Source organism: Xiphias gladius, chromosome 11, assembly GCF_016859285.1.
Source record: "Xiphias gladius isolate SHS-SW01 ecotype Sanya breed wild chromosome 11, ASM1685928v1, whole genome shotgun sequence".
Classification (NCBI taxonomy): domain Eukaryota; kingdom Metazoa; phylum Chordata; class Actinopteri; order Istiophoriformes; family Xiphiidae; genus Xiphias; species Xiphias gladius.
This window is the reverse complement of record NC_053410.1, coordinates 25998417-26070505: the sequence shown is the minus strand read 5'-3', so window position 1 is coordinate 26070505 and position 72089 is coordinate 25998417. Positions and strand designations below refer to the sequence as shown.

Below are 72089 nucleotides of genomic sequence, written 5' to 3'. Positions count from 1 at the left end.
ACCATTTTTTTCACCCCTTAACAGAAAAACATTCAAACTACTAACAGTGCCACAGCAAACCTTACATGATCTCCAATCAAATCAACAGGTGAACTCCCACTGCACCAGCTGCTCCCATTACTGGAGGCCAACACCAGTTGCAGCACTAAGAAAGATAAAACTATGAATCACCACTATACTCAATTTACTAAAACACAAGTAAACCAATGTAAAAGGAACAATATAAAATAAACGGCAATCAGCACTTTGCCTGTGAATTAAACACAACACACATAAATCTCAGTCTAACGACAGGTAAACATCACCTTAATAGTAAAGAGGCATTCGCATATCTTGCCACTGCCACTAACGTTACTCCTGGACTGTTTGGACCCTTTACAAAAGAAACAGAAAATTTGTGCAGACCCACATTTTTTAATTCAATCAGTGTAAAAAAATCCAACAAGTATTTAGATTAAAAAAATCCAGTACCTTAGGGTGTATTTGCACCCCTACATAGAGAGTTTTGTTTGTCTTACCAACAAGGATGTTGCACAGGTTTGGTCACAGGAGCAGGAATGAAGCTGAGATACCTATGTTCTATGAGCCTCTTAACGGCTGACGTGCTCACCTTGATTGGCAAAAATTCTGCCGATCCTACTAGCAGTTCCCTCTTAAAGTTTTTTTGGTCTTCTAGGCCTTAACTTGACCTCCACCGTTCCTGTTAACTGCCATCTATTAATTACATTATGAACTGAGGAAACAGCTACCTAAAAATGCTTTACTATCTTCTTAAAACCTTCTCCTGCCTTGTGGGCATCAATTATTTTAATTTTCATAGTGCTTGGCAGCTGCTTAGAGGAGCCCATGACTGCTGATTGTTGGGACAAGGTTTGAGGAGTCAGACTATTTATAAAGCTTTGAAATTTGCGTCACCTGGCCTTTCCTAACAATGATTAGATTTGAGCTCTTGAATAACCTTAAAGGTTATTCAAGAGCTCAAATCTCTTGGGGTGCCTAAACTTTTGTATGGTGCTCCTTTACTTTTTCATTTTAAAATTGTACAAAAATAAATAATAAATAATATGCTAATCTGTCTTAAAATGTTGAAAAGAATGTTTCATCTTAAACTTTAACATCTCCTACTCTCTTTGGTTCCATTTTTGGCAAATACCAAGTAACTAACCCTCTGTGTCCCTTTACATGTGACTTCATACAGATTAGGGAGACCAAAATTTTGTATGTCTGCATGTTTTTACACAGTAAATAAGCCAACACAACAGAAACAGATTTCTTTTCATCAGGAACAGAGGACTTTCAGGTGAAATCTGCACCCAGTGCAAACTATAATTTCTGTGACGGTTATGAGAAAAGTAACATGAAATTTGCTGTCATAATAAGTTAAGTGAATGGATATGAAGTTGGGATTACATCTCTGCTAAATTTGCTTTCGTAGAACACAGCTAGCAGAAGTGCATCAAAAGAAATCAGAATCAAAAGCAATAATGAAAAGAACTTTGGTGATGATACGTAGATTGACATGGTTGATTGTGATAACTACATTGTGAAAAGTGGTGATAGACAGAATTAAAACCACTCCAATGGTGCAGGGGAGCATTTTCTCTCCCCGTTCGTGGTAGGTTTTAAACGAGAACAGCTGAACGCAAACACTTATTCTAGTGAGGTACAGGCTCATAGGTAGACATCACAGAAAGGAGTAGAAAAATGTGCACTTGCAACTCTAATGGAGTCTTATATTTTTAAGTTCAACAAATCAATGTTTTGTGACATTGTCTTCAGGATAATGTCAGCAGACCCCTGACTGACGTACAGTATGTACGTAGTGTATAGGACAGGTATTACAAATCAGAGTTCACAGAGCATAAACATGAACACACAGTTAGACTCCATAGGGAAGTCATTTATAGCCAAGAAAGGCTTCCATCATCCACATATCCACATGTCCAACAACAGACAAATATGAACTAGCAGCAGAGTAAAAGTCACAGAGTAGAGAGACCAGTGTTCATGGAGAACAGCTGAAAGAAAAGTTGGGTATCATTAACAGAAACATAACAATGTGAGAAAGAACTGCAAAGTAGACGTGGTTGAAATTAATTAGTTAAGGAGAACAGTATTTCTGTTTAAAGAGAAACTCGGGGAAACATAGTGGAAAATAATTCATGACTGTTGTACTGATAGAATTCATGCTGCAGAAATGTATATTATGCTGAAGTTTATCATGGCAACCATTATAGAGCTGCCATTCGTCCCCCTGCTTTGATTTAGAATGATCCTTTATTTGTTTGTACTAACTGGACTGTTCTTTCTGTCTTTCTTCTGGCTAAAAATGCCTCGCCATGAACAAAACAGGCCAGATAGCAGGCTAATCTGGTCCCAAACTTTGTATAGTGTTATATAGGGATTCTAAAACGTGGGCTTTAGAGCTGAAACAAATGACAGATTAGTCATACTAACAGAAAATGAATCATCAGCTATTTTGATAGCTGATTAATTGTTTTTAGTCATTTTCTCTGGCTGTATTGCCAAACATTCATTGGTTCCAGTTTCTCATTTATGAGGATTTTCAGATGAAATATGTCTCTTTAGGAAAACTGTTCTTTAAAAAACAAACAAACAATAATATTAATAATAATAGACAAATTTCTATGAAATGTCGGTTTGACAAACTTAGGTTATTTACATGAACACCATGACAGAGTATAATCACTGCAGGTTTACTCGTGTGTTTTACCATATGCATAACTGGGAATCTGTTAGTTGGAAAAAATAAGTCAGGGAATGAAGAAAGGAGTGGAGAAGGAAAGGAGACAAGGATGCCACTCGATAGTATTGGTTTGCGGCACGCTGTATTCCTTCGACTCCGTTCACCTCCATTCACACAGTAAATAAAAGCATGGAGGCTCTGACTCTCGGGATCTAACACCGAGCAGCGGGGGGTAAAGACACTGCCGCATGCGCTCTTCCTTTCACCAAAACACGCAGGAAGGAAGCACGAAAGCGGCGAACGCTTTGCCAGTTGGATTTAACTCCTTTTTCGTGGAAGTGAGGATTGTAGTTGGCGAAAGGAGCGGGGCAGCCCGCCGTGCCGAGCATGAAGCGGACGGCTGTGTTGGCCAGGCACAATGGCCTCGTCTCTCCGCTGGGGAACAACAACTCCGGAGCTTCGAGCATCGTCTCGCCACCCCCGCCGAGAGCCACTAGCATCTCCGCTTCTGCCGACAGTTGTGCCGGCGGTGGGACGGACGGCCTGTTGGATTTCTCGAAAGGCCCCACCGTCAAAACCGAACTGGTCTGCAAATGGATTGACCGAACTTCTTCGAGACAGAGGCTTGGGCGGACGGCGACATCCGTCTGCGACCAAACTTTCAACTCCATGCACGAGCTGGTGGACCACGTCACCACCGAGCATGTAGCAGCGGGGCTCGAGACCCTCAGTCATGTCTGCATGTGGGACGAGTGCATGCGCGGCGGGAAGGCGTTCAAAGCCAAATACAAACTCATCAACCACATTCGCGTGCACACCGGGGAAAAGCCCTTTTCATGCGCATTTCCCAACTGCGGCAAGATGTTCGCACGCTCCGAAAACCTCAAGATTCACACGCGCACGCACACTGGTAGGGTTTCATGATTGTTTGCATACACAAAGCGCTGGGACACGGTCATTATTGTCTTTAGATCTGAGCCATCCGACAGGACGGCAGCCTCACGACAGAGACGCAGAATAAAGAGGTTAATAGAGACTGTTCGCAGTCTGCTAGGAGTCCCCTCCATGTTTACGCAGGCTCGGTTCAGTACCGATTCAAAGCCGACCTTCATTGCTCCCTTGTTTCCTAGAGGAGTCGCGGCACTCAGCTGCAGCTCAGGAGTCGTGTGAGGTGACAGGAAGCAGCACAGAGCGACTGGATTACGGCAGGGAAAACGATGAGGACAGAATTACACTCATTAGGTGTACACAACAGGGAAAAAAGAGTGTTGAGACACACACGTGGCTATATTTATCCTTTAACTGCCAATCTGCGTCAAAATATAGTTTGCAGGAATTTCATTGTTTTTTCAATTACCCATAATCAGGCAGTGTGCAGTTTTGAGTAAACGCTGTTAAAAAGTGACAATCCATTTGTGTCAATGAGACTATTAATCCACCCAGTGTTGCTTTCTACTAGACACCCTTAATGAAGGGTTTATGGCGCTTATGAATGGCTTCAATAATGGTTAAGAAATCTTTTTCTAATGCTTTATAAATCAGTTATTACTCATCAATAAGAGGTGTTTTTTTTGGGGTCTTTTTTTTGTTTTTAATGAGGATTTCATGGTTTATTAGACAGTACGAGGGGAAGCGAGGGAGGCTGATATTCAACATAGGTCCCTGAACAGACTGTTGCCATAGTGATGCTTAAACTCTGTCACCAGGACACCTCACTAAAATCCATTAATTAACAGCCTAACAGTTACAGCTGAAAACACGATTCATTATTTCAACAGCCCAACTAACTAACAAATCTAATTGCAGATGACATACTGGGCCTATTGGTTTATTAGAAAGTGAGAAACCTGATGAATTGAAATGCTAGCTGAGAAGACAAAGCACGTGTAATGATGGAAGAGGATAAGTGTCAGCCATTGGGATTTACCGCAACTTGGCAACTCAAAAGTTGTTCTTATTAATGGCTCAAAATGGATATATAAAGCAATACTAAATTATTTATTAACTTTAATTAAGCTATTAATTACAGCATATAAACCCTTTGTAAAGGGTTTATATGTGGCACCAAGTGGTACCATATTCTCTCACATAAATGGGGTAGACAAAAGCACTTAAGTACTTTCCAGTATATTGTTATACGTTACAATAGGACCCTCAGACTACAGCTTTGACCGTGACCACAGAGTTTATTCAACATCTCTCTGAAAGAGTTTGAAAAAAAACTGAACATTAGAACCTTTGTGAAGGGAGGATTTGCTGCAGAGATGTTGGATTACATCGCGTTAGTTTTAGCTAGGTGCATCTAACAAACCTCTAATGAGTGTGTGTTTAGGTAAATGTATTTTAGCTTTATTGTGGAAATTTATGGGGTCATGAAATAACGCAGTCTTCAAAGTAGCTAAAAAAGCAACGAGTTTTGTTTTTTGTTTGTTTGTTTTCTTTTATAATATTTCTAGTATGGCTTTAACACAAAAACCCGAAACAACTCCCATTTTACAAACTTCACACAGTGAAGTGACCACAGTGACCACAAGAAGTAATCCAATTTATATCCAAGGTACAACACTAGTATTGTGTATATACATGTACATGACATACAAATGATAAATTACATAGGAAAATATTAACATTCCCATTAGAGTTTACAGTGATGCAACAAATAACCTCGAGAGAAAGAAGGAAAAATAAATAAATAAAAAGAATTAAATATCATTTTAATAAGGAGGAATTAAAAAGATATATACCAGAGATCTCAGAATTAAACCAACCAATTTAACTTGTAAGTTTGCTAATTTTTGTTATTATAAACTGCCGGTTTTTCCTTATGGCCGATAGTATCATTTATATTTTTAATATATTTTTATCCCCTTTTATAGTGTTCATTTTTTAGAAGATACAACCCCTGCTTTTGTTTTAGCTGCAGAATAGCACCGCCAAATTCCAAAATGATGAATCCTTTTCACTGTTTTATTGAAACTTCATTGTGTTCAGTTTTAAAACTCAACCTATAATCAGCAATCATTACAATTACTTAATGTCTTATTTAATGTCTTTTTCTCATCTTTTTATTGTCTTTTTTGTAAATATTTGACAAAAAAGATGCTATGTAAAAGTATAATCATCATAGTAATTATTGTTTATATAGTAATTATTATACTACATCAGTCTATCTGGTGGCAGCACGAAGGAGAGTTCCAAATAATAATGTCGTGAGGATTTTTTAAATGTATGATTAAGACTTACACTCAGCTCATGTCACTGGTTGACCGTATTGTTGTTGTCAATTTTCAACGTACAAACATAAATCACATATCAACAACAATAGCATGTCATTTTCCATCACATATTTTCAAGCAGCATAGAAGCAGCAAAATTCAGCAAACCCGTTTTCATTTTCTCCATTACGTTACATTTTGATCTTCACATTTGATATGATATGAACATTTTCCACATTGATATGTACAGAAATTTAAAAAAAAAACAAATATGTACCCCTGTTAAGCTTACTAAATAAATAAATAAGCCTTCCTCTCACTTTTTGCAAGGTATAACATTGTATTTATGTTTAAACATTACCCAGTTTTTCATGCATGAGAAGGTTCCCAATATAATTTATTAATAAACATTCAGTTTGCCTCTCAGTGTTTTTAAGTGCAACATATTGTTTACCCAGACACCAGTGTTGTCAAGTTTTCTTCCAGTTTAAGGCAATAAGTAGCTTTGTTTTTAATATACACACTTTGAACTCTTTTGCTCTTAAATTAAGATCTCAATGGTCTAAGCTAAATAAAAGCTCTATGGGTTCTAAAGGAACATTTACAAAACAAATTTCTTATTGAGATTTCTTTTTGATCACCTCCTTCCAAAACTCTTTTCCCTAAACCCAGCTGCACATATAATAAACTAGGGTTACTTGCAGCTACACACTGCAGGTAAAATTGCACTCAGTGACATCAAAGAAAGAACAGAATATGTATGTTGTATGTGTGTGTATGTAGAAATGGCTGAGTGGTGGAGAAAATCTGGTGGAGTGTCCCCTCCAGTCAAGTTAAGTCAAGTCAATTTATTTATAGAGCACATTTAAAAATAACAAACGTTGACCGAAGTGCTTTACAGAGATTGAATTATGGGTGTTTTACTAACTACCAATAGGTGGGGGCCCATTCTAGACTGTGATTATGGTGAGTGTCATGTCTATGTTGCAGGTGAGAAGCCATTCCAGTGTGAGTTTTGCGAGCGACGCTTCGCCAACAGCAGCGACCGGAAGAAGCACTCACAGGTCCACACGGCCTCAAAGCCCTATGACTGCAAGGCCCTGGGCTGCACCAAGTCCTACACCCACCCCAGCTCCCTGCGCAAACACATGAAGGTTCACATCAAGTCGTCACCTACCTCTGAACCCCAGGACCCATACGACTCCATCCCTCATCAACTCCAACAACCTCATCAGGCTCTACTCGAGCCCCTCGATCTTAAAATGAACCGCCTCTCTCCATCACTTGTTAACAAAAATGCTCACTTTCCTCTTCTGTCTAATCACGAATTGGATAGCAGCTCAGCCGGTGAAGCGGATCATAAGCTTCTGCTGCAGAGTTCGTCTCCAATGGCAATGCCTCTGGATCTCTCACTGTCAGGCCTGAAGAGTCAGCTAGCCCAGAAGCAGCAGAGTGGAAGGACCCCACGGAGGAGCCAGCGCTCAGTCAACCCAGCCTTACCTCAGTTGTCTAACATTAAAGAGTGGTATGTCTGTACCAGGACTACAGCACCACACTTTCCTCTACTTCACCCAGACCACATCAAATCAGAACCTAGTGATGAGGAGGAGTACGTCACGTAGGATTGGAGGGACTGGTGAAACTGGAAGTGAAGAACAGACCTCATATAATGTTAGACCCAAGTCAGGTCAGAGGATGCTGTGCGGAATCATAGGTGCTGTAATTTTCCAGAACCAGCAGTTGTATAGTTTAACATCAGTGGCCCTTCTGGAGGAGGCTGTGATCAGATAAAAGGCTTTTTTACTCCGTCTCAGATACAAAACTCAGCTCGGAGATCGTCACTGTCTGTGGACCAAAAGCAATGGCTCAAATCATGCCAGAAGGGACAAGAGGAACTTCATCGCTATGGTTATCAAACTAAATGTCTGACATAAAACTGCAAGTTATCTGATCAGTGTTCAGCGTACAAATGGACCTGAGAATGTTGGTGACTGTTCTGCTTGCTGTCAAACAATATGAAGAGGGTGTGTGTACATGATGACCTCTAGAGAGACAGATTATTGACCAGTTTATCTAAAAACTCCACCTAGATTAAGCAATTTCAAGGGCTAAATTGACACTGATGAAAAGTGGTTAATGTTAATCTGAGCTCACAGAGGTATTGTACACATGGATACAGAGCAAGTGTCTGTGTGCCTGTTAAGGCCTCAGTATGCTTTAAGCAAACTAGTTTGTACAATGTAAGAAAGTTACAAAAATTGTTGGAAGCAGCTGATTCGGATGCTGTTAGCGATCCGACAAACTCTTTGTTTGAAGAGAACTGAGGCCTTTACTAATAAACCCTACTTGTGTGTGTGTTGTTGTTTTATGTGATCACAGTCTAATCCAACACAGCAGCCAGCAGTGAAGCTGCAGTTTTAAGACAGTGGGACTGATCCTTGTTTGTACTGATCATCAAGTGTCTCTTAACCTCTACAGCTCTATGGACCTTTCAGTGAATTAATCGTAGTTTAAAGTTTACACTCCATCTATAATTTAGTTAAGACCCCCAAGGTTTCCAAAATGGCCCTATATGTCATACACATATTCCTTTAACATAAATATGTGTATTAAGTGATGCACAAAACATCTAGTATTTTCCCTTTGATCAAATTGTGCAGCCGTAAGAAGTGGCATCTTGGATTTGATTATTGACCCAATGTAAGAATCCTGTAGTGTAAAAGATTCAAGAAAGTGGAATGTATTGTGTAAGATCGTGGTACAGCTTGAAAAAATGTATGACCTGTGTTTCAAGAGAACACTTTAAATGGTTAATAAGTGACTCGTACATTATCCATTCACAATTAGTTCAAGGAAAATTACTGGTGTATTACCACCCAGGTGTTAACAACAGGTGATGAAAGCAAGCACACCTGAAATGTCTCTTAAGTCTTAGTAAGTGGGTCTGTAAAACGTGATAGATGTTTAAGAGGGATAATTTGGGGAATAATTTTATCATTCATCTCTGTTTTTCTTCCAAATAAGCTCGGCTAATGAGGGGGTTTGTTTAACCCTTTTTGATCACCATGTTCCCAAGCTTTTAACTTGGTGAGTACATTATTAAGACTGATAGGAATGATAGACAAAACTGCAACACAATCCAAGTTGACTGAAATGCAACTCTTTTAATAATATAAGTGATTTAAGAATTGTGAGTCTCAATTTTATGCAGGTTCGCTAATGACTTTGTTATTGAGAGTAATTGATCTGAAAGTCAAGAGCAGAGAAGACACGTAGACCTTTGTAAGTGCAAAACAAGTTTTCAGAGCAAGGATGGAATTGTGTTACTGAAGTTTGGATTCTTAAGAGCAATAATCTCTAGATATGAACATGCAACTGCTTGCACCCACTTATGAAGTCTGTCTTATTCACATGGTTGGCATGGTGGAACAGTGGTCAGCACTGTGATAGCTAGAGGGTCCTGGTTTTGAGTTGTCCAGCTGGGGCCTCTCTGTGTGGGGTTCCCAATACATGCAGGTCTGGTTAATTTGAAAAACTCTGAATCGCCCATTGGTTTGAATGAGAGTGTTAATGGTTTTTTGTCCATATACGTTAGCCCTGTGCTAGACTGGCAACTTTTCCAGGTGTACAATGCCTTTCATCCAATGTGAGCTGGGATAGGTTCCAGCTCTCTGTGACCCTTCACACAATAAGCTGGTATAGACAATGGATGGATACCCCTCACATGCAACTACAAACTAAGAGCTGAATAAAATCCATTTCATTTGACCTGGAAGTGCAGTGTCATCCTGTTAGATACCTCCTTATAAATAACATTAGGCCTTTCCTGGTGTGCTCCACCAGCTTTTTTGTCAAAAACAAATGAACTGTTTGAAGTATGGGCCTAAGAGCGATGTATGGGAAACATCTCTCACAAACACCTCTCACACTTTCAAGTGCTCAGAATCTTGCAACTAATGAAAACTAGGACCAACAGATTTTTAACTCAGGGTGCATGAAGTCGGGTTATTGCTTTAAAAATTCACCTACAGATTGATAACAGCTAAAATCTGTTTCCTACACAATAATTGTGCCATTAATATCTTCCCATATAGTTGACTTCATGATACGGCACACGTATCAGAGTTAATAAACATTGAATAGCACATCTTTGTGGTTCCTTTAGAAAGAACGTTCTGTGCTGTTTTATTGAGAAGGGCTGTTGGATGCAGTGTCACTCCAGATCTTATGTCATTGGAGGCTTCCAATTCAGACTCCCATATATCCATGGAACCATTCCTTCTGTCATTATAAAATGTAGGCAGCAGATGAAATGTAAAATACAGTCAGCTAACATGAACTGCTGAACTTCAATGAGATCAACCTGTATCTCCTTGCTGTTCCACCTTCCACCCTTATCCCAAGATGAAGCAACACTAAACCACAATCATTGATCCTGTCTAAACCTGGCATCAACAAGCGTCTTGGACAACCCGAACACAAGTGCAAAAGCAAGACACATCGCCATTTTACACCTGTGTCTATCATGAATCTCCAGAGCATCCAGCTGACCACCAGTTCGGATATCATTAATGCCTACGTCACTTCTGTCCTCGTAAACAGCCCTGTTACTGTATGAGTCGTCTAGTTTATTGGACTGACTCTTGTGCCCAAATGGAGGTTAGGTATCTGGTTTCACATGCACTCCAACCATGTACATCAGTGCTCCTCTCCACTTTTTCAAGCGTTGGCGCAGTGGTGCTTTCACCAAAACAACCACCACTTCCTGACGTATTTTCCTGTCAGGTCCTTGTCTGAGACGCATCAGGACGCATTAGCGTTTACACTACAAAAGATATGTGGTCATAGGTGTCCCAGACCACCTTGGTAAGTGGTCTATGTGAACTGATCACAATGCATCTTGGTGGTCATTTACACTTGTATTTAGTACTGTCCACTTGTGGTCTGATCACCCAAGATGCATGTTAATGTCAGGTGTAAACACAGTCACTGTGAGAGTAAATTAGTGAATAAGAAAGGAAAGTAAAACAAATTATTAGACTTACCAAAGTTTCATGCTATTGCTGTTGAAGAATGAGAATGTTATCAACCATTTTTTGTTAATTTTACTTTAATTATTGTATCTTGATTTTTCTGAATGGCTTTCTGAAAACAGGTAAAAAGACATTCATACTGCCTCTGTCTGTCCTCTCATGAAAATTAACAAGGCTCACAAGGCTTAAAACAACAACAACAACAAAACTCATTGCCTAGCTTGAGCCACATCTACACTGATTAAGAGCATGAGATCTTCTAGACAAAGCTAGTAAGTGGCCCATGGGTTACATTTTTTCTTGTCATACTCCTTTACCAATAGCTGAACTTTTCAGGTGGTTATAGTCATGCTCTCTATACAAATGCTTGCCTCTAGCCATGTATTTCAAGTCAACTAAATTAATCCATAACCTGGCTCTAGGATTTATGATTAATTAACTTCAGGGATAAATTAGATACTTACTGCCTGATCAGACTGCTTCCAAATAAGGTGCTAAAGTTAGCATAGACTGATTATGACCAATCTTTTTATCTGCATTTCCCAATCCAGGATTGACCCATGTTAGGCCCTTATACACCAAACCTGACGAACTGTCATATCTTGTGTCCATCTGCTTAACGAAGAAAAAGGCATGGGAGACAAGTCAGACAGTGTGTCACCTAAACTAGTTGCAAAAATCTACATTAGTCAAGACTTTTACGAAGAGTGTCATGAATTTGGGTGTCAGACTTTTAATATAAAGGACTCAGTCATTGTCCCTAAAGGAAACAAACCAGCAGTATGTAAGTTAACAACTATATTTATTTGTTTTTTAAAATTATTATTATCATAAATACTTTTTTAGCCCACGTTACTGGTAGGAGGAATTAGCCAGTTTCTGATAGGTCACTTAACGGTGAGTAATATTGCATTTTTCATGCAGGTCCACTGCTTTACAGTATGGGCTCTGCAGTCTTCAAAGAGCAAAAACATCTGTAATTAATTTCTCAATGAATTTTCTCATGCACAAAATAATGAAATTTGTTAAATAATCCACCTAAATAATGAGTTATTATTAGTCATTTGTTAAACACAAATTAATAGATTTAGGTACATAAGTATTTGGACAATGACAATTTTCTCTATACCACTATAATGGATCTGAAACTAAGCCATTCAAGATGTGATTGAAGTGTAGGCTTTCAGCTTTAATTCAAGGGGTTTAACAAAAATATTATATTAACCGTTTAGGAATTACAGCCATTTTTATACATTGTCCCAAATTTTCAGAGGCTCAAAAGTAATTGGACAAATGACAATTGATCAGTATTAATGGCAAGGTATGGCCTGTTCCCTCATTATTTCATCACAAATTAAGCAGAAAAAAAAGGTCTGGAGCTGATTCCAAGTGTTGAATTTGCATTTGGTAGCTGTTCATGGGAACTCTCAATATGCTGTCCAAACAGGTGTCTATGCAAATGAAAGAGGCCATCATTAGGCTGAAAAAACAAAACAAACTTATCAGACAGATGGCAGATACTTTAGCAGTGGCCAAAATTAACAATTTGGTACATTCTTAAAAAGAAGGAATCCACTAGCGAACTCAGCAACACCAAAAGGGCTGGAAGACCATGGAAGACAACTAAAGTTGATGATTACAGAATTCTTTCCTTTGTGAAGAAAAACCCCTCAGAACATCTAGGGGTAGACGTATCATTGTTAAACTCTACAATCAAGAGACACCTTCATTAATGTAAATACAGAGGGTTTACTACAAAGGGGCAAACCACTAGTCACGCACAAGAAAGGCCAGATTAGACTTTGCCAGAAAACATCTAAAAAAAAGCCTGTCCAGTTCTGGAACAAGTTTCCAAAGTTCTCTGGACAGATGAAGCCAAGATTAACTTGGACCAGAATGATGGGAAGAGAAAAGTATGGAGACAGAAAGGAACGGCTCATGATCCAAAGCATACCACATCATCTGTAAAACATGGTGGACGCAGTGTTATGGCATGGGCATGTATGGCTGCCAATGGAACTGTGTCACTGGTGTTTATTGATGATATGACTTCTGATAGAAGTATCAGGATGAATTATGAAGTTTATGAGCTATACTATTTGCTCAGATTCAGCCAAATGCTACAAAACTGATTGGGCAGTTCTTCACAGTACAAATGGATAATGACCCAAAATATACTGCGAAAAGCAACCCAAGAGCTTCTCAAGACAAAGAAATGAAATATTCTTCAATGACCAGATAACTCACCTTTTATAATTGTTGGTTTGTTAAATTACTTCTAAACCACCGAAAACGAGGGACTATGTATACAAATGGCCTTAATTCCTCAATGGTTAATGAATTGAAAAATGCAACTGATTAGTTGACTAGTGACACTGGGGCAAAAAATAGATATTACTCAATTTGGAGCGGCCAACCAAAAAACGTTGGGGAGCACTGTTCACCATTGAGGTAAAAATGGCATGTGACCAAAACCTTGACATAGAATGAAAGATTCAACACACAGAGCTCCACAAAACTAAAATTTGTGGAGGGACGCTAATAAAGCAAAAATTTACAACAATATTGATAATAATGAATCAAATTTCTTTTGGACTCCAGAGAGCACAGGGTACCCACACGCATGTGTTGGGTTTCCTATATTTTATTTTTTGCTGCTGGCCAATTTAGTCTGAAGATTGTTGAGCGTAGGTAAAATTACAATTTTGCACTTAGGACTTTCCTATTTCAGACAGTGCTTTTTTAGTTTTGGGGAGCTGTGTCACAGACAGAGTGAGGAGGAAGTTGGAGCACTCCCCCCAGATGTTCTACCCCCAACTGAACTCATGCTGCCAGCTCTTACCCTGAACACTGTAAATGACCTTATCCACCAACCTTCTCAAACAGTCACCATCTTTCTCAATCCATTATAGGGAGCAAATTGGCCAAGTTTGAACCTAGATGCTTATATCTTTTCATCTCCAATTAACCACAACCATGTTCTCTGGGGTAATATGTGGAATTGTAGAACGTGAGTTACATCATTTAAGCAAAGCAAATTATTTTGGTGGTAACTGATGAAAATTGAAAATGAAAATGAAATGAAAATTTGTAAAGTACCAATGACTGCCTTCTTTGTCAACCTGCCGATTTAAAAAAAAAAATATAGCAGATATAAAACAATATAGGAATAAAGGAAGTGTTTTACTCTAGGACTGGAGGATAAAGCACTGAATTAACTAAACACCATCTTAACCTGGGTTTACCCAACACAAGCCGCTTTACATAACAGGTCAATTTCACAGATTCGTTTCTACAAGGACCTGGCTTCAAGTGAATTGTATAAAGTTTATTTAAAACGTTTCAATATAAGGTCATATAGAATAAAAGTGGTATGGTAAAAGATAAATAGAAAAATGTATTGACTTAACATAAAATGCTAAAAGGAAGTGGTAAAATGACTAAAAATAAATACTCCAATATCAACTAACAACAGTAAAGTGTTAAAATACTCTGCTGGTTCTGGGTGGATGAAATTATATCAAACTATTACAAGACAACAAGACAACCCTCCTACGTTTGGCCATACAATACCTCTACAAGTGGATTCTACTGTCGTTCACACAGTCAGACAATTTAAAAACCAGGCCAAGTCAACCTGGCAGTTATGAGCAGCATACCACTATCAGGATAAAACATCACTTAAAATGGCAATGTAGGGAAATGCACTTAACATACCTTTAATAGGGTTAAAGTCCAAGCCCCTTTTTTGGAGACTCTGCAGTAACCCGTCATGGTTCTCAGAAAAGAGACCCAAGACCATGACTTAGGGGGCAGATGTAAAAGTAAAGAGTCTTTACATTGATAAAAAAAAAAAAAACAAAGATCCAAGCAGCCAAACAAAGGGGTCGGGCTGTGGCAAAAGTCCAAAAAACACAGGCAAGGTCCAAAACACGATCAGGATCAAAACATGCAAGCAAAGAACAGAGTGCTCGAAAGATAAGGCTTTTTAATGCTTGGATGAAAATCCTTTGCAGTCAATGATTGCCTGAAGTCTGGAACCCATGGATATCACCAAATGCTGAGATTCCTCCCTTGAGATGCTTTGCCAGGCCTTTACTGCAGCCACCTTCAGTTGTTGCTTGTTTGTGGGTCTTTCTGCTCATAGTTTTGTCTTCAGTAAGTGAAAAGCATGCTTAACTGGGTTGAGGTCAGGTGACTGACGAGGCCACTTAATTTCTTTGCCCTGAGAAGCTCTTGGGATGCCTTTGCAGTACGTTTTGGGTCATTAACCATATTTACTGTGAAGCACTGTCCTATCAGTTTTGCAGCATTTAGCTGAATCTGGGCAGACAGTACAGCCTTATACACTTCATAATTCATCCTGATAATTCTATCAGCAGTCATATCATCAATAAACACCAGTGACAGAGTTCCATTGGCAACCATACATGCCCATGCCATAACACTGCGTCCACCATGTTTTACAGATGATGTGGTATGCTTTGGATCATGAGCCGTTCCTTTCTGTCTCCATACTTTTCTCTTCCCATCATTCTGGTCCAAGTTAATCTTGGTTTCATCTGTCCAGAGAATTTTGTAATTTTGTTCCAGAACTGGACAGGCTTTTTTTAGATGTTTTCTGGCAAAGTCTACTCTGGCCTTTCTGTTCTTGAGTGTTACCAGTGGTTTGCACCTTGTGGTAAACCCTCTGTATTTACATTAATGAAGGTGTCTCTTGATTGTAGACTTTGACAATGATACGTCTACCTCCTGGAAAGTGTTTTTTGACCTGGATAGATGTTCTGAGGGGTTTTTCTTCACCAAGGAAAGAATTCTGTAATCATCAACTTTAGTTGTCTTCCGTGGTCCTCCAGCCCTTTTGGTGTTGCTGAGTTCGCTAGTGGATTCCTTCTATTTAAGAATGTACCAAATGGTTGATTTGGCCACTGCTAAAGTTTCTGCCATCTGTCTGATCTGTTTGTTTTGTTGACACCTCTTTGGACCACATATTGAGAGTTCCCATGAACAGCTACCAAATGCAAATTCAACACTTGGAATCAACTCCAGACCTGTTTATCTGCTCAATTTGTCGTGAAGTAACAAGTGAACAGACCACACCTGGCCATGAAATTGATTGTCTGTCAATTGTCCATTACTTTTGAGCCTCTGAAAATTTGGGACAATGTATAAAAATGGCTGTAATCCTAAACAGTTAATGTGATATTTTATTTAAAATAGGTGATTCTACTGGCAGGAAAGGCAGGTAGGTGGGAGTTGCAGGGTCAGAAATGGCAGAAGAATAAGAACATGTATACACAAACAACTGGAGTGAATGAATGAAAGGATTAATGAGCAGAAAACCCAATGTAACACAATGGAAATACAGCTTTACCAGTATTCACGCTGAGGTATTGAAAGTGTGCTCAGATATGACAATTTATTCTGATGCTCTTGCTGCGGTGCCAGGATTTCCTTCAAATGGAAAGTACAAGGTGAGTGAAAGGGAAAAGGTAACAGGGTGGAGTGACCAGCTCAGGAAAAGAGGTAGGCGGTGACTTGGCAGGTTAAAGTGGGTGCAATATATCCCTGCTATAAGTGAAAGCTTGACTTTAAATCCTTTTTTTTCAATGCATTCAATATATTATAATTATTATTATTTATTTATTTTTATTCAGGTGCAGCTGTATGACACACATGGGACAGAAGTTTCTTTTAAGTGTCAGCAGGAAGAGGACTCTTTCTCAGAGGCAACTAACAGTGACCTTGCCCCAGTTTGGTGCGCATTTTAATCTACAATATACATATATTTATGTGTTCTTTATCACTGTGGCTAAATATCCACATTTAACAATCATCCAAAGAACTATTGGTGTGCACAAAACTGCATGTAAACACTGATAGCTCTCTCTAAGCATGTAAGTTTGACTAGTATCTAACTTTTTGGTGATTTCTTCATCTTTAATCCTAATCAGAAATAAGGGGCTACATATTGTGTTGGAGTTACAAATAGTCATCATTTGAATGATGATATCTGAGAATCATGTTTCAGATAGCCAAGACTCGTTTGTAGATATCTATAATTGGCAGCTCTATATATTTTCTGGCCAGTCAGAAAAAAGGTGCAATGTCTATAATGTCAATCCGACAAAGCTATAAAAATACATCCATCATACATGCATCGGGCCTCTTTTCTTGCTCACAGTGTCATCTCCGTGCAGGGTGCTCATCAGAGTGACATTTCTGTTTCTCTTAGGACAGAACAAGTTTTTTGTGTCTCTGTGAAGGCAAACTTAGATGAAAATCAAGCCCTATCCTTTGTGGTTAGTAATGCAAGAAATTGAATAAAAATTGTCAAAATGTATTTTTTTGTGCACAAATGATCTGCGTGGAGGATATAATGAAACCTAAGGCCAATCAGATGAAATAAACTACTTTTTTCTGAAAGTATATTTGCAAATCATTCAAATTTGATCAGAACACAATAGAAGGGCTATAACTACCCATTATATAGCCCAGTACACAAAGAAAGGAACACACAGAGGCAGAGAGAGGCAGGGAGAAACATGCACAAAAGGGGGAGTAAGAGACAAGAGAGGAGACTGAGACTATGGGGGACGAAGATCCAAAACATCTGGGGCCTCATTTATCAGAGAAGGCCTAGAACAAGCACTAAATGTATGTAAAGGGAACTGTATACAAACTAGAGGAACACGCACAACTTAATGCAATGAACAACTATAAATCTCAACTGTTCTACATCACTCTGCTTGTGCATGTGTAGGTTAAATTACATACAGAAATGCCTCCAAAATGCCAAACATGGACAACTACAGCCCTCTGAAATGCATACTAGCCTTAATGTGTAGAGTTAGTTGTTGTGGTCAAGTAGCAAACAAGAAAAAAAAAAAGGGAACAACATCCCTAGACAAGAAGGCTAAGATATTATAGCATTAAACAGTATCCTTTAGTTTCCCAGCAGGCACTGGATTTATGGATAGAGACTAACTGTGTATCAATTTGCATTCTTCCAGACTTACACTTGCTATTTTGAGTGCATTAGTGCGTTCAGATTGACAATTATGGCAAAATGCAGTACACTATGAGTACTCAGATGGTGTATTCATAATGGTCCAAAAGGTGGGTGTGAGACACTGGACACTTCTCACTCTCAATGGTCGCCATCTTGGCTATCCAGCAGAAGGGGAAGGACCACCAACCTATTTTCAAATTTTTGAAAACGGCGGCCAAGGAAGGAGGAAAATGTTGTCAGCACTGATAGCGGTATAATTTTGATATCATGTAAGACAGGGGGCTCACAGAGGAAAGTAAAATGTTCATTTTTAAGTCAAGAAAGCAAACAGCTGGCAGATATTTTGGCAGGCAACAATCACGGTAATCGTTGTGATCGTCATTTCCAGTAAGTGCAAAACAGCTGTGTCGATTTGAGACAACACTACGCTTTTGAAATTCACACACTATGCCAGTAGTATGTAATGTACAGTGTACTACATGGAATGTACTAACGGAAATATCCGAAATGAGATACCAAGTAAGTCTAATTTTTCATGTGTTCCTGCATTTTTAGTGGGGGTATTGTGTTTCACACTGTGTTCCACTATGTTTGCACTACCTCCACACTTCATTAGTTGACATACAAGTGGTTATTACAAGGGAATGGGGTGAGAGTGCGAGTGATACAGTGTGCACCAATCCTCATGACCTCTCTACAGTGCAGGTGTGTGATCATAAGAAATGAAATTATGCCTGTCGTTGCTACATTAAAATACAAAGTTATGTCCAACTATGCTCTAATAACATCATAACCAAGATCACCACAGTGACAAACATGAATCTGTTCGGCGAAATTGTTTGCTGTTTCACACTTCCACAGTGTTTTGTCCAAAAGGTAAATAAATACACTGTATGGGGACAAATGATTGATAGGTAATTCACTTTACGTGATAGACAAATAAAAGATTTGCAGAACTCACAATAGACAGTGAACACAATAACACTTCTATGCAATTCAGAGATTACGCTTTAGTTTTAATTTGCTTTTTAATTGTTTCACTTTTTAATGGTTTAAGCGTAGCAGAAAATAAATACATACCTGTCAATTTAAATTAATGATTGCGCAATGTAAAAGTTTATCGTTAATGCAGACTATCTGATTACCATCTGCATTTACTGGATATTAACTCAGATACACTCACTGGTGCAGTACTGGAGAAACAAGACAAAATGGAGGCATTATGGGCTTCATTTACCCTGAAAGAAATCATTAATTGTTTTCCCAAATAAAAAACGGAAATGCACATCTTCAGGAGTGTTTACAGCATATCCATTAATACATGTTTGACAGTAGAGTTTGTGTTTGTGTTTGTGTATCTGTAATCTAGGAATGGATTTGTTCGTAATTATACCCGTCTACCTCTGGGAATTGGTTGGTGCACCTGGTAAGGAGAGATTCCAAATGAAAGTACAAGAAGAAATTGATCAACTGGATTTTATGAGTAGAAATGAGTGTACACATGGTTTAAACACAAAATGTGTATGCATGGTTGATAAATAAGGCCCCTGGAACGGGGTACTGACAGCCAGTGAAGAGAGAGAGGTCACAGGATGGGAAATGGTCAGGCAAAAAGAAGCGAGACTGACCTGCATTGAGGATTATTGTACAGATACTGGCCTGAAGAAATCAAAGAATATTTGAGTATTAGGTTTGAATTTTAAGTCCTCAACAGTCAGATAGTCTTATATCAGTAGGGAGATTATTCCAGAGGCAGGGGGGGCTGTATTCTGAGAATGCAGAGCACGAGCTCCTGTCTGTCTGATCTGATTAGGATAGGGAGCCAATGAAGGGAAGCTAAAATTGGAGTAATGTTGTTAAATTTTCTAGTTTTAGTTAAAATCCTAGATGGAGCATTCTGAACCATTTGAAGACTTTTAGTACTAGCATGTGGCAGCTCGAAAACAAAACATTACAATAATCAAGTCTGTTAAAAGAAAAGATCATTTCATGGCTAAAAGAGACCAGTGACGTTTGTCGGAAGAAGGCAGGCCACAGACCAAAGCCTCATGTCTAAAGTAGAAATTACTGTATGGCTGATCATCTTCCCAGACCATCTCTAAAACTTCTCGCTGCGGTATAAAAATCACACATCTGCCTTTGTCACTGAAAATAAACACTGTGGCTCAGCAAATGACCATTTTCCTGCTGAGGACAGTCTTAAGTGCTGTGGACTTATGCATTATTGTAGCACTAAGTGACAAAAAAAATAACGTAGTTTATTGTTTCAGTGTAACATGAAAATGATGGAGGGCATATACCATAACAATCATACTGCAAATGTATCAGTTTGAAAACTTCATAAATAGCCATTCATCCATCCATTAGTTACACTGCTTATCCTTTGAGGGTCGCAGGGGTGACTGGAGCCGATCACAGCGAACATTGGGCGAGAGGTGCGATGCATCCTGGACCAGTCGTCAATCTATCACAGGCCTCCCATATAGAGACAAATGACCATTCATGCTAACATTCCCACATATGGGCAATTTAGAGTCACAAGTTAACCTAAGCTGCATTTCTTTGGACTGTGATAGGAAGACAGAGTACCCGGAGGAAATCCACAGGGGACAGGGAGAACTTGTAAACTCCACACAGAAAGGCCCCAGCCAAACCAGGGTTCATAGATAACCTTTCATAATATTTTATTTAAAAGGATGTAATATGTCACAGTATTACCTCCTTTGCTCCAACAGACAAGAGTCATAATCACTATGGCTGCCAGAACTCTTGATCACTTTAAAGTGTTAGAGTTTTAAACATTTTTCTTGGGAGGAAAAAATGGACGGACGTCTCAGGACGTCTGATTCTGCCTTGATGTCAAGGGAAATGTTAAGGCAGACCTTATGCAGTTCAATGATTTCTTACAAATGAAGAGGAACAAAAGCTTACAGAATGGTGAGGTCCGAGTAAGAAGTGCAAATCCAGTAAGAGGTGGCAAGAATCCAAAATCCAGGAAAACAGGCAGATGGGTTGACATACAGGTAAAAAAGGCAAAACATGAGGGACCAGGTCATAACGCATGCAGAATGACATGTCTTGAGATTTGATGTGTGAAAAAATGGACCAGTTACATTAAATAAGGCCCCGGGGTAGTTTCTCAGTCACATGTATTTGTTTTCTGTTTACATTCACCAGGTATGTGCAATCTGACATGCCTCAACACTGACATAGTTCAGTCTGATACAAATTGCAACAAACATCTCACAAACTGTGACATTTAATTAACCTGAAAAATTGCCATTACTGCATAGTGCAGTAATCATAGAAAATGTGACCTGCATTACAGATTGTGTTTTATAGTCACAGGGGTTTACCATGCATTCTCAAATAAAAGCTGATTTTCAAATAATAGCCCATTCTTAAATAAAGCCCTGGGGAGAAAATCATGATGGCCTGTACCTGTACTGTAATGGAAAACATTGCCACGTCAAACTAAGCAGTCCATTCGTCTCCCTTTCTCATTTTGAACAGAAATACTGTTCTGACTCATTTCCTGCAGATGTTTCATAATAAAAGTCTTTCAGGGAAGGAAACAGCATCATGCCACCTGAATTATTGAATCATCTTTTTGTTATTTTCAAGAAGTACAGTGAAAAGACCTGAAAGAGCAATGTGTTAACCCATCTATCAGTACTTTGTAATTTCCCTACCCTGTCTGTGGCTCTCGGCTCCAAGCCCATCATTTCCTACTGAAGAGGTCATTCTTAAAAAACACCTCACAAATACTGTATAGAGTTTCATTTAAAAAAAGTTTAATCTACATTTGGTACATTTGTGGGTATTTTGGGCAGCAGGATGGTGTATGTGAGATTGAATCAAAATACAGTACAGTGTGTGTTCATGGTGATGAAGGAACATGCCACCAAGTGCAACAGTGTGGCTCACTGTTTTAAAAGTTTCTGGACTACAGTGGAGCTCTATCATTATGTCTTCAGACCTAGGCCTTTACTGATACAATATACTTCATATTTACAGTTTAAGTAGGGCTCACCAGCTCTATTCAATATGGTGGAGCCAGATTGTATGGTGCCTTAAATGTAATTAGAAGGATTTTAAAATTAATCCTACATTTAACAGGAATTCTATGTAATGAAGCCAGCACTGTATAAAGGCTCAGGCAAGTTGGGCATACTGAAGATATTTTATTAACAAAAGAGCAGGCTTACAAGAAGATGAGTTAACAGTGATTACTGGCAGGAACACACTCAGGAAGCAGGAACCCTAGGAAAAACTCAGTGGAACAAAAACCGAAACATGAACAGGAACTAAAGCAGACTGTGACACACTGAGGTGATATGAAAGTGGCATGGAGTCTTTCTTAGTAAATGTGCAGCAGAATTTTGGAATAATTGTAGACGCCCTTTGGCATCTTGGTTTAACCAAGAATAAAGTGCATTAAAATAGTAAAGACCCAAGGAGATAAAACTGTGGATGATTTGTTCAAGTTGTCAGAAGATTAAGAGAAAATATTCTGTGTCCCTCCACTGAGCTCTTTAAAGAAACGGTGCAGGGAAACAAAACCAGATAATTTTTCACTAAAAAAACTGTAACTTAAGATACCCTATTGATTAGCTGAAGTCAATCAAATTTCTGATGCATTTTTGCACAGATTAAGGACTGTGGATGTTGTCCACCATCTCTTGCACTGGAATTGAATTGGGAAGGGACCATTTCAGCCAGTATGGAAATACATCAACCAAAATGGTTGTAATGTAGATATGGGCAAGTGAGTTTTGTTTTAAAAGTGGGGCCATTTTTACCCCATTACTGCTGCCTTGGATCTCTTACTAGAAGTTTGTAAAAATTTAGTATTGAAAGGTAGAAGCAAGTGATTGATATCGTTTTTCAACACAGTCTGGACTATTTGAAAATGTATAGTGCAAAGATGTCACATGACAAAATAAAGAGTGACTTTAAAGATCCCTCAGGGTGAGGATAGTCATGAAAAAGGTGAATCTATCCTTTGCAATTGTAATTAGTTTTTTTCATTACTTGACCCTGAAGTCATTTTATTAAGTCATGTTATTAAATAAAGCAGTACTCTGGGATCTATTTCTTACAAAAATATTTTGAGTTACCAACCCATTCTTCTAAAATGCTTGTTCTTTAAAGTTCACCCGCATAAGAAGCCACCCATGAGATGTTTCAAGTGCCAGGGCTATGATCATATTGCAGCTGCATGCTGAAGAATTAGAAGATGCTCAAAATGTGGGGGTGAGCAATAGATTTCTGATTGTAAGGAAAGGGTGAATAAATGTGGTAATTGTGATGGAGGGCACATTGCTGGAAGTTGTTAGTGCTAGTTTTAAGCACAAAATGAGGTAAATAAAGGGGTTTCTTATGCCGAGGCTGTAAAAAAAAAAAGGCTGTAAAATGTGGTGAGGCAGACGAAGTGAGGAGGAGAGCAAGGGAAGGCCCCCCTCTGGTAACCTGTGTAATTAGTGGTAGTGAGTAGGTTTCATTTTCTGGCTTTTATCGTTAAAGTGCTTTGTGACGTGAAGCCGACCAAAACTAATTCTGATGTGGTAAGAGTTCTGTAATCCTGGGATTTTTTCTGTTATTGAACAGATCGAAATACTTCTGGGGGAGGATGTGCAGTGTAAGAGAGGGAATCCGGTGCAGGAAAGCAAATGTAACATCATAGCTTGGGTGTGTGGTGATAGAAGTATGGAGCACAACAGGAACCTTCTCAGTGATACATTTTTACAACCCTTGAGTTAGATGGAACAATGGGTCAAGTGCAGTCGCCATTGGTTGTGGGCAGGAGATTTTAATGCACATAGTCCCTTATGGAGCAGCAAAATAGTACTAGTAATAGAAGTTTTTCTGGATAAATACTTGATGGAAAGCTGACAAGATTTCAGGTTGGCAATTGGAGTCTGTCATGCGTAGATTTAATTTTTGGATTGGCTGAATTATCTAGGTGCAGGGAATGGGATCTCATGGATTGTTACACCGTGGGGAGTGATCATTCTGTATTGTAGTGAGAAGAATGGCTGAAAAGTCAACTCCTATGGCTTGCAACAAGGCAGTGCAGGCTTGTAACAGAAGCATATAGACAGCTCAGAAAGAGTCCAGTTGAGAGTCATGTTATTGAATACGAGAGGCTGTTACCAGAAGCTTGGAAGGATATGAAAGGGGTTAGGAAAGAAAGCTGGCGCAGTCTTTGTGGCACTATAGGTACAGAAAGAAACTGTTAAGCAAGTTTGGAGTATAATTCATTGAATGACTTGCATTAACAGGGGTCCGCCTATTCCTGTTTTGATGGAAGGAAATAAAGAAGTTGTAAGGAACAGGGAGATGGCTGACCTATTAGTCAGGACTTATCAGAGAGTACACAACAGCACTAGTAAGGTGGGTAGAGAGGGACAGCTGAGGAGGAAAAGAATGCTTGAGCAGGAGGGGCATCAACATGAAGTAAACACTGATAATAGTGATGAGATCAGCGTATTCTTTTCTGTGCATGAGCTGAAACGTGCAATAAGGCAAGGGCATAAGACCACAACTCGCTGCTCCCAGTGCTGCTGGCGGGAACAGGGGAAGCTCCACCGAGACTGCAACATGCAAAATTAGCACTAAATTATTGGATAAAATTAAAAGGCTTCAGAAGATCTTCCAACCATCATTCGACTAGTGGAGTGCTAGGAGTTTGAAAAGGGTGATAGTAGGATTAACAAATCCTTTCAAATTCAAATTCTTAAATTCTTTAAGAAAGTACTCAGAGGAACAGGGGTTTAGTGGAAGAGAGCTAGACCAGATATAGCTGTGGAGATCTTAATGGGGTGTTTAAACTTCAGAGGCAGGGATGTGGTGCGTGTTTCCTACAGATGCCAGCTCATATTGGGGATGAGGGCAATGAGGATGGGGACAGGGTGGCTAGGGCAGGTTTAGGCAGACTACGACGTATCTGTATAGTAAGACATAGGCCTTAAAGGGCAAAAGTAGCAATGGCGTTATTACACCAGTGGGAGGCAGCAATACACTAGACCGTGTCTAGTCTTCCGGAAGAAAGAAAAAGAGGAAGAAGAAGAATGGCGTTAACGCCTCCCTCTCCACCACTCCGGACGCTGTAAATCCGAAACGTCCTTGCGTCGTGGTGGTTACCGTCACAGTTGGGCGACATGGCTGCGCAGAGTTTCTCTCCGTCTCTGACCAGGCTGCTGTTCACTGTAAAGGTGAGCCGAGCACAGACCTTGAAAAAGCGCCAGCTCGTCCGGGGAAAAGCAAATGTAACATCCTAGCTTGGGGTGTGTGGGGGTAGAAGTATGGAGCACAACAGGGACATTCTCAGTGATTACATTTAACTGGATGATGTTCCGTCTGCTAGCGACTAGCGGGACGGTCCTTGAAGATTATTGATGAGACGATAAGAGTGAGTGAGCACCTTGTTAGAGGTGTGGCAAAGGTTGTTGCTAAGAGCTTGATAAGTAAACAATGGTGCATGGCGTTTCTTCGGTCAGAGAGAGTATGAATCAAGTGTATTATAAACGTTATCTCAGACTGACAGTCTTGCTACCAAACGGGGATATGAAAAGTTGGTGCCGTTGTTTAATATATAAGTGTTACTGGCCAAAGGGTCAGCACCAAATATTACGTGCAAGGCGTCGGTTTTAATTCACGAAACAACCTGAAACTTATTTCTCTCCGACTCGTGACCTCATCTGTCGTTGACTCTTGACCAGCATGTCCATTGTAAAGTAAGGGCGGTACTTTGGTCAAACAACACAAACTTAATTAGGAAATGTTGACACAGGGCCAAACGGCTTTGGCCCGTTGGTCTTCACGCCACCTCCAGATCAATTTCAGAAGCGAATTCCGATTTTCATGTCAACAAGATTTTTGCACATGAAGCACCGAATGACTGCAGAGCAGCACCTTGAACAAAAAGTCCTATTCAATTTCTGCGTAGACAGTATCAGGTGCCTGGCAGTTCAGGTATACGCATGGAGGCACAACAGTCAAGGTGTGTGTGCTGGCTCTTTACGGCTGGCTAAGAGTCACTAATTATGTGGAGGGGTCACCATGCTCACTCTTGTTTAAGAGTGGTATGATATCAGTTGGTAATTTCCTTGCGGCTTTTGCATCATGTGCCATGTGTCTTTCTTTGTCACTCCAACAAGCACTGCTGCATAACCGATCTGGTGTGTGCAGTGCAGCTTCAGTACTGGTATTTGCATCAAAGTTTTTTCTACCTGCTCAGACAACCTCTTATAACAAGTGGAAAGAAATCCTGAAGAACCCTTTCATATATGTTGAGTTTTACTTTTCATGCTGGTCCAAATAGCTATTTGTTTCCATTTAGTTCTGTATAGTATGGAAATTAATTATAAGACCTGCTTATGTTGTCTAATTGATGCTCTCTGTGATGGGCATATGTAAATGCATACGTAAGGAAAGTGCCAATGATCTGCTGATAGATTTACTGATCAGACGTATTGGACAGAAATCATTACAAAACAGTGGATACCTGGAATGGACAGAATATCATCAAATTGCTAAGATGGTTTGTAAAATGATTAGTTATGAGGTTAAGCGATTTATAGTAACTGGGCCAAAACATGCAAAACCACTGTTCTAGTTTTTTAAAGCTTCTGTATAATGATTTAAAATAATAGATGACATTTGCTAGTCAAGTCATCACACCTGCTTGTACAGTGCATCATACAGCAGCAGTAGTCTGTAGTCATTAAATTGATGAATTAGCTGTGTAACGTTACACACAGTTTGAAAAGTGTGCAATTGATTTATGTTAGTGATTAAATCTTCCAAAACAGAATAGAATCAAACAAAGGCCATTTATGACCATTTAAGGCAGTCTGAACCTGCTGAATATAAAGGATGTTTTCCTTGCAACATATTTTAGTGTGTCATAGAAATGAAAATAACAATTGATAAGCAAAATAGAAAATGGAGTTGATTAAATCTAAATGTATACTGAACCCTTACACATACCACTTACAGCAACCCTAATGCAATACAATTAAGGAATGTAGAGGAAACGATATATTAGCCTAATACCATGTATCTGTATGTGTTTTGCAGTATGCCTCACTCCAGTCCAGATGTTGTGCAGTGCACAGCAAGGCTCAATATTCCACAGTCTACAATCCCAGTGAAAAGGTAATGCATAGCTCTCCTTTCTTTCTCTTCCCTCCTGTTTGTCCATAATCATTAAATAATTCAACCATTAGCTGTTGACACTGAAGAAAATTGCTAAATTCAATCATTGCGAGGCAAGATCTGATTTATGTATGAAACTGATAAGGAGTGTGATTTCTGAATCAAATTGCCTTGCTTATTGAGTTAGAGGGTAAAGAAAGTGTCGTTTGTTAATCTTCTCATTGACAAATAGGTGAAGTAAAGAAAGTCCTTGTTGTATCAATGACAAAACTGTGCTAATCTGTCTTTTGTTTCCTTCCACAGACCTTTGATAAGATTCTCATCGCTAACAGAGGAGAGATTGCTTGCAGAGTAAGAGTGGTTCACACACAGATATGAACTGTAAATGAAATCTAACTGAAACTGTTGGTGGATTACTGTTGAACACGAGAGGACATACTCTAACTGACACTTGCCCTCACACCACCCCAAATGAAGGAGCTTGAAAAGAAAACCCCATAAAGCAGATTTTTAATACGTCTGCAAAATTATCATTTGGGCCACAAACTTAACTTAATGCTTTTTTTCATTATTTAATTAATTCTACATTTCCACTATAACACATAGCAACCAGTACCGTAGAGTGAGACATCAGTGTCAATGTTGTTTGTTTTCCCATCAGGTGATCAAGACGTGTAAGAAGATGGGCATCCAGACTGTAGCTGTTCACAGTGATGTAGACTCCAGTGCTGTGAGTATCCATAAATTTAGGATTGAATCCCATAGATCCCTATGTTTCCAAGGAAATGCTTGCCAACAGCTACTCCTTTTTCCCAAAAAACTTACCAGTGGGACCCAGGGAATTTTAGCCTATGTGTTTATGTACTGAAAACTATTGTATTTCCCAAAACAAAAACACATTTTCTAAACCTCATTATTGTTATCATGCTGACTTAGCTTAAGTCCATCCTTGATATGCTGACATAACAGTAACATCACTGCATCAACCTCTCACTGCATGTGGTTCTTCTTCTGGTAAGTGTGAACAAAGTAAAGTGCGAAACCTGCAAACAAAATCTATGTATCATGCATGCAGGCCTCCATCCCCAAATGAGAGACTAGGGCAGTGTTCAACAGGTAGAGCATAGAGTGAGGAAGATCAAATGTAAGAACTGAATGTCCAAGAACAATTCTCTGAACCACTGAAACAACTTGCCGAAATGGCATATGCAACAGATTTTCCTGCATGCAGTAGGAGCCTCAGTTAGTACTATGCAGACGGAATTGCTGTTCTGTCTTAATCCTGAACATTTTAGTGTTTTGTTTTGTTTTTTTTTTGGTTATTGCTAAATTTCTTGTGACTGAAAGACGCATCAAGTACATCGTTAATACATATCCCAGAATTTATGTTGAAACTAAATGTGTAGTATCACCCGTGGAGGTACTGGAAATCCATTGTATAAACCGTGTAAATGTAATCCTGGTGAAATTTTTAAATTCCCTGTTCAGGACACACAAACAGACAGTTGGAATAGGTGGTAACAGTGTTCCAAGTGTATGCCAAGTCTGTATCTCACTTTGTACTGCTGAGGTGACTGGACTTAATTTCCCGGTGTATGTGTGTATCTAGGTCCATACAAAGATGGCTGATGAGGCAGTATGTGTTGGCCCCGCCCCCACCAGTAAAAGCTACCTGAACATGGATGCCATCATGGATGCCATCAGAGCGACTGGAGCACAAGCTGTAAGCATTTATATAGCTTTTATTATGTCATGTGACTGTTGTAAATTGCATGAATAACATTCTGTGTACTTTATACACATGCTCATCAAGACAATTTACAGTATATTGTAGCTACTCTAAACAGTGAATCATCTACCTGCATCTCAATACACAGAGCTGTGTCAAGAGGTTCAGTTAATACAAAGTTAGTATACACGTTTAAACTGCTATCTCTCTGCAGTCAGGGTAACATCCATCCATCTAGTGAGATGCTGGTGGTGCCAAATATTTCTCTACCTTTTAATTTCTAGAATACATCCACAGTTATATAATCTCAAAGCTATAGCCTTGTGTGTGAGAGCCTTTGAAACCCAACAAATAAAGTTTTAATATTTTCCTCTCTAAAGGTTCATCCTGGCTATGGGTTTCTCTCTGAAAACAAAGAGTTTGCAAAACGACTGGTGAGTAATACATAGCATCAGCTACACACCAATATACTCTCACTTCACTGCCATGAGTTCATAAATGAGTTAATGACAATCAAATGCTACAGTGTGAATTTGTGTTTGTCCGTTTTTTTTGTTTTTTTCAGTAAAGAAATGCAGTTGTCACTGCTTTGTTCAGTCTTTGACCTATTTTGATGTATTTTAGTCTCTTTAACTTGAATAAATATGTCAAGGAATCATCAACAAATGTTAAGTGAAAGTATGGAAAAAAAAAAAAACATGAATACTGAAATACTTTACTCATATAAATACTTTTATGACCAGTTATTACTTTGTGGTCTCTTTTTGGACACTTTGTGTGGAAAGTAAATGGGGCAAGATTCTGTTATTGTAACATACTATAGCTCAACCATACTAGTATGAAACACATCCATGGTGACTCCATCTGCTATGTAAACAGTAGTTTTCGACAAGTGTTCCCTGAACTGAACGCACTTAAAGTGTACTTACTGAAGCTGTCATGCTAACTGTGGGTAATAATGGGTATTTGACTAGCACCTACTTATTTTCACAAAGATAGCAAGGAAATTATGTCAACCCTTTTCAATGACCTATCCAGTTTTCATCATTATTTGGTCATAAAATGTGATCTGATAGTCATCTAAGTCACACTTATAGACAAACACAATGTGCTTATGCTAATAATACACAATTTTAATCTGTCATGTCTTATGTAACACATCCATTCTCTGTGCTGGTGGAAAAAGAAAGTGAACTCTTGGATTTCTTCACTGGTCGAACCTCCTTTGGCAGCAATAACCTCAAACAAGCGCTCTGGTAGCTGTGGATAAGACCTGCAAAATGTTCAGGAGGAAATTTGGACCATTCTTTCTACAGAACTGCTTCAGCTCAGCCATATTCTTGTTGTTTAGCATGGTGTCCTGCTACTGACACCATGCCTGTTCAATGATTCTCATACGGTAGAGTCATGAATAGAGATGTTAACCAGCTCCAGTGATTTACTTTAAGTCTTTAGCTGTCACTCTAGGCTTCTTTTTTACCTGACTGAATATTCTGCATGGTGCCTTTGGAGTCATCTCAGCTGGGTGCCCATTTCTAGGGAGAGTAGCCAAAGAACTAAACCGTCTCCATTATAGACAGTTTGTCTAACTGTGGACTGATGGATATCTCAACTCTTTGAGATGACTTTGTATCCCTTTCCAGCTTTATGCAAGTCAACAATTCTTCATCCTAAATCTTCTGAGATCGTTTTTTTGCATTGTATTTTTCAAGGTACTGATGTGATCAGTAGATGCTTGTTGTGAATAGGAATCTCAATGTTTTTGTCTGACATATTTTAAGACATCTTTGTACATAATTCAGATAATTTGAAAGGGATCACTTACTACTTCTTGCTACCTTAAGAGCAGTTGAGTATGGAAGTTTATCCTTGACCTTGGGCTCAGTGTGTGTGGCAAAATAATCTCAACTCAAGGTTGGCCATGAGATGCCGTTGAAAGCTTATTCGTCACACATAACTGAAATTATTTTGTTAGCATTTATGAAACTACACCTCCCATAAGATTTTAACAATACTTTGATTTTTACTTAATGCTCAAATAAAAGTTAATGCATCCTTGTTTAAAGGCATAGTTCAACATTCCATTCCATCTCAACATCTCACTCCCTGAAAGCAAATAGGCCAATTTACCAAAATTTTAAATTATTGCTTTAAATGACCATGCTCAAGTTTTACTCGCCATTATGATATTAGTTACTAAAACATGGACAATAAATCCCAGTATTTTGTTTCATCTTTTTATGAAGGTGGATCATAGAAATATTAAATGCAAACACACTGTGTGTTATGTGTAATGGAGCTTGCCAGGCAGTGGGTGGGATTCAGCTTTTTGTTCTCTATGTGGTATTATTATAAGTCTGACATAGTAAATCTAAATCTCATGGTGTTGTTGTTGTTTTGTTGCTAGGCAGCAGAGGGCGTGACATTCATTGGCCCAGACACCCATGCTATCCAGGCAATGGGAGATAAAATTGAGAGCAAGCTGATTGCTAAGGCTGCTAAGGTCAACACTATTCCAGGATTTGATGGAGTTGTCAAGGTATGGGCACACATACACAGTACTGCATGTGTTCAAGGAGAACATATGCACCACAGCAATGGCATTTGGGAAGGGGTGGGGCAGGTAGTGGCAGTTGTTCTTTATGAGCTGTTCTTCTCTAATCAGAGTTTTTAAATCAGCATTATTGTTTATGAACACCGTGAGCAATACCAAAAGTACTGTATGCCTGATTGTTTACTGTTACATATAGAGTACAACAATACAACAGTTTTTTTTTTTTTTCATTCAACCCACACATGATCCACAACATTTTTACCAGAAACAGCAGCATTACAAAAACAGTCATCACATGCAAGTGACTTTGACCTGTAGTTTCACAATTGTTTGGTATCTATAATATTCACTTACCACTGAGATCCATCAGCTTGCAGACAAACACATCATACTTATCTGTGATTCTGAGACAGAAATCTGAGAAGAATCACCAAGCAGTCATCCTAAAAATGTGTGTTATTGCATTTAAGTGGATTAATTAACCAATTCCATTCCTGATAAAGACACAGGTTTTCGGTGTATTCTTTGCCTCATTCTGGTCCACCAAACCATATTGGGCTCATTACTGTCCGCTGAGGGCTGGAGAGTGGAAAAACACTGAATCTTTGGTTGGTGGAAACAGCAATTCTAGTGTGTGTTTTTTTTTTACAAGAGAAAAGAATTTAAGGATGAGGACTAACTGGCTGTGTTGGCAAATGCCCATTTGGTTAACTTTACCACGTCCGATATAGAGCAGCACACAGCTGCCTCATTAAGCAGCTGTAGGTAGGAAGCATCTGGGACTGTCTCTTGTGCAGTGAATGAGACAGTTCCAAACTAGACAAGTTTCCTGAAAAATACATTATTCAAATCTAACCATTGTATTAATCAAGGTGGAGATTTCAGTATTCTGTTTCACTTACAACCCAAGCGATCCTATCAAACAACACTACACAATGACAGTTTTATCGAGACACATTAACTGCTTCATAGTTGAAACCATTAAGACAAGTCTTACTGACAGTATGTTCGTAAGCCAGTCACATCTTTTCCCAAGTTCAATTCACCAACTACAAGAGATTTAGAGCATGACAGTTCTTCAGACATGTTCATAGTTGCAGTACATAGAAATGGACCTGCAGGTATAATTCAAAGCCTAACCCTAACCCATAACCTTTTTCTCTCAGACTGCTGAGGAAGCTGTGAAGATCGCAAAGGACATTGGTAAGTCGTCACTTCTCCACACACTGAGAGTCTACAGAATATGTTACTTTGTGTGACAGAATTGTTCTCCCATTCGTTCTACCCCATATCCCCTACTGTTGAGAGTTTAGGTGCTTGTCCCTTAGCTCTTTTCATCTCAATCAGCTGCTTTTGGTAGCCATTAAGCTTCCAGTAGAATTCTGATTTAGATTGGTCCAACCAAATTTGTTGGATTTCCTGCATGGATTTGTCTTTTCAAGGCACGCCACATGTTTTCAATAGCGCTTGAGGTTAGGACTTCGGGAGGGCCTCTCCAAAAGCTTAATTTTAGTTAGATTTAGCCATCCCAAAACCACTTTCATGTATGTGTCCCATGGGAACACCCACATGCATTCAAAATTTAACTTTCTAACTGAAATTTCTAGCTGATATTTGGTGTTGTCCGGAGGTATTCTGAGGTAATCTTCCTTCTTCGTAAATCCATCCACTTAATGCAGTGCACGAGTTGCAACACAGTTGCAGCAGTTGCACTGGTGGTAGCAGAACAGCCCCAGAGCATGACATTGCCATCATGGTTCACTGTGGGTACTGTACTTAGGGTTGAATGCTTCACCTTCTTATCTGCAAAGATGCATGTTGTTATTGAGGCCAAATAAACATAACTTTGTTTCCGCTGATCACAAAACAAGGTTTTTTATTATGCATCCGTGCTGGCGACAGCCATAGCATTATATTTTTGGGTTATCCATATGTCTGTCTGTCCCATTCTCGTGAATGGTTTATCTCAAGAATGCCTCGAAGGAATGTCTTAAAATTTAGCACAGACGTTCACTTGAAATCAAGGATGAACTGATTAGATTTTGGTGGTCTATCGTTAAGGTCCCTGTGACCCCACGTAATACATTTTTAGCCATAACTCAATAGTTCATACACGAATGATTACAAAATTTCACACAAATGTCTAATGAAATAAATTGGAGTGATGATGTTTTATATCTAAAAGGTCAAAGGTCACCTTGCCCGTCATCATAATGTTCTGCAAAAACACTTTTCTGGCCATTATTCAATGCTATAACTCAGGAACAGAAGGAAAGATTATGACGACATTTCCCATTTGGTAGAAAATTGATGAAATTGGTGACACTAGTCTTGGGTGCCCACCTGGAATATGAGTGAGTGATAGATCTTCGGTGCTGCCAGGTTGAAAAGTCTGCACTACATACAGTATATTTTGGACATATATGGATGTAAACTGCAACTGGTTAGCAGAGGCATACACACCGTGAGGCAGTAATCCTAGTTTATGCATGTGATCATGAACAAACTTGAGTCAAGCTTTAAGGTGCCGATTTTAGCTCTTGTGACCTGAAGTTGTTTTGGCCCCAGGTGACATTCTTGTCTTGTGTAATTCTGATACGCGCTTTCTCAGATCTGTACTGAGCTCTATGGACTTTACCATTGTGATGTTTGTGGCTCATTTTAATGTGTGCAGTCAAACAACCCCAGAGAGACGTTTCCAACTCTATTGAATCATAATCAGAAAGCTAAGAGGGAATCTCAAGTTAAATTTTAGAACCTACTGTACCCAAAGATATGTGTATATTTGAGATATCAGATTTTGACATTTTTACTAGACCTACAAAAAATGTGTCAAAGAAACCAAATTTATTTGTTTTTCTGCTTCTTCATCACAAAAAACATTTTCCAATCATTCTATCACAGAAAAAGAACAGTTGTAGAAATCAATAAAATCCCCAAATTGTCATGGTATGAATGTCCCTTATGTATGTAGACTTTTGATGGCAACTGTGAACTGTCTTCACACAGCTCTGTTTGCAGGTAGTGCACCTCTCTGACACTTTAGTATATTGCAGTTTTGAATATAGTTTAGTAGACTATTAAACTACTCTGATGTTAATGTCAAATCTCATTTCTGGTGGTACTTGTGGTCAGATTTGTGTGGTTAAACCAAGGTAAAAATTCACTTTTAAGAGAATATGTTTTTCAGTTATGGTGTTGCCTTATCTTTGTGTTGTTGCTAGGCTACCCAGTGATGATCAAAGCATCTGCAGGAGGAGGAGGGAAAGGAATGAGGATTTCTTGGAATGATGAAGAGACAAGGTATTGTATTCCTAGTTCTATAGCACCCTCAATGTACAGTTAGGTGCAGTATTTGGACAGTGACACAGTTTTTCATAATTTTGCCTCTGTACACCACCACACAGGTTTTGAAACACAGCCTGATGGCTGTGTTTGAAATGCAGACTTTCATATTTAATTCAAGGGGTTTCCCAAAAATTCTGAATGAACCGTTTAGGAATTACAGCCATTTTTATACATTGTCCCTCATTTTCAGAAAAAGTAATTAGACAATTGACAATTGATCAGTTTCATGTCCAGCTGTGGCCTGTTACCTCATTATTTCATCACAAATTAAGCAGATAAAAGGTCAGTAGTTGATTCCAAGGGTTGAATTTGCATTTGGTAGCTGTTCATGGGGACACTCAATATGCGGTCCAAAGAGGTGTCTATGCAAATGAAGGTGGCCATCAATAGGCTGAAATAACAAAACAAACTTATCAGCAAGGTAGCAGAAACTTTAGGGTGGCCAAATCAACAATTTAGGATATCCTTAAAGAGAATGAATGCACTGGCAAGCTCAGCAACACCAAAAAGTCTAGAAGACCTTGGAAGACCACTAAAGTGGATGATCACAGAATTCTTTCCTTTTTGAAGAAAACCCCTTAACAACATCTATCCAGGTCAAGAACACTCTGAAGGAGGTAGGCGAATCCTTGTCAAAGTCTACAATTAAGAGACACCTTCAATAATGTAATTACGAAGGGTTTACCACAAGGTGCGAACCACTGGTAACACTCAAGAACAGAGACCAGATTAAATTTTGCCAGAAAACATCTAAAAAAAAAAAAAAAAAAAAAGCCTGTCCAGTTCTGGAACAAAATTCTCTGGACAGATGAAACCAAGATTAAATGTACCAGAATGATAGGGAGAGAAGAATATAGAGGAGGAAAGGAATGGTTCATGATCCAAAGCATACCACATCATCTGTGAAACATGCTGGAGGCAGTTTTATGGCATGGGCACGTATGGATGGATTCTGAAGTTTATAAAGCTATACTGTCTGCTCACATTCAGTCAAATTTTGCAAAACTGATAGGACGGTGCTTCACAGTACAGATGGATAATGACCCAAAACATACTGCGAAAGCAACCCAAGAGCTTCTCAAGGCAAAGAAATAGAATATTCTTCGATGGTCAAGTCAGTCACCTGACCTCAACCCCACTGAGCATGCTTTTCTCTTACTGAAGACAAAAACTGTGAGCAGAAAGACTGATAAACAAGAAGCCGAACAAAGGTAGCCAACCAAAGGTTGCTGCAATAAAGGCCTGGCAAAGCATCTCAAGGGAGGAAACTCAGCATTTGGTGATGTCCATGGGTTCTAGACGTCAGGCAGTCATTGACTACAGAGGATTTTCATCTAAGTATTAAAAATACTCTTTTGTTAATAATTATGTTGATTTGTCCAATTACTTTTTAGCCTCTGAAAGTGAGGGACTATGTATACAAATGGTCGTAAAACTTAAACAGTTAATGCCTTTTTTTTTTTTTTTTTTTTCCCCCCAATCTGGCTTCAATTAAAGCCGAAAGTATACACTTCAATAACATCTGTAATGGCTTCGTTTCAAATTTGTTGTGGTGTACTGAAAAGAAAATAACTGTATCGATAGGTGTGTGTGTGTGTGTGTGTGTGTGTGTGTGTGTGTGTGTGTGTGTGTGTATAACTGCTGCATCTTTTATTTGTGTGTGTGTGTTTGTTTGTGTGTGTCCATACCGTTACAGGGAAGGTTTCCGGTTTTCATCCCAGGAGGCAGAATCGAGCTTTGGAGACGACAGGCTGCTTATTGAGAAGTACATAGACAACCCCAGACACATAGAGATACAGGTATAAGATGCATGCACACAGAGGTCTGATGTCATATAATGTTGACAATTTGCACACATAGTGTGAGAGGGGGCTCAGAATGTACCAGTTTTACAAATATTTAGCAGTTTTCTTGACCTGGCATCTGCCATTTGAATGCTCAGTAATTAATCATTAATTATTTCTACAAAAAAATCAGAAATACAAATACAAAGAAGAATCTTGTTCCAGAACAGGGCAGGCTTTTTTAGATGTTTTCTGGCAAAGTCTAACCTGGCCTTTCTGTGCTTGAGTGTTACCAGTGGTTTGCACCTTGTGGTAAACCATCTGTATTTGCATTAATGAAGGCGTGTCTTTATTGTAGACTTTGACAAGGATATGCCTACCTTCTCAAGAGTGTTCTTGATCTGGCTAGATGTTGTGAAGGGTTTTTTCTTTACCAAGGAAAGAATTCTGTGATCATCCACTTTAGTTGTCTTTTGTCTTCCAGGCCTTTTGGATTTGCTGAGCTCGCCAGTACATTTCTCCTTTTTAAGAATGTACCAGATTTTTGATTTGGCAACTCCTAACATTTCTGCTATCTGTCTAATAGGTTTGTTTTGGTTTTTCAGCCTATTGATGGCCACCTTCATTTGCATAGACACCTCTTTGGACTGCATATTGAGAGTTCCCATGAACAGCTACCAAATGCAAAGTCAACACTTGGAATCAACTCCACACCTTTTATCTGCTCAGTTTGTCATGAAATAACAAGGGAATGGGCCCCACCTGCACATGAAACTGATCAACTGTCTATTGTCCCATTACTTTTGAGCCTCTGAAAATGAGGAACTATATATAAAAATGGCCGCAGTTCCTAAATAGTTAATACAATATTTTTGGGAAACCCCTTGAATTAAAGCTGAAAGTCTACACTTCAATCAATGGCTTTGTTTCAGATCCATTGTGGTGGTGTAGTGAGGTAAAATTACAAAAATTGTGTCACTGTCCAAATACTTATGGACCTAACTCTACATAGAACTTAGGTTATATCTATGTATATACACCATTCTGCCACAACAGGTAACTGGTTTTAATGTGGTGGCTGATGTGTGTTTATATATAAGTGAATGGGGAAAGTCATCTCAGGCTTGTGGACCCCCAATGTATGTATAGTGCTGATGTTTTTATGTGGATATGAATATAATTACCAGTATTTTCAATGTTCTAGGCCTTAGTTTTTATTTCCAATGACAGAATTCCAGTAAAAATAGGTGTAATGTATGTTCTAGAGTGTGTCCAGGACATCTAGTTTTAATAATTAAACTTGATTGACATGAATGTCAATAAGAACACTTTGTGTTTCTTAAAGGTGCTGGCTGATAAACATGGTAATGCTCTGTGGCTGAATGAGAGGGAGTGCTCCATCCAGAGGCGGAACCAGAAGGTGGTGGAAGAGGCTCCAAGGTTAGTGAGTCTTTCAGCTCATGGTAGTTCTTTTGTTTTAAATCAATATGGACCATTGTAATCAACTTGCTTTAACAGAAGAGGGTCTGGAATTTGTAGTAAAGACTGCAGTTACAGCAGCAATGGGCAACTGAAAATAACTTTAATAAGGTGAAAATTTCCAGTGGAGGTAAAGGTGGATAGTAGATATGACCTTGCTTTGAAGGTTCAATATGTCACCTCTTCTGTACAGTTCTGCCTAGTAAAAAGCTATGACCAGCAGCGCTCATGTTCTTCAGCAGTGTAGTTACACCAGAGTTAAAGCCATACTGGACATTTCCACTAAATTTAATGTTAACTATTGTACTTTCCTTTACTTGAACAGCTTAGCCAACATTGCAAACACCTATTATGTTGTAGTATTGCCTCATTTTTAGATTAATGTATGATGATCTGCGCTCTTGATTCAGTAAGACTGCAATAGTCTAATATTGGATCGTCTGCTGAGTTTCATTGTTAATATGGTTGGAAACATGATTTCATCAGCATAAATCTCAATACCCTTTACCATACTTGTATGTTTTTCACTTTGACATTTGAAAATAATCGATTAGATAATGTTGTTAAAGGTATATGTCTGAGGCTATAAATTTACCTGCATCAAAGTTTGTGTCATTTTTCCACTAGTCCGTGTATGGGTCAGAGAACCCAGTGAGCTTAAAGCTGCAAAGAGCACATTATCTGGAAGAGGTTTGATAAAGCCAACTCACGTCGGAAATCATTTAGAGCTGAATTGGTATCTTTTTACTTGGATTTCAATTCATAAGCTTTCACTCTTTTTACATTGTCCAATATATGGCTGAGTCATTAAAACTGATTTATAAAAATGTGTGTTGCTGGTTTGTAATGCCTAATTGAATTACTTCTGTCTTTTATAGAGAGTACAATGTAGACAATAGGAAATAACTAAAAATCCTTAATTAACCGACTCAGGTGACTCACCAGCATTCCTCAGTATGTGAGGATTGGTTTTGAAAAAGTGTATTATTAATAATAAGTTTGTGTTTTCAATGCTGAAACTGAATTATCGTGAATTTATTATAAGTATAATTATAATCTGATGCTATGAAAGAGTGATTTTTCACCTGTGTTATGTCATTTATGTCAATAACTCTTCTACATCTACACTCACTGAGCTTTTTATTAGGAACATCAAACTATTACTGGGTAGGGCCTTCCTTTGCTCTCAAACCAGCCTCAGTGCTTCGAGGTATGGAAATATGCCTTTGAGATTTTGGTTCATGTTGACATTATTGCATCAAATAATTTCTGCAGATTTGTCAGCTGCAATCATTCATGCTTCCAATCTCCCATTCTACAACGTCTCAAAGGCGTTCCATTGGTTTCAGATTTGGTGACTGGGGTGGCCACTAAACTCACTGTCATGTTCATGAAACCAGTTTGAGATGACTTTTGCATTGTGACATGGTGCATTATCTTGCTGGAAGTAGCCATTAGAAGATTTTTTGTTTTTTGGCGTCATTCTGACTAAACTCTAGAGACTGTGAAAATCCCAGGAGATCAGCAGTTTCAGAAATACTCAATCCATCCTGTCTGGAACCAGCAATCATGCCACGGTCAGAGTCACTTAGCTCACATTTTTCCCCATTCTGATGTTTGATGTGAATATTAGCCGAAGCTCTTGACCTGTATCTGCATGAGTTTATGCATCGCACTGCTGCCACTTGATTGGCTGATTGGATAATTGCATGAATAAGCAGGTGTGTTCTTAATAAAGTACTCAGTGAGTGTACCGCGTATATCTTAGCAGCCCGGCCACTTGTACATTAATCAGCACTAAAGAGATAGGGGTTCACGATTTTGTGAATTTTTAGTGTATTTGAAATAAACAATTAGGATTGTTGTTTTTTTTAAATCTAAAGCTGTAGAATTTGTATCTATTAGACTCCATTTGCTACACTGAGGTGAGTCTGAGTGTGTAGTGTTGTGTCCTCTCTAGCACTTTCCTGGACCCAGTGACCCGGCGGGCAATGGGTGAGCAGGCAGTGCAGCTGGCCAAGGCTGTGCAGTACTCCTCTGCTGGCACCGTGGAGTTCCTGGTTGATTCTAAGAAGAACTTCTACTTCCTGGAGATGAACACACGACTACAGGTCAGTATAGGGCTGTGTGTGTGTGTGTGTGTGTGTGTGTGTGTGTGTGTGTGTGTGTGTGTGTGTGTGTGTGTGTGTGTGTGTGTGTGTGTGTGTGTGTGTGGATGTGTCTTTATGTGGGCATAGACACAGTTCTGACAGTCGGGTTTACATTGAGTTTTTAATTGCTTATTTCTTTTGCCTTTTTCACTTGGAAACACCCACTGAGGAACAAGAGAGCCCTTTTCATTTGTTTCCATTTGTACAATGGAAGAAATCCACAAAAAAGGAAAATCGCATAAACAACAAAAGAGGCAAAGAAATCTACAAAATATTTAGGATGCATGAAAACACTAAGGTAGCAGTACAGTATATTTAACGGGAAGAGCATTAACAGTTTAGATTAATCTTGCTGATGATGAAACCACCAGAAATCAGCAGAATAACAAGCTGTAGTATCTGTTGTTAATGGTTCCACGTAGCTGGAGCATCTGAAACTAGAGTTTGTATTTACTGAAGTCTGCAGAGCTAAGTTAATGAGCTCCACATCTCCTAGTGGGAAGTGAGGTCAGATAAAATAGAGGTCTATTTAGAAGAGCTGAACCAGTAACCTCTTCTTGTGTGGAGTGCCAGCTTAGTCTGAGAGTGCAGTGGTGTCCACTTGAACGATCGACATTTAAAAATCTAAGAGCAAGAAGAGTGACAGCTGTCTGCCATGAAGCATATCTCACACTAAACATAAATGAAAGCAGGTTAGTTGATGTGTTATATAAAGTGTTTTTTTTTTTGTTGTTGGTTTTTTTAAGATTTTTTTTTTTTTTTGGAGCAGTGCGCTGAAGCTGAGACAGGAAAAAAAAACTATTAACTCAAGGTGTACTTACAAGCTTTTTCCAGAGCTTTCAACCACATTTCACAGTCTTGCATCAGTGCATGGAGTTGGACTAAGAAATTTTTAACTCTGTGACTCTTGTTCAGTTGTCTCATCTCTGTGACAACTGAACAAACTCCATCTGCTGATGAAGACCTAAGATGCAGCTGAAATACCTGGAAAAGACCAGAAAGGGTTCCTTGAATTTCACACTCAGCAAGCATACTACTAGTTTGCTTGCAGAAACCTGAATCTTCTCTTATTAACCTTTGACCCCAGGTGGAACATCCAATTACGGAGTGCATTACTGGCCTGGACCTGGTGGAGCAGATGATAAGGGTTGCCAGTGGTTACCAACTGCAGCACAAACAGCAAGATATCCCAATAAATGGCTGGGCCATTGAGAGTCGCGTCTATGCTGAGGTTTGTTTGTGTTTGTGTGTTTATATATGTGTGTGTATGATGCTCAGTGTTGTAATAAGGTGCATTTGCAACAGAAATCTCTGTACGGCCGTGTTTGTAAAACACGTACCAATGTGTTAAATGTAGTTACTACATTTTAAGAGCTCACTTTGAAGGTAAGGACTTTATGGAGTGACATGGATCAGGTTTTCTCTCAGTAGAACCAAAGAGTGAGCAATAAGCAGGAAAGAAAAAACAGCAGCTGAAAATGGATTTACCATAGAAACTGCTGGAAGCCCGTGGAAGTGTTCGCCTGCAGTGTTCGTGGAAAGTCTAGATAAAATTAAGTACATAAGATTACAGATTACCAGTTACCTTTTAAGATTCTGCTGTTACAAACATAGTAAGCTAAAAGAACATGACATAGACGGCAAACTGTTCATATCCAGCCAGCTATTTAGATGTATTCATATTTTCCTAGGTTGTTACCACCATTGTGGAGAACAAAGTTCATTAATATGACGTATCATTGTATGTCTCGAGTTAAAGACAAATGCTAATCAGCAAAAAATGCAGTTGTATCCCTCCAAACAACATGTTTCAGGAAATTGATTAGTGGAGGTGGAGATTTTCTTCATACATCCCCTCCTGACTGTGATGTGTCTTTCCTAACTTGTAAGAACTCAGAAGACTTTTTTTTTCCAGTTGCTACACATGTCGCTGCTCTGATAAATCACTGTGAATTGAATACACAATGATATTGATTTATCATTGTCACCTGCAAGACAGTGAAAGAAAATAAAATGTATACAGTATATTGCTACCGTCAGTATAGCATGCAATGACAGCTAAGAAGGAAAAAATTAAAGTATTTTAACTTTAGTATTTCAATTTTAAACATCTAAACCTTTGTTGATGTAACATTCTTCTTATGCTACTGTTGTGAGTGAATCCTGAATTTTCAGTGTTTTCCATTTCTCCATCTGTTTCTCTGTTCTGTTAGGATCCTTACAAGTCTTTTGGTCTTCCCTCTATTGGACGGTTGTCTGAATATCAAGAGCCGCTCAACCTCAGTAATGTAAGTGTATGTGAGGGAGATAAAGACATGAGTCTTAAACCTTCATTAGGCAAGATCAGTTTACTAACAAATTAAAACTGCAGCAGAGAAGAGCTTTCAATCCTGTAGTTTGGAATGTTACCTGGTTTCTCTCTTTTTTTCTAATTACGTTCTCCTCGCACACAATCCACTCAAGTCTCCGTGGGTGACAAAAATGAACATTTTCTTGTCCGTTCCTCTGTCAGGTCCGTGTAGATAGTGGCATCCAGGAGGGCAGTGACATCAGCATCTACTATGATCCCATGATCTCTAAGGTCAGCGATGTATTAAATAGTTTTGGTCGCAACAAGAAAGTAGATTACTAAATTCCACTGTTCCACAAGGGGTTATGGTTCTGCAATTATTTTATGTGGTATTTATTTGTAGTTGGTTACCTATGGATCTACGCGAGCTGAAGCCCTTGCCAGGATGGAGGATGCTCTGGATAACTATGTTATCAGAGGTACACTAACAGATTTTTACAGTGAACATTAGCTAAGACATAGTCATTTTTAAATAGACATAAGTATTTTTCTTTTTGAAATTAAGTTTTTGCATCTTCCCCCGAGGTGTGACCCACAACATTCCCCTCCTGAGGGAAATCATCACCCACCCTCGCTTTATCTCTGGTGATATCAGCACCAGCTTCCTGCCGGAGGTTTATCCAGATGGCTTCAAGGGTCACCAGCTGGAGGTGGACAGACGCAGGGAGCTGCTGGCCTCAGCAGCAGCGCTTTACATCACTGCCCAGCTCCGTTCACAGATGGTTCTGGGCAACCTGAGGTGAGGATGCCAGCAAGGTTGATGTCTTGGGGACCACAGGGGTCAGGTTTGCTACACACCGACCGTACCATCATTTAATCATTTTCTGAAAAATGCAGTGCATTCGAAGAGCCTCACCACTAGCAATCAAGACTTTTTATGATATTGACATAGTTGAAACTAAAATGAAGTTTAAAAAAAGCCCACTGTCGTTGAGCTTATTTGGCTGACCAGTTTTTGCATAGTGTCTGATAGAGTTGGGCTGGTGTAAAAATGTTCAAACTTGTTTAATATTAAGCCAAACACCGTACCAGACCGGTATACAGAATTTTACCACTAGGTGTTGCACTTGACTAAGCAGAGGTAGCGGTAAGGCACCTCTAAGCTGATTTTCAAACCAATATTAAACACTAAATAAGAGGAAGAAAAAAAGCTTGAGGCGTCACCAAGGTCAGCAGGACAACTGAGTGGCACATAATGTTTTTATTTCTCAAAACAGCCATTCGACTTAACTTTTCATCCTATAAACATCAAAATAATGAATAAAATAAGACTTCGGCCTAGTTTTCTTTGACACCAAGTCTACCATCTCCTCTTGTTGTCACCCCAAAAAACACATGAACTTTCTAGTAAAGAGACACAACGTGCGCCTTGTACATCTTCCCCCCTCCCTCTACTGAAGTTTGATCTCCTAGTTGTTGCTGGCCTCGGCTAGGCAGTAAATTGCACATGGCTCGTCAGACACTAGTGGTTCCATTCCAGTCATAATTACTAATGGCGGTTAACCTGGTTTGCATAGAATCAAACCGGTTTAAGCTCTTACACCGAACCGGACCCAACTCTAGTGTGTAGTACTGTTGCAGGGCTCTACGCCTACCTTTATTTTTAGGGGCAATTGTTTGTGCATCTCTTTTTTTTTTTTAACATTAAACATACTATGTGCACAAGGTGTAGGAGCAAGTTGATTTAAATAAGATGACTAAAAAATTTTTAAATATAGATGTAGGAACTAACAGAGGTCAGGAATGCTTTGTGCTTCATTAATATAGACTGCTAATTTTTGTGAGGCATTGCAATTAAGGTAGGGGTTTAATAGCATTTTATCCAATTGGAATCCAGTATTGAAACTGATTTCAGTTTTGAATATGCTTATCAAATCTGAATCTATTCAAAATCCTTATTGAATTTATTTAGGATTAGAGTTCAGCTTTTGACGATTCTCAAGATTCAGCAGAAATCTGTAGGAGAAGAGGACAGCCTGTTTTGAGTGTAAGCCTAATTAATGTTTACCCGTAGGTACAACTTGAAAATGAGATCAGATAAAATAAAACTAATTTCGCCACAGATGCCAGGTATACATAGTAAAATAAAAATTCATAGTAGCAGAAGATATCAATTGTTTTTTTGAAGACATATCACTCTGTCTACCCACTATGGAGAATACACAAACCTGAAAACTGCCAAATTTAAGGCTGATGTCACCTGCCACCTATCGACAAAAGCCACAATAAGCACCAACTAAAAGCGAGAAGCTGCTCCCTGAATGTTTATTGCACTGCTGTTTGCTAATGAGAAAATGGACAGATAAAAGATTCTGTAACAGATTTGTTAGTGTGGGAACTTAGCAAATCTGTGTATCTTGTCAGTCGAGGTGTTAGAACCCAGAGTCACTTGCACTGCTGTGCCTAAATACATTTTTACATTTGCACACTCTAATTTTCATTCTTGAGTGTGAGTGAATGGCTGCAGTGTAGACCTGACCTCTGTTGGCAGCAGTTGACCCCAATCAGTTGAGCCAGCTGAATCAGAAGCAGAAGAAGTTGGTGAGAGGGAGATGTCTGAGATCTGTCTGATGCCTTTCAAGATAATAAACATTTTTCCTGCAGTTCTGATGGGGATGGTGGAGCATTTTGTAAGGATTTTGCTTACTAGCAAAATTGTTAAGCACCAACTAGAAACGTGGTAATGTAGTTGGGTAACATTAAGGTGACATGGTTTAAAAGACCAATTTGGATCTGTAAAATGTCATCCCTAGAATGCCAACTGTAGAGCCAGCTATAGGTGTTGTTCAACTGGATGTTACTCCAGAAATAGAAGCTCTGATGCTTTGGCCGGTATTGACATAAAAAGAGCTCTGTGTGTTGCAGGGTGCCTTCCACCCCTGTGGAATGTAGCCACTGGGAGCTGTGTGTGAAGCTGGGGGAGGGACACCATTCTGCGGAGGTTACCAAATCAGGAAATGTTTATACTGTGAGTATTTAATGTGCCTCCCATGAACAAATTAAATATATCAATATCTACGCTTGAAAACAGAGTGACCCTGAATCATTAGGACCTGCTCTACTGAAAAGATAAGAGAGGAAACATTAAAGCTGTAATGTTAATCCATTTATATGAACAGTTAACTAAAACCCAAGCTCATATTTCAGAAGATAAAATACAGATAAGTGAGTACGGAATAATGCAACTATAATCCCTTTGTAGACTTTCAATAGGATGTCCCATTCTCTTGGTAATGAGTCTAAGACACTGCAGCCATCAGGACACTTAAGAACAGAATAATCTGTGTTTTTAGGTACACGTGGATGGAGGAAAGGTGGAAGTCAGTGGACAGTGGAACCTGGCCTCCCCACTGCTGCCACTCATCATCAATGGCCAACACAGGATGCTACAGGTAACATGCACACACACACACACACACAGGTTCAGGTTGTTAAATTATATCATATCTTTGTTTACCTCACACTAACCACTCAAAGGTCAGTTGTAATGACTACAGATGTAGTGCGGATGCTATTTTGTCTTTTGTTTTAGTGTCTGTCCAGAGATGCTTCAGGAAAGATTGTCCTGCAGTACTTGGGCACATCGGTATGGTAGCATGTCTCCACAAAATTGTAATATAACATAATCACATACACATCATCACACAGGTTACCTTCTCTAGTCCTCATGTTGTCTAAGCAGGCTGAATTTTAGCCTGCTCTCGCACTCCTTCACAAAGAAGAAACATTGTGGCAATTTTTACCTTAGCCAGTGGCATCAAAGTACATCATTGGATCTTGAAGTCCATTGAAACATTCTACAGTGATTAAAAGAATGTTGGCATACATACCTTACCAACAGCTATCACTATTACTATATTAAGATAAGTTTGCTTATTTTTTAAATAGGTCATTCCATAAATTACCAAATTTCAAAACTGATCTTAAAAGTCTGACTTTAAAATATTTCTTCTAAATACTAGTGTTCAAATCCTTCAAGAGGTTCGGCTTTGTAATTTTATATTAGAACTGAATTTTAAAATAAATCCTCTACTAAAGAAACTGTCCTAGCCTCAAGCCCAAGCCTCAACTAGCCTCAAGCAAACTTTACTTCTTTCTAACTCCACAACCCCAGATTTTTTTTTTTTTTCATTTTCAAACTTGTAGTCTTCAGCCCCAGTCGATACTTACTCAAGCGACATCACATGAGCACATTTATCAAAATTCACACAGGTCCCTCTGATGACACAAAAGGCTTTATACAACTCTTTTCACATATGCAGTAGTACTTCCCAAGACCTGTAAACAGACATTACTGTGTAAAAGTGTAGCCCCCCCCCTTTAAAGTGTGACTATGCTCTTTATTTTCAGATATCCTCTTAATCATGGTGCAGTACAAAACCCTATGTATTTTAATGTAGTTTCAGGTTCATGTTCTGTCGAAGTTAGCTACAGAGTTGAACACCTACATGCCAGAGAAAGTTCCAGAAGACACCAGCAGCATCCTGCGTTCACCGATGCCAGGCACAATGGTGACTGTGTCTGTCAAGCCTGGAGATACGGTAACACTTGCCAAAATGTAGAGGTTTACAACATACAGTGGCATGAAAAAATTTGGGCATCTCTGATCAAAATGTCTGTAACTGTGAATAATTAAGTAAGTAGAAGACAAACTGATCTCCTAAGGGCATAAAGTTAAAGGTGAAACATAGTTTTGTTTTTTGTTTTTTTTAAGCAGGATTAGTGTATTACTTTTGTTTTGTACAAGTTTACAGTGAACAAAAGGTAAGGAGCACCATACAAAGGTTTGGGCACCCTAAGAGATTTGAGCTCTCAGATAACTTACCAAGGTCTCAGACATTAATTTGCTGGTCAGGGTTTTGACTTGTTGCCAGTCATCGTTAGGAAAGGCCAGGTTATGCAAATTTCAAAGCGTTATAAATAATCTGACTCCTCAAACTTTGTCCCAACAATCAGCAGCCATGGGCTCCTCTAAGCAGCTGCCTAGCACTCTGAAAATTAAAAAAAATTGATGCGCACAAAGCAGAAAGCTATAAGAAGATAGCAAAGTGTTTTTCAGGTAGCCATTTTCTCATAAAATCGCAGTTAACAGGAACAGTGGAGGTCAAGTTGAGCTCTAGAAGACCAAGAAAACTTTCAGGGAGAACTGCTCGTGGTATTGCTAGAAAGGCAAATAAACCATTTGATTGCAAAAGACCTTCAGGAGGATTTAGCAGACTCTGGTGTGGTGGTGCACTTTTCCGCTGTGTAGCGACACCGGCACAAATATGACTTTCATGAAAGAGTCATTAGAAGAAAAGCTTTCCTGTGTCCTCACCACAAAATTCCGTGTCAGAAGTTTGGAAAGGAACATCTAAACAAGGCTGATATATTTTGGAAACACATCCCGTGGACTTTTGAAATAGGACTTTTTGACCACAATGAGCAAGGTTATGTTTGGAGGAAAAAAAGGGTGCAGAATTTCATGAAAAGAACACCTCTCTAACTGACAAGCACGGGGTTGGGTCGATCACACTTTGGGCTTATGTTGCAGCCAGTAGCATGGGGAACATTTCACTGAAGTGGGAATAATGGACTCAATGAAATAAAAGCAAATTCTGGGAGCAAACATCACACAGTCTGTAAAAAAAGCTGAAGATAAAAAGAGGACCTCTCTTTTTATCTTGGCCCCCAGGCAAGAATTGAAAGACTTTTAGCTGGCTACAAAAAGCGTTTACAAGCTGTGATACTTGCCAAAGGAGATGTTACTAAGTACTGACCATGCAGGGTGCTCAAAGATTTAAAAAAAAAAAGGATTCTTGCTTAAAATATGAAAGAAACCTTACATCTTTAACTTTATGCCTTTTGGAAATCAGGTCACCTTTTACTCACTTAACTATTCAGAGTAACAGAAATTTTGATCAGGGGTACCCACACTTTTCATGCCACTCTAACTACAGACAAGACCTACAGCAATTCTTACTTCACTAGCTGAGGTGTGTGAGTAATAGATGAATGACATGTTAATCAGAAGCCAGTAATCATTACTAACCAATTATCCATTACATTTAACACTTGGGAAAATATATTTACACAATAAAAAACAGTGTTTCCAGATGTGGGTAGACCCCAGAATTTTATAGTTTATTTCTAGTCACTTATTTGAAAGTTACCCGGGAGAATTAACAAAGGGTTATGCCTAGTTGCAGACTACTCCTTAACATTACAAAAAAATGGCGTAAAAATAAAAGCCGTCTCATTGGTGTATATTACTATATAGCCATACTGTAACCTTCATCCACATACTTTCACATACTTTTGGTCATTGTTTGGTCTATGCCCCTTTGTTCCAATGAAAGGATTTCTTGATGCCTCATCATACAGTGATATTTAAGACAATGGTGTGTTTCCATCATTGTGTCAAGAGTTTGGGCTTGTCCCTTTCCTGATTGAACATGACAATGCCTCCATGCACAAAGCCAGGTCCATAAAGAAATGCTTTTCCCAGTTCACTGTGAAAGAACTGACCTCAACCCTGACAAACACGTTTGGAATGAACTGAAATGCTGACTGCTCTTCTCTTGCTCCCTCCCCTTTTTTCAGTTATTTTTCCCTATACTGGGAGACAAGCTGCAAACTTTATTGAGTGAACTCTAATGCCACTAAGCCATCGTTTTTACATCCTCTGGTTGTATGTGTGTGTGTGGTTGTAGGTTGCAGAAGGTCAGGAGATCTGTGTGATTGAAGCCATGAAGATGCAGAACAGTTTGACTGCTTCCAAGCAAGCAAAGGTAACAACATTACAGTGACACTACTTATATCGTCAGTAACTAATGGCATATGGTTCATAGATTGTATGTATGTATGTGTATGTCCTCCTGCCTTCCAGGTTAAGAGTGTCCACTGTAAGCCAGGGGAAACAGTGGGAGAGGGAGACCTGCTGGTAGAGCTCGAATAAAACAGAACCTTTTGAGCTTTTCGAAGTGTAACATCAGCACTGGGATGAGCCTCACTCCCCTCTCAGCCCTTCCAGAGGAACATTCACATTGGCAAACAGACTGAACAATAACAGATGCTTGATTTATTTTGCCAGTGGTCAGTCTCCACAGTGGTTCCTAACAGAGTTTAGTGTCCCTGATGGTGACTCAAAGCTAAGCTGTATCAGCTGTGCTAAACTGTCTTCTCCACATGTTAGACACCTTCATGTGCTCTTCTTGTGAACCCTTCCTTACTGCAACTGTTTTGTGTGTTTTCTAGACCTGATTGTTAGTTTTTGTTAAAGGATCGTTTCAACCTAATTACAAAACTATTATTTTCTCATTTTACTCCCATGTTGCCTGGCCTTGCAGATAGTTTCTGTTTACGTGCCAAGGTTTTGAGATACCTGAATAGGTAAAGGGTGCTGCCACTCCATTACAATGGAAGGGCATAGACTTTTGGTTTATAAGCTGCAGCTGAGTTTTTCAAATGTATTTTTTTAGAATTTAGATTTTGGAATTTTTCAGAGATTCGAGAACAAAAAATAAAAAACGTACTCATCTCTATTTTACTGGAACTGGAGCAGAGACAGATATCTCAAAACATCATTGGAGACAACCAAGACATTACAGTATGTGTAGCTCGATACCACTCAAGGTAAGAAGGAAAAATGTCTGTTGTAATTTGGTTTAACTGACACTAAAGGCACTACATAAAACTAATAAAGGGCACTTTTCCACATACTGTAACTGTGACTGAACTGCTGTCTGGCTACATCAGAAACAACAGTTAAAATACAAAAAGAGATGGTGCAATATGACTGATAGAGAGCATACTGTATGGTGTTGATGTGAATGAATGTCTTTTTTCCTCAACGCTGTGGACTGATGGGACCTGGACACACAATTTAGCAACAGTTCTCACTGATTGGTGTCTTGAATTTTGAATTTACAGTATGAGTAAAAAAAAAAAATAAGTGAGGACAACTGGTGGGATTTTCCTGCCATGGTTTGGATCCACTTTAGAGGAAGAGTCACAGCAAAGTAATTCAAAGTTAGCCACTTAATCATTCTGTTTAGTTGCATGCTCATGATGGTTTTTGATGACTGACTGTCTGGTTACAATGTAACCTTTTTTTCTCTGATTGAAGTGACTATCTCTCCACTCTGTTAGATAATCCATATATATGGGGAATAATCCCCTTTGTTCAGGCTATATGGATGCTTCTTTTAGACACACCAGTTTACCCAGCCACGCCCTATGGTTTACCCATAAAACAACTGTGTTGTGGGACTGACTGCAACATTCAGATGGTAGAACCTCAAGTCTGCTGACCCCACAGCCATCATGGACAGCACTCCACCCTACAGAGAATGCTTCTGTGAAGACCAGTTAGTGATAAACCACTGGTCCTAGAGTACTCCCCTTTGCTATATTGGCTGAATTCTTCCACCAATGAAGGGCTCTGTGAACCACTACCATGGTCTGGTGTGCCCTTGTGGACACATGCCCTTTGGACAAATCGCATTTGTGTAGGAGGGAGAGAGGGACTATCCAAGGCAAAGGAAGGGCCCCATTGACCCAAGTCCTGCTGCCTTGTCGGAGTCAGTACAGGGGTCTCCCTCCTAGAATCCAGAAAACATGTCTGAGAATGTTATCTGGGAAGGCTGGAGCTTCATGTTTTTGTTGTTCAGGTACAGGTCAAAATTTTGAGTGTGCTCCAAGAGCAGAGACTTCTGAAAACGACTTTGATCTTCCGAGACCACAGACCAACCAATTTTTTATGTAAAAAAAGTCTATCTGAAACCTGTGATGCACAACACTGACTTTCCTGCACCTGTTGCAATAACTTAGCTGCATCTGGTCCAAACATGGCTTTGAGTTCCAATGGAAGTTTCAGTACACGGTCCCTTGCTAGAGCTGGGACTGCGGCAGTCACAAATGGCACCTTACAATTAAAAAAGGGTGACAAGGCCCTGCCTGAAGATGATTCCTGCTCCCTCAAAACAGAGGAAAGATGAAGCCATTTGAAGTTCCCCAACAAGACTGGAAACCTCAGAACCTTTTTGCACCTGATGCTAAAGTGACAAAAGTAGAGGGACAGAATGACCTATGTATTAACCAGATGGGTCTATGTAGTGATATCTCTGTGCAGCTTAGCAAGCAGGTTATGCATAATACTACAGTTCATGCTAGGGCAGGTGGTGTTACTAAGAATGGAACTGCAGGGAGAAACCAGTGGAAAGAGGATTTGATCGACTGCCACAAGCAACCTGCTCCCTACCATGCACATTTTGGAATCTTACTAGATGCAAACTACCTATGTGTGGAGTCAAACTGCACACCAGATCCTTAAAATCAGGCAGGTTTTCAGGGAGGTAAACATCCAGAGCTCTGACTGCCCTGACGATAACTTCTTCAAAATGGTGGACTAATGAGTTAAAACCAGGGATTTACTGCCCACAAGAATAATTCATTTTCCTCAGAGGAGAACACAATTTCCACATCTATGGCCTCTGAATATTCCTCCTTCTTCACACTGATATGGGGGAGAATATTTTAATAAAATGTCTAAGGTTACTGAACAGAAAGGGGGGGGGGACTTGCACAATAGTAAAAAAAATAGAAACATAAAATGTGCCCCAGACACAATTATTGGCACCCTTCACAAATATTTGATTGCAGAACCATTGGCAACAATGGCAGCCTCTAAGTGTTTGTTGTAGCCATCTAGAAGCTTCTTGCACCTGTCTGCTGGTAGTTTCTGCCACTGTTCCATCGCTATGGGTACAAGCTCTTTTTAAGTTTGCAGGAGTCCTCCTTTTCCTCTTCAACTGTTCTTTTGTGCTGCTGGATAATATGCTTTGGGTCGTTGTCCTGCTGAAACACCGAAGACCTTTGCCTCAAACCTAGTTTTGTAACATTGGGTAACACATTTTGTCTAAAATGCCATGGTAATCTTCTGATTTCATCATTCCTTTTATAAATCCAATGCCTCCAGTACCAGAGGCAACAAAGCAGCCCCACAGCATGATAGAACCTCCACCATGCTTTACTGTAGGTAAGGTGTTCTTTTTCTTATGGGCTTCATTCTGCCTTCTCAAAGAGCTCTACTTTAGTTTCATCTGTCCATAGAACATCCCAGGAAGACTGGCTTATCTATGAAAGCTTTTGGAAACATTAGTTGTACCTTTTTGTATCTTTCTTTCAATAGTGGTGTCCTCCTTGGCCTTCGCCCACAGGGCCCTACTTGGTTTACTGTGCGATGTGTGCAACAGGCTGAAACAACCACTCCAGATTGCTCCAGTTCAGCCTGAAGCTCTTTATATGTCTAGCATTGTGTTTTTTCCACAATCCGCACCAAACTTTGCAGACTTCTCTCACTGAGTTTCTTCTCAGCACCAAGTCTTGGAAGTGTCTCAACAGTTTTATGACTTTGAAACTTTTTGATTATATTACGAACTGTTGAAACAGGGATTTCAAGATCTTTTGTGACTGCCTTGTAGCCTTTGGAATTATGTTTTTTGATAATAGCATTTCTGATGCTCTGAGAAAGCTCTTGTCTTCGCCATTGTGAAAAAGAAACTGGAAACAATCAGCCCATTTTTATATAGTAAAACCATCATTCATAGGTTAATTGAGGTCATGTGAACACTGAAAATCAAGCACAGGTGAGTTTTTTTTTTTTTAATTTCTTTAAAATTTTCTTTGGGGAACTATGTGAAATTAATCAAAGGGGTTCCAATAATTGTGTCCAGAGTACATTTTGTTTGTATTATTTCACTATTATGCACGTTTTGTTTTTTAGTTTTTTTTGTTCAGTAACTTTGGAAATTTCATTAAAATATTCTGGTTATACAAAATTAGTTCTTTTTTATTTATTTCTGAAGATATTCTGAATTATGCACTTGAAATTCAGGATTGCCGATAATTTTGACCGGGACTGTATTTGTACATATGGAGCATATAACAGAGTGAAGTCTTGATATGATATAGAACTTGTTCCGGAAAAAAGACCAAGTAACCATTTACCTTACCTGCTCTGGCTTTACATCCTGCTCCAAAGTCTTCATAATGATTACCAGATTTGTCACATAATAAAAGTGTATTTTTAAAAAGCAAGAGAAAAAATATTACCTAATCAGAAACCTCACTTTTTTCCACAATGGATTTAAAGCTCTCAGCATATGGTGGGTAGGGTTCAACAATCCAAGTTTACTGTGCAAGGAAGATCCTCACCTTTTAGAAGTCAGTAAGTACATGGACTAGTCTGACATTCTGTGAAAAGGGTCATTCGTGCTTGCCGAGAGTTGGACAACAAGATTGATACTAATTTCATATGTCCATTCAATATGAAGCTGAAGCCAGCAGCCAGTTACCTTAGCTTAGCAGAAAGACAGGGAACAACTATTCTGGATCTGTATGAAGGTATCATGTTATATCATGTTTGGTTAAATTATGGAAAAACCAAAGTGTAAAAATTACCATTTGTGGTGTACATCCAGAATGCAACACTGCTGATGTAAGATAACCTTTACTTCACTGTTCCTGCCATTAGAGCAGGATTACTGAATTATACAGTAGACTGATATATGGGTGATAAATGTCTATAGTAAATGCCAACAATGATGCCCATCAGTACTGTAAGAATTGGTTGGGGGGCCATTTGGGGCTTGGCCTAATTATTTAAATGTTCAGGCCTTACAGTCTTAGTCTTATAGTTATAAGACCCATGAACTGAACTAACCTAAAACTCAATTAAATCCTTTCATTTGAGACTAGCCACACTATAATTCAAAGCAGTCAGTTGCCAAAAACAATACCAATGGAAACTGGCTGTAGATGCAGTTAGCTCTATTAGCTGTCAGTATTCACTTTATTATATTTAAGAGTACATGTTAATTGAACACAGTTTGAATTTACAATGCAACTTTTTCTGTTCTACTGTCTCCTCCAACGTCAACCATTTATTCATCAAATTCATTACATCATTACACTAGGTAAATAGTACGTCCATCTCAGGGGCCTTGATTAACCAATTCTGTAGCCTTTTGTTTTTAGTGTGGATCAAAAAACCACCTGGCACCAGTCAACACAATCCAGAGCTGAGCCAAGCTTAAATTGTCTCACTTTTTTTTTAAAATGAGATTTCCTAATGGTGTGAATAGGATTTTCAGGACAAACAGTGTTCAGGTCCCTGGAATATTTATCCCATTTATTAGTCCTAAATAAAATATTTAATAGAATAGCATGGATGCATTCCTCTGATGGTGTTACACAGACCCAGAGCCGGCAGGTCCTGAGGCAGAGACAGACAAGAGTGTTTTGAATAGTATGCACTGAGGTTACAGTACCTCACAGGGCTACAGCTGGTTGGCCCGGTGGTCACTGTGTTTTTATCTGTCCTTGCATTGGAGATAATAGCTTAGGGCTAGGACAATCGTTCAGGAAAGGGTTAAATAGCCATGGTCTGAAGGGGGCAAGTTGTAATGAGACGTTTACAGATTTAAGGTGATGGCAGTGTTGACTTTGGTGCTCTTTCAACCTAAGTCCGGGATTTCTGAGAAATCTAGAACTATTCAATCAGCTGTCTTCAACAAAATGCTAAACAAAATACAAAAATTGGTACTATGTTCATCATCATTCTAATATGCAGTGGGTCAAGTCTGAAACAAGATTTTTAAAAACCAAAGACTAATGTTCTTTTCACTGCAATCACTTTGTAGAAGTAAGTGGTACTCTTGTCACTTAAATTTGATATTTCAAAAGACACACACACACACACACACACACACAAGGCATTCCCTTAACGATATCATTGATAACACAATAAAGTTACCTGGTTTCTTTTCTATGAAGAGAATAGGAGTAGGACACAATTTGGAGGTTAGAAGGAGGTTAGAGTGAGACATAGAGCTTATGATATAGGGCCATGGTAACTATGGTATGACAAATATATTGGTTTGCCAATATAATATATTGTATATTTCTAAAGTTAATATGTGCAACTGGTAATAAAAAAACATTCCCTTGCATCTTTTATTTCAGTGATCAGCGATTTGCTAAAGGTAGTAACAAGACATGTATTTTTCCTTTAAAAGCAGTAGTATGTCACATTTTTACCATGATAGTTACCATAAAACATTTGTACGTAGGTTCACCTGCTTCACTCCAAAAGAACATTGCTTCAAAATCCACATTGCTTGAAGTCTACAAAAAAGTGTCTTCAGAAAATATATATTATATATTTAAAAATAGCTAATTAAAGACAAGGAAAAGCAGACAATGACACTGTTCTACCCACTGGGTATATGTTCCACCACCTGGACTCTGTGCTGCCCAGTCAGATCCATCTGCACTGACACCATGGTGCCCAGGACAATCTGTGGGAGAAAAACAATGGACGTGACATTTTCTGCACAGAATTTCCACATTGGAAAAGAAGAATATACCGTATTCTGCATCTAAATTTCAAATCACTCACTCTGTTCTTACCCTTGCACATTGACGTACACAAAGACGCACATTATTATAACCCGATACTGTCTGTCCACTGATATAGCTTATGTTTCAGACCCATGGCCAACAGTGCTGTGCTGAAGCCTTTTTCCCATAATATACTGCAGTTTAACCAAACTGAATGGGTCATGATATGAACCCACAGGTATATGGAAAAGGTTCAAAGATGATCCATCAGATGTCTCCGCTTTGTTGGTGTTTGAGCTCGGTTTTTCCAGATATCATGTCACTTACTAATCCAGTGTATCTGTTTTGCTTTGCCACTGTGGTTCCTTTTTTCCCTTTGTATTTCTCTTTTTATTATTTGGCATCTTTGTTCACCATACATCAACATACCATTAAAAATATTATTTTGAAGATTATCATTCATCCATGTTGTTTATGGCATCAGATTACTGTTAAAAACATACTTTCTGACTCGATAGAAATCATGGAATTTCAAGATTTTAAAACACAATTGATTAAACTAATTGAACTGTATTTACACTTAAGAGCTTTAATTACAACAATTTACATGAATTTCGCTGATTACTCTAGTCCTTACAATGACTAAAATAACAGCAGCACTTCATCATAAGGCATAATTTATAAAGGCTTTATAAACTGTACTTAATGGCTTTATTAATTGTTAATAAATAGTTTACTAATGCTTTATAGATCAGTTATAAGCCATTAATAAGCGCAATAAGCAAAATTCCTCCAACAGCATGACACTTTTGTCTTTTTATCTCGCTCTTTAATCTTTATTTATCTTATAAAGCCTTTATAAATTGTGCCTTATGCGAAAATCATAATGTCTTTGATATTGTTTTAGTGTAAGGCATACAGAGAGCCTACATAAAAAAAACCTGCATAGAAATTCTATTAAATATTTTATTCAGGACTAATGAATAGGATAAATACTCGAGGGAAATGAAAGAGATGATAGATGGATTCAAAGGAAATGTTTTTGGTAATCTCTAAATCAAATTAATGTTGTAATTTGACCATACTGTGAAGATAATAACCATTTCTGGAACAAATCTGTAATTCCCCATCATTTGTATGGTAGATTACGGTTCTAAAAGAACATCAAACAAGCTGAAAATCTATTCTGCTTTGTTGAGCTTTTCTTAGGTAAGCCCCTTGTGGAGGATAAGGTGTCACTATTTGAATATTATTTGGAACATCTGGCCATTAGTGATATCAAGAATCAGATAGGCACACAGTCATTTATCCTTTTTACACAGCCTTTAGTTTGATTCTCAAAAATACAGGATCAGGGGCTGTAATGCAATCAGTTAATGATATGTAGGTGGCTGTATGGAATAAATGTGTTGAAATTTCGGAATTATTTCTGATTAGACTTCTGATTATTTGTTTATATATATACACATTCCTTTTCATGTGTGCCTGCTTAATCTTTGTCTTCCTGAAGCAATATTTGCCGTTCGACAACCCACATCAGCTCTGGTATCTGGTTTAAGTACTCTTGGACCCAAAATGCAGAACACACTCTCAGTTGGTCCAATGAAAGATTTTATTATAACAGTTTGTGATAGTGTTCAGCAGAGATCCCGGGAGCTGGAAGGTTATTGTTTGTGGAGTAGATGAGTGGGGATTAGGAGTTAGGATTCACAGAGCTTGGTGAGCAGAGCATGGTGAGCTGATCAGGTGGGGGAGTCTTGAAATTAGTCCACAAGGAGGACAGGTATCGACAATGAACCGGGTGTATGGACTGGGCAGGAGCAGGCGCAATGGTTCCGAAGATGACTGGCAATGAGGAAGGAGCTGACCGTGACTGGAAATCGGAGCAGGCTGGAGGTTTGTACTCGAGCAAATGGAGAAAAACATGCGAGGAGAACGATACTGAAGCTGGCCTTGGCGTCTGTACCACATAAGTGACCGAACGATCAGGCGAAGATTGGCAAATTGAGCCGGGTTTATATACAGCAGAAGATGAGGGAGGTGATGAACGGATTGGAAGCAGCTGTGCAGGTGAGTTGGCGGGAGAGGGACCCAGGTAGACAACACAAAGACAAGCTCACAGACAGGGAGAGCAAACAACCTGAGGACAGACAGACACACGAGGAAAGGAAAACAGAGAACACAGTTTCTCTGTCTACCCATAACACTGGCCTCCAACACAAAACCTGAGTATTTTAATCTTTCTCATGTTACGTATTGGCTGTAGGAACTATACAAAAGTGAATTTGTAAAATTGGCCCTGTGAGTTTAGATTGACTGTATCTTTAAATTTAAGATAAGGGAAATGACCATATCCAAATATGAATGCAGGGAGCTGTGAAACACTACCAAATTCAAATAACTTTTCATTCAAAAATCAAATAACTTTTTATTACAACACAATTGCAATACAACATCTGGCTACTACATCTGCTTTACTCGATAATTACTTGATTTTCAGAGTACAATTTCCTATTACTTCCAATTTACTCAGTTATTTGGCTACTTTTTTAGTTATTTCTTGATATTACCAATTAATTCATGGCCTTTTAGGCTGTTAGGGTTAGGACGTGTTACATTTTTTTGTATTTGAAAAATAAATAAAAATATTGCACATAGAGACTAAAACTTAATGCAATACAATTGCGTTAACATGGTTCATTTTCAGACATAACCTCTAATTCTGCTCTGAGTCCAGATGGTGTGAACTGCAGTGGAATGGTTGCGCTTGTTCATCACTGAAGAGGAGCAGTGCCATGGGAGTTCCTGACAATCTTCAGAGGCAATGGAAAGTTATTGCTTCTCTGATATGTACACACAGATTTCCAACAATTTATGCTGTACTATGCATATAATCTCTGTCTCACGCACATGCATGCATGTGCACCAGTATGGCAACAGAATGGTGAGATGATATTAGAGTTACAGGCTTGTCCAGTTTCTCATTTGCACATGGACTTGAAACCAGTTGACCTAATGCAAAACCTGTCTGCTGGAAAGTTGAACTCTTGAATACCAGATCCCCTGGAAAACTTCCCTTGGAAAACAAACTGTTGGAAAACCGAATTTAGGAAAAACCTAGAAGAAAACACCCGACCATTTTTCCTGCTGAGAAAATGTCTTTTAATGGACACCCCATGGAGGATCACCTGCTGACCAGAGTTAGATGGAAGATAATTTCCTTTGCAGGTAAGACATCGTAAAATGTTATACCAAATTTAATAATTAATCATCCCAAATCCCAAAAAATGGGTTTCAGTACGAAATTGGTGCTAAATTAATGTAACTTGAAGATAAATAATAAATAGAATTTTAGTCTATTGGGAAAACACAGTTTTGTGTGGTACTTGACTTTTTCTTGGTGAAAAATTATTATGGGAAGGTAAGAATGTACTCAGTGTCCCAGGAAAGGGGTGGAATGTATAAACAATTGTGTATTTATTTGAAATTAGTTATTTTTGTTGGATGGCATTAAATTCAAATGGGCCCTTTTTTCAAAAAAATGCTAAAAAATATATTTTTCTTGTGAGCATGGAGACAATGGAACTTGACGGTCTGATGTCAGGACATCAGACCGTATGGGTGTAATCAAACCAGGATCCATTCCTCTATTTGGTCAATTGAGTTTGCTTGTTGGGATTGTTGAAGTTTAGCTTCAAATGTATTCAGATAACTTTAAGTTACAAGTTTATCACAATTATCACACAATTGTCAGACATACTCCCCAAAATGCAGATCAGTGTTGTTATGAGCTTGAGAGATAATGATAAAGCGAACTAAAAGTGTTATTGAACTTAGGCCACAACAAAGAGTTCAGTGATCTCTCATAGAGCTTGTACTTGACATGAGGGACATGTTTGTATTTTCATCATTTTCATAGTAGCCGTATTGAAATGCGAGTTGGTATTTTCGTTTTGAGGGAGAAGATTGTCATGCAGTTCAGGGCTGTTCATCCTGCATCCTGCATCCTGCATCCTGCGTACAGGATGTCTCAGTCTGCTTGATGCCCTGTGATTTGCAACTCGTAAACTGCAAAAACAGTATCAACAGACTAGTTTGGTGTGTGAAAAAAGCAAAGACGTTTGTGTGGTTATTTATTCATGCACGATTTAATTAAGGTGTCCATGGTTTAGCGTGCGTAATGATGCATGCACTTCAGGAGGAGGTTCAAGACCAGTTAACTGTCCACATTTCTCAATTGTTCAGTGATTCAGTTAGGTAGACATGCCTTCATGAAAAGTGACATTTAGTGTAATTACCAGTCTGATATCTCAGTAATTTACACAGTTTATTGTAAACCAAGGAGTGTTGGAGAAGGTGACAGCTTCTTGTAAATACATTTAAAAAGGTGCATTATGCACGTCCTGTATTTTTACGCACTGATGGTGTGATGTCCTCTGTCTAACGTTTACCCTCTGTGCTGCTGTGCGTTAATAGGTTTCTAAATATTTATGTGAAATATGTCCAATATAATTAGACTTTCATTTTGAAAGTTATATCGGAGTTATTTCTCAGAGATAGAAAAACCCTTTCAGTCAGCGTCATCTAACTGAGGGAAAGAATTTATGTGAAAGGAGTCTCCTCTTAGGGTTTCCAAAGAATTTTTGAAAATTGATAAAAACACTGAGGTCCGTATGGCTGAGGCAGGGAGAAACCTTTGTCTAATGCGTAAAGTCATTTAATGACCTAGGGGACAGAGCAATCTCATTTGTTTTGTAAAACTCAGTTTTTGGACGCTGCAATCGCCACCAGAAGAATGAAGCTCCCCCCTCCCAACGTGTTGTGGAAGTCCAGTTTTCCCATTGCTACCATTCAAATCTTCAAAGGCTTTGGCTCTTGCGTGCTGAACTCTGAATCCAAGTCAAAGTGAGCAGAGTGGCAAGTTCATTGCTTTATAATTGAAACCTTTTGGGGAGCCTTACAGTGTTGCAAACACATTGCTTTATTACCTGTTCATTATCCAGCGTTGATGATCATTTTGGACTATGGCCGTGGTCATGGTATGTTTTAAATATTTCAGTACTACCATACTTAAGTCAGTTTTACAACCTTTGAACTAGAATAAAACAAAAAGTTTTCTCCTGAATTCAAATATGCCATGATAACTTGCAGTGTGTAACTCTTAAAATCAATTCTGGAGATGTGCCCACCGAATGTCTGCTATTTTAAATACGTTTGCCATTAACAGCACACATCCTGTGCTTTGTATGGTCATCCGTCAAAATAGCAACTTTTTATCTGACTTCTCTGATTTTGGTTCTAAAATACAATAAAGTAATTTTGGCAGGTGATTTCCATTCTCATGTAGATGCCAGTGCAAATGTCTCTGCCTCTGAATGTATGAATGTATATAATCTAAACTTTTCACTTTATTCAACATGTAAGCCTCCTACTTATACCAGTGACCATATCGTTGACCTCTTCTTTACCCTTCTTTAGACTCCTTATAATTGGTTGATTTCATTTCAGATCACACATCGATTTTGACTCCGATTTACATTCAACCTTTTCACCTCAGAAAGGAACCTTGCTCATTTTTAAGAACAAACCTGCAGCCTAATTTTCAACAGCCTTTTCTGTTTAATTTTCTTGTATTTTCTTGTTATAGTGGACGGCTTCATCCCCATCTCTCAAAATGCGTAAGTTGACATTGGACCCCACTTATCTTTATACCACTCTCCTCCTGACATTTTACCACTGGCATTTTGCTAAAGTCCTCATTTAAGTAGTTGAGCTCGTGACCTGGTGTTACTCACTATTATCAAAAATTCTCTCTCTTCCGGTTGTGTCCCAGCTTACTTTAAATTTGCCTTGATTCAATCTCTTATTTATCAAATTCTAAGTTCTTTGTATCCATTGATGATAAAATATCAAATTGTGCTCCACTAACCTGTGAAGTTCCTCAAAGCACTATCTGGGTCCAGTCTTACTCTCCCTCCATATGATCCCTTCAGGACACATCATACATAAGTTTGGCGATGTCTGTTGTCATTGTTATGTGATGTAATGTCCAGCTTTATATATTTGTGATTTGGGGAACTTTCAAATCAGTTTACTTTGCACAAATATATTAGTGAGCTCAGTGCTTGGATGTCTCAGTTTCCTGCTGCTGAATCACAACAAAACTGAAGTACATGTTTTATCCCCTATTGTGACCATTGAAATTTCATTCCAACACTTCGGCCTCCTGTCTGCCAACTCAAAACTGGCTTCCAGAACCCACAGGATCATCTTTGATTCTTGGTTGAATTTTGAGATACATATTAAGTATTTTCAGTTAAGAAAAATTGTCAAACTCCATCCTTCCTTATCGCTCCAGCAGCTAGAACAAACCATCCATCGCTTTGTCTCCTCCCGTATGGATTACTCTAATGCTTTGTATTCTTGCTTAAGCCAAGATGCTGCAGTTAGTTCAAAACTCAGCTGCAGAACTGTAAACTAAGACTCCACAGCATTGTCATATCAGCCCAGTGCTGGTCTCTCTACACTGGCTCCCTGTTAAATGTATGATTGAAATCAGAATCCTCCTACTTACTTAGTCTTAAACAACTCGTCTCCACCATATTTCAGTGAATCACTGACCCCTTATGGATCCACCAGGCCTCTTAGGTCTTTAGAACAGGGGTTTCTGGTTTTGCCATGCTCAACCTTTATTGGGTGTTCTGCTGAGAGTTGGTGATCTCAAAAGTTTGGTACTTTGATGTCACGCCTTGTCCTAGTTACCTTCATATTGGATGGTGGATTAATTTCCTTGAGCTTTACATTGAATGGACTGAGAGATCCAGTCTTTCCAAGACACTATGACTTCTTTTCAACAGTGTTGTTGTGTGGTTTGGATTTGCCCAGTTGCAGTATCAGTGACCCTATACCTTGCGCAGCAAAAAGTGTGCGACTGTGACACCACATACCAGGGTTCACAGCCAATGGTGATGGTGGTTTTGGTTAAATGTGAATAAACATGTTGCTTCTGATGTCACTGTGAACTTTTTCTGTAGTAAACCTGACCAGGATCTTTCCATAACCTTAACCAAGTTCTTTGAGCAAAGGAAGAGCAAAGGAAGGGCCTTACCAGTGTTAAGTATGGTGTTCGGCGAGTTTAAGTCCAGGCAGGTTGTATAAACTACACGTAGACATGTATAAACCACCTACTGTATGTTTATAAAGTAACTTATTACATTTCCAATACAATACCCATACAGCAGTCTTTGCACATTCATGCAATCTTTGTAATTCAAACTAGACTTCCATGCATGGAATGTTGGAATAAACATTATATGGTTAAATATTGTATATATACTGTATGTTTGTGTGTGCATGTGTGTATGTGCTTAAACATACTTTGCAAATAATCTTGATTCTGATTCTTTATATCCCCAAATCTAAAGAGGGAATTATTGCCTGGCATTTTTGTGTCCTTGACGGCTTGTTCAAACTCTAACATCCAATTCTTAAAACTCCTCCAACTTCAATTTTCATCTTAATTTTGGTTATTCAGTCAGTTCTTTAGTCGATAAAAACAGGGGAAGAAATTAAGAAAGGTTTAATATAGGATCATTTACCAGTCAGTCACTGATCATCTGACTGAAGATGTTAAGTGACTGACGATCAGACAGCTGAGAACAAGGGCAAACCAACTAATGTGAGCTGATAATAAATAACCAGTCAGCTGGCCGAACAACGTTTGACGTGAGTTAGTCTCATGATGGACAGCTCTCACAAGAGGTGAAGAAATGTATTTATTCCTGACTTGTTAGAACCATACGGACTGTTGGGTTGTGAGGGATGAGGAGTTGACCGGGTGATGAGATTTAAGGCTGTTCAATCTCGTCCCTCTTGAACCTCATTAAAACTGCAGTATTTTCTTTACACTTGGTTACACACATTTCTCAATACTGTGTTCACTTTAATTTTTTCAAAACTCTTCACAAAGTCAGCCCAACAGCAGTCAATTTGGTGAGAACTTTTCATTGGTTTAACACAAAGTGCACTCCATTCCATCAACATCTTTCAAATTTCAAAGAAATTGAAATGAAAATACAATTCGTTCATGGATGACCTCTATGTAAGATCAGTACCTGGTGGCCCTGGCCAGGGAGGGCAAGGGCGGACATAAGGACATAAGGTGTGATCAGGATGAGAACTGGTGGCCATATACAGAAGGGTTCAATGGCACTGCTGTATATCTGTATCTGTGTCCTATATATGTATGTATAGTGAATATATGTATTTGGCAAATTATATAGCACCTATATAGCTCTTTTATAGACTTTATCAACCACTCAAAGCACTTTACACTACATGCCACATTCACCCATTCACACAGTGCTTTTTTATAAATAGAGCACTTTCGATACAGTCACACATCAATGAAACATCCTGGGCAATTTGGGGTTCGGTATCTTGCCCAAGGACACTTCGACATGCAGAACCACTGACCTTCCAGTTAGTGGATGAACCGCTCTACCTTTTGAGCCACAGCTGCCCATATATACATTTGTTTTGTATCGCATTACTGAGATGACGTTGGTTTAAAGCCAAATTAAGCATTTTGCAGCATTTCTAATTCATTTCTGAAACACATATTGTAAGGTAGCATAGAAGTTCCTATCTTTTTGTTCTATTGGAATCTTGGTTTATGCTAAACAAATAAATAAATAAAAGTTACTTCAAAGACAATAGTGAGACATACTGTACTGCTACCTGCTGTTAAGTGTTGTATTAGCTCAGTGTGTTCTGAGTGACAAAGTTTTCTTAGTGGGGGACGAATGACAGTGTTCTGGTACCAGAGTTTATCCCGAGATGTGTATTAAGTGTTTTGTTGCATTAGTGCAACCTGGATGTGAGATTAACTGTTTTGCTGAGCTGCAAATGTTGGTAAAAAGACCTTGTCTGGAGAATTTTGAAAAAGTGAACTCAGTATAGAGAAATGTGGGTTACCGGTTATAAAAAACTGTAACAAGACAGAACAGGGAGGTTCCAGAGACTTGTTGACAAAATACTTCCTATCAATTCTACTGTTCCTTAGTTTGCATTATGTGCTGGAAGTCATTGAGAGAAGCAGCTGAAATGAGCTGACATGCGTTCCACATTGTGTTTCACGCAAGTTTTTTTTTTTTTCCCTTTTTAAATCAGTCTTTTTACAAAGCTAAGCCAACATTATATTGATGTGTACTGCACAGAATATAAGCCTAATTGGTATCTAACTACTGCCTGGTAAAATTTTGTCATACTTAACTAAAGAATTGCAGCTGCCATGAATCTTAAGCTTGGGACTGACCTGAAACCTAAAAGACTGGACAAACATGAAAAGTGCCATACACACTGACTGTGTTATGAAGCATTGCATAATTTCTTGCTCATAGCATGGACCAAACACACCATTAAAATGAAACAGGCAGTGGAGACGTTGCTCTCTGGAGCTTTCTGGTTTTTCTGGAGCGCTAAAGCACAAGCTGATGCTGGGAAACAGGACAGGGGTGTATACTGACAAGCTGATGCATCAAGATGGCCCTGATGTGTGTTGCCCTTCATGGAACAGAGGCCAGCAACAAAGTGGGACTGGACGTTGGGCTTCTGTTAAATCAGAATTACAATACTTTTTCTGCAACAAATTTTACATATTACCTTGCATTATGGTAGCTGTCATACTCTCACTGCCTTTGTGAAATCTGTCTTTTCAAAGAACTGAAGGGTAGTTAGCTGAACCTGCACCTGCACCAAAATGCTCAGCAGAGGATTTACAGGTGTATTGAGCTATTTTGACATAGTTGGTGTTGAAATGTGAACACAGACACATTTTTGGACACAATTTGCAACTTGACACAGATTGCAGATTGCAAGAGCTTCTTCAAAGATGTGTTGCACACAAATCATGTGAAAATATAATTAAAAATAGTAAAAAGGGCACATTTCCCACCTGTGCATAGTTTTAACGCAAGAGGCCCTAGAAAGTACCTGTTAAAAAGCAGACCATCAATGCTTTATTTGTCTGACTACATCTGCAAACATAGAGTGAAGGGATAAAAAAAAAAAAAAAACAAAACCTAAATTCCACGACATGACAGCTGAAAGAGTCGCTGGAAAGTCCAGCTTTGGCTCACTGCTCACTGCACTGTGTGAAGGTGGCAAGGTATGAACCATCTTTCTATGTGTCAGATACTGGGAAGAGGCTTGTACGGGTATGATTGATTTCATTCAGATTATATGCAGATAGATACTGTATGTACAAAATTACAACCCACTGTACACATGCTCACACACAAACATTTTAGGCACACAAAGCAAAGAAAACTGTGATCTGTCCAAGGCACAATCATCTCCGCTTGAAAAAATGAAATGAGGGGGCGAGTGTTCAGGTTGTAATGTTCAGTTCAGTTTAACAGCGCTGAATGTTCCAGCGGTTGATGGAAGAAAGCAACATCCAGCCATATATAGTCTGTTGTGTATTTGGATCCTTCAATCCACTTTGACCACACTGTAGATCTTGGTAACAAACCAGAAACAGGCAAAGAAGCCGATTGTTCCTGAGGACAGAGAAAACATACCTTTAATTAGAGCTACATTAAACCCATAGCACAAAATCAGCATAATACTGTATACTGTAGACACGTGAGGTTGAGGGGCAGTGGGTCACTAACAATGACTCAACATTGGCATTTCATACTTTTTTTGGCACTGTAACTTGTTGCAATTTCAGGACACTACAAGACTTATTGTTTAAAGTTTACAGCTTTTCTTAGAGGTCTGCTGACCTGGTCAGAGGCTAGTCTAATATTTTTCACTCTTTATTAAACTAGGGCTGTCAGTAAGACCTTGGGCCAGATGGATAAAACATAAAACTCAGATTCACGACTAAAACTGAGTATGCACAAAGACAGGAATATGCACGCACACTCTTTTTGTCAGATTTATAAAGCAGTGCATATGGATGGTTCTCTTTTATAAATCTGGATCATTGTGGAACTGCATTGCGCACTTCACATGCAGGAGAAATGGATGTACAATGTAGTTTTACTGACTGTATTTCACTGGTGAGGTTTTCCAACAATGCCAGAACAGCTGTCATTGCCTACTAACGTTATGCACTGCTGCAGCTATTTACAGCACCCATACCATTAATTTATCACATGTACGTGTAAAGCATCACTGGTGGTGATATCTCAATCATAATTAATAAACGTTAGAAAGATGAAATGATGAAATTATTCATTTATAACGCTCATATTGAAGTAATAATTTAGAGATCATATAATAATGGCCAAAATGTAAATATCATCATCACTCATAAATAATTACTAGGCCCAACTTGTGGACCCCATTGAAACTGCTATTTTTATTATTATTATTCCTCCAACAAATTAATCACATTTTTGAGGGGCTAAAGGTGCTTAAAAACTCACTAAACTTTGCACATGCATCAGATGTGGTGAAAATTTTCATTTTTTATGGGCGCTGCCCATGGCTGTTGCAAAATGTCTTGGTTGTGCCCCCTACAAAATTTCAACCAAGTAGCCCTGGTGGTAGATTTCACTCACATGTAGAAATTCGGTAGGTACATGTTTCATCCTGAGACTTACAATTGCAATTTCGGCACAGTTTTTGCCATTTACAGTCGTTGTACTTTACAAACTCCTCCTAGAGAATTAATTAGATTGACATCATATGTTGTCAGTCTAAGCTAAAAACATTTGCAATGCTAAATTGTGAAGTTTTTGAGAGTTTCGTTTAATGGCGTGTCCGTGGCTGCATGGCGAATTTCTATGCTTTCTTATGAAAGATGAAGTTGATGTAACTCAAACGTATATTGTCCAATCTGCCCCAAACTTAGCATATTTGATAAGAGTCCTAGCCTGAAGATATCTACATGCCAATATTCAGTTATAGTTGTTGTTCTTGTTTTGGTTTTATGGTCAGTCTCAGGTTCAGCAGGCAGCTGTTTTCAGTGACAAAGATCTGATAAAACACTCTGTACACTACATGCACCAAACAGCAGAGAGAAACTTGAACACTTGAACATATTTGAACATTAGCAGCTCCAGAGCAAGATATTTTTCTCAGGAGTTGGTGGAAACCAAACCAGAGCTCAAAAGAGAGTGAATACTGGAATTGGACTGATTTGATGGCAGTGAGATTTCAGTTATTGACTGATTACCACTGACATTCATCAAATAGGCACAAACACCACTTCAAATAGGCAATTGATTGCTAACACATTCGCATACCAACTTCATGGTGATTAATATGTCAATGTTGTGTTTACAACATGTTCCGCTGCACCCATGTGACCACAAAAAAGGACTCTGCCACTTTTTTTCTGACCTGTTTACAGATGTGTAACATACATGTATCTTAACATTGTATTTTTGGGCATGGTCATCAAGAGATCAAGATAATCTTTTTGTGGAGTACGGTTCAGGTAGTCCTGGGCTATCCTAGCGATATCCCAGAATCACATTTGCAACTGTACAACCACTGTTACTCAGAGTTAACGGAACGTTAAGACCCTATATTTGGCTAACATTTATTTTTGCACATTTTATTGTGTTGTAAATGGATAAAACATGACATGACATTTTTGCCCATCAATCTACACTCAATAACCTAAGATAAAAAAGTGAAAACATTGTTTTAGAAATTTTTGCAAATGTATTAAAAATCAAAAGCTGAAATCTTATTTACAAAAGTATTCAAACCCTTTGCTGTGGCCCTTTGCTAAAATTGTGGTCAGGTGCATCCTGTTTGCTTTATTTATCCTTGAGATGTGTCCAGAACCTGAGTCCACCTGCGGCAAATTGAAATGACTGGACATAGTTAAGAAAGGCAAACACCTGTGTATATAGGGTCCCACAATTCATACTTGCATGTCAGGACAAAAAACAAAAAACAACAACAAAAAGCCTTGAAATCCAAGGACCTCTCTGCAGACCTCTGTTATAAAACTGTGATGAGATTGTAGATCAGGCCAATGATAAAAAAACATTTCTAAAACTTTGAGAGTTCCCAGGAGCATAGTGGCCTCAGTAATTGTGAAATGGAATAAGTTTGGAACCACCTAAAGTTGGCCGTCTGGCCAAACGGAGTAACCGGGCAAGGAGGGGCATGGACAGGGAGGTGACCAAGAACGTAACGGTTAGAGCATCAGATGTCCTCTGCAGAAGTGGGAGAACCTGCTGGAAGGACGACCATCTCATCAACACTCCATCTAACAAGCCTTTAGGGTAGAGTGGCTAGACAGAAGCCATTTAAAGTAAAAGACATATTACAGTTTAGAGTTTGCAAAACAGCATTTAAAGGACTCCGAGAGAATGAGGAAAATTATTCTATGGTCTAATGAGACAAAAACTGAACTCTTTGGGCAGAACTCTGGTGTTGGCAGAACCACTATGTCTGCCAACACCAGGCACTGCTCAATACCCAGCTAATACCATCCCTATAATGAAGCATGTTGGTGGCAGCATCACGTTATGGAAGTGCTTGTCAGCGGCAGGGACAGGGAGACTGGTCAGAATTGAAGGAAGGATGAAAGCAGCTAAATACAGAAGGGTTCTTGAAGAAAACCTTGAAGAAAACCAAATGGCAGTTTTATTCATCTGAAATTAAATCTACAGCACAATAAAGTGTTCGAAAAGTCAGGGGTCTGAAAACTTTGGGTGTCAAAACTGCTCTAATCAGGACATTTTCCTTTGCATTATTCCACTGTTTAAAACAATTTTGGAAAAGTGACAATTTCTCACACTGTGACTATTGTCACTGCTGAACGCCTTTGCTGACCTGGAGAGGGTGTCGACAGCCAATTCTTTTCCCCTGTCACAATGAGGGTGTGACAAGCTTGGAGGTTCACTCTAGTGACATAATAGCAGGCGTCAATGTCGCATCAAGGACATGATCCTTCAGGTGCTTCCCACCCACAAATTCAGCCGTTTATGTTTGATGCCTCCATCAAACTTTACATCAAGGTACATTGACTAATTATCTAAAATGCCATTAATAATGGTCAAATTTAAAAGTATCTCAATCCTGACAGCAAGATTTGGCACCCTCTAAACTGAAATCTTTCCTTTTAACCTCCAAAATTATCAATTTTATAGCTGTGATGATTCAGAATTGAAAAAAAAGGAATCAACCCTCATCCCTCCCTTGTTTTTTTTATATACCTACCAGTGAATAAGAAAAAGATGAGAGCCATGATCATGGTGTATCCAAAGTACAGGATGGTACTGGCCAGTCCAGTGATTTGCAGCTTAGAGAAGAAGTAATGAATGGCATAGACCAGGAAATAAAAAGCAGTGAAGCCGCTGGTCAGGAAGGAACGCCACTGCCAATGGTAGTCCTTTGAAGAGGAGAAACAGCCAAAGTTGAGATTTACAGGAAGAAACAGAGTTTTGTAAATTTAGGCCCGGACTGAATGGGTTAAAAGAGCAAGTGGCCCTTGCGAGAGCCATGAATTACCAGTCAATCACAGTGACACAGAAATCAGAACAAACTCAAAATCATATCTAATAAATACAAACATGTCAAGACATCTTTCTGTTTGTCAACCATCTAATAAGACATCTCAGACTTCCCCTGTCCAAATCTCCTGCTCCTAGGCCTAAGGGTTGGGGTTAGGTCTTTAGCTGGAACATATACAGAAATTCTAGGATTTCTGGTCATTCGTGTTGTATTCACAGAGAAATGCGATCTTTTAGATCACGGTTCCTGGATATTATAATTTACTGAGACTGTGACTGAAGTTATACTGCAATATACATCTGTAGACTTCATGTCAAATAAAACTAATCTGTAACTGCAGATAAATTCTATATTTTAAACTTGTAAATTACCTTTCTCTAGACGCAGATGCATTATGTTTTTCCTTAATAACATTCTAGCTAATTCCCAGATATTCTAAGTTTATCACTTCAGTGTTACCCTCCATTGCCCTATGATTACTGTAGAGTCCATAGTCATGCTGTTGAGCAACTGCTGACTTAATGGGAACAAGTATTTCCTCCCACAGTGATATAATCAGCAGTAACAGTACTTCTTTGCATAAAACTGGTCAAATTTAAAAGTATCTCAATCCTGACAGCAAGATTTGGCACCCTCTAAACTGAAATCTTTCCTTTTAACCTCCAAAAGTATCAATTTTATAGCTGTGATGATTCAGGATTGAAAAAAAAGGAATCAACCCTCATCCCTCCCTTGTTTTTTTATATACCTACCAGTGAATAAGAAAAAGATGAGAGCCATGATCATGGTGTATCCAAAGTACAGGATGGTACTGGCCAGTCCAGTGATTTGCAGCTTAGAGAAGAAGTAATGAATGGCATAGACCAGGAAATAAAAAGCAGTGAAGCCGCTGGTCAGGAAGGAACGCCACTGCCAATGGTAGTCCTTTGAAGAGGAGAAACAGCCAAAGTTGAGATTTACAGGAAGAAACAGAGTTTTGTAAATTTAGGCCCGGACTGAATGGGTTAAAAGAGCAAGTGGTTCTTTAGAGAGCCATGAATTACCAGTCAATCACAGTGACACAGAAATCAGAACAAACTCAAAATCATATCTAATAAATACAAACATGTCAAGACATCTTTCTGTTTGTCAACCATCTAATAAGACATCTCAGACTTCCCCTGTCCAAATCTCCTGCTCCTAGGCCTAAGGGTTGGGGTTAGGTCTTTAGCTGGAACATATACAGAAATTCTAGGATTTCTGGTCATTCGTGTTGTATTCACAGAGAAATGCGATCTTTTAGATCACGGTTCCTGGATATTATAATTTACTGAGACTGTGACTGAAGTTATACTGCAATATACATCTTTAGACTTCATGTCAAATAAAACTAATCTGTAACTGCAGATAAATTCTATATTTTAAACTTGTAAATTACCTTTCTCTAGACTCAGATGCATTATGTTTTTCCTTAATAACATTCTAGCTAATTCCCAGATATTTTAAGTTTATCACTTCAGTGTTACCCTCCATTGCCCTATGATTACTGTGGAGTCCATAGTCATGCTGTTGAGCAACTGCTGACTTAATGGGAACAAGTATTTCCTCCCACAGTGATATAATCAGCAGTAACAGTACTTCTTTGCATAAAACTGGTCTTAACAGCTTCAATACTGAAATTTCAGTATTAATATAATCTCTGAAACATAAAGAC

The 72089-nt window shown here is 38.9% G+C and overlaps 3 protein-coding genes across 3 annotated transcripts in view; 2 read left to right on the top strand and 1 right to left on the bottom strand.

Moving 5' to 3' along the window:
* Window positions 1-2830: 2830 nt before the first annotated feature.
* Window positions 2831-10689, top strand: zic2b (zic family member 2 (odd-paired homolog, Drosophila) b). The gene is made up of 2 exons (XM_040139969.1): window positions 2831-3617; window positions 6913-10689. The coding sequence occupies exons 1-2, from the start codon at window positions 3095-3097 to the stop codon at window positions 7542-7544; spliced, it is 1155 nt and encodes a 384-aa protein (XP_039995903.1). The 5' UTR covers window positions 2831-3094; the 3' UTR covers window positions 7545-10689.
* Window positions 10690-25034: 14345 nt separating this feature from the next.
* pcca (propionyl-CoA carboxylase subunit alpha) lies at window positions 25035-50223 on the top strand. Its single transcript, XM_040139332.1, has 23 exons — window positions 25035-25184; window positions 27052-27129; window positions 27433-27480; window positions 27791-27859; window positions 28739-28852; window positions 29239-29292; window positions 31266-31397; window positions 32579-32615; window positions 34637-34715; window positions 36457-36559; window positions 37890-37984; window positions 39984-40134; window positions 41261-41404; window positions 42387-42461; window positions 42686-42754; window positions 42867-42942; window positions 43049-43262; window positions 45389-45491; window positions 45817-45915; window positions 46056-46109; window positions 46924-47064; window positions 49216-49293; window positions 49392-50223. The coding sequence occupies exons 1-23, from the start codon at window positions 25131-25133 to the stop codon at window positions 49458-49460; spliced, it is 2136 nt and encodes a 711-aa protein (XP_039995266.1). The 5' UTR covers window positions 25035-25130; the 3' UTR covers window positions 49461-50223.
* Window positions 50224-65045: 14822 nt separating this feature from the next.
* The window catches only part of tm9sf2 (transmembrane 9 superfamily member 2), a 22402-nt gene continuing 15358 nt past the window's right edge, over window positions 65046-72089 (bottom strand). Inside the window, exons 16-17 of the mRNA XM_040139650.1 lie at window positions 71149-71320; window positions 65046-66468 (exon numbers count right to left, since the gene is read on the bottom strand). Coding sequence (XP_039995584.1) covers window positions 66401-66468; window positions 71149-71320 — 240 coding nt within the window. The 3' untranslated portion in view covers window positions 65046-66400. The remainder of the gene's footprint in view (window positions 66469-71148; window positions 71321-72089) is intronic.

Excerpts from the sequence above, each read along its gene's own strand:
- zic2b (XM_040139969.1), top strand. The coding sequence starts at position 3,095 with ATGAAGCGGACGGCTGTGTTGGCCAGGCACAATGGCCTCGTCTCTCCG. Across the intron at positions 3,618-6,912 it reads TCACACGCGCACGCACACTG|GTGAGAAGCCATTCCAGTGT; the intron begins GTAGGGTTTCAT and ends TCTATGTTGCAG.
- pcca (XM_040139332.1), top strand. The coding sequence starts at position 25,131 with ATGGCTGCGCAGAGTTTCTCTCCGTCTCTGACCAGGCTGCTGTTCACT. Across the intron at positions 37,985-39,983 it reads GTGGTGGAAGAGGCTCCAAG|CACTTTCCTGGACCCAGTGA; the intron begins GTTAGTGAGTCT and ends TGTCCTCTCTAG. Across the intron at positions 42,462-42,685 it reads AGCCGCTCAACCTCAGTAAT|GTCCGTGTAGATAGTGGCAT; the intron begins GTAAGTGTATGT and ends TTCCTCTGTCAG.